Genomic DNA, 72,089 nt, shown 5'->3' with positions numbered 1-72,089 from the left:
TTGATCTTTCTCAGGAAAGTGGTCCGCGACTGAAACCATTCCTCCTGCCAGGCTTCCATGATAATATTCGCGATCCAACGCTTGACGTCTAGGAGTGGTACGTTCCTGGTGAAGCGGGGACCAGATGGACCGGATCCCGCCAGCCTGTCCGCAGCCTCATTTCCAGGAACGCCGCAGTGCCCGGGAATCCACGTAAAAACGGTTGAGGGTGGGGCATATCGTGTAATGGCTTGTATCCAGGGGTGGCTCGGGGCTTCGGCATCCAGCGCCTGGATGACGCTGTGTGAGTCCGTTAGCACAAGGATCGGTTGATCTGCAGGAGTGATAGCTGCATCAAGAATAGCAGCGGCTTCTGCGGAAAAAACGGAACACTCCTCCGGTAGACTTTGACTTGTTGCGGAGTTTGGTCCTGCCACTCCGAGTCCCACTCCAGCCCGTGATCGCGATCCGTCCGTAAAGCGATGAACGTGCCCCGGATAGACCGACCCAAGAAGTTCTGCAACTGAACGCCTCAACGCTACAGAGTTATCTCCGGCTTGGAATCCTCTCTTAATCTGCTTATCTATTTTGATAACGTTAGATCGCCAACTTTTCTCTCCATGCCAGTGGACCCTGGCCACCGGGGGGAGGTCAAGGTTGGCTGCAGTGCGGAGGGCTCTGTTCCCTATCATTCCCGGATGTCTTAGCAGCGAGGGCAGCGGCTTTCGTAGCAGTAGCTGCAGCAGATCGATAGCGGAAAGGGAGGACTCCGATTTCCGCACAAGCAGCGTCTGCAGGCGTGGAAGGTAGAAGGCCGGATACGATGCGTACGTAAGTATTGTATACCGGAGCGAGGATGCGGTTAAGCTTCTCGGTGGCTAAGCAGGTAATTTCAATGCCGTAGAAAAGTCGACTGTCGATAACAGCCCGGGCGACACGAAGGCGGATCTCGCGGTTACTGGAGCGGTGCGGGCGGGAGATTGTCCTGACGATGTTGATGCGGCTACGACAGTTTTCTTTCACCGATCTGAAGTGCTGGTCGAAACTTAGAGTCCGATCCAGAACTACCCCCAGAACACGTACTGTTTTCTTAAGCGGAATTGGATGGTCCTGGATGGTGATCGGTGGTTCCCGAATCAGATGGCCCGAGTGGCAGATATGGCACCGTACACTCTTTGGAGCGGAGAGCTGGAAACCAACAGAAAGCGCCCACCTGCTGACGGCGGAGACAGCTGCTTGGGCAATATTCCTGGTACGTTTAGTCGTTCGTCCCGTTACGACGATGAGTATGTCATCGGCATAGACGATTACGTGCACGTTCTTGGGCAGTCGGCTGAACACCCCGTTCATTGCCACCAGGAATAGCGTAACCGCTATGACGGATCCCTGGGGCACTCCAGTTTCCTCGGGGAACGGATCCGATCGAGTGTTCCCGACAGTCACCTGGAAGGTACGATCAAGGAGGAAATTCCGTACAAAGTGCGTGATGTGGCCTTTCAGGCCCCAGCCGATGAGCTGCCTGAAGACGCCAGGCGTCCACGTCCTGTTGAACGCCTTTGATATATCAAGGGATACTAACTCCGCATGGTGACCGTTGTCCTGGGCTTCCTTGAGTACATTCCCGAGGGCTGCAAAGTAAGTGGAGGAGCCATGTCCTTGCCGGAATGCATGCTGCCGTTCGTCAAGGAGACTGTTAGACTCCAGGAACTGCCTAAGTCGACGATTTACCATTCTCTCCATCACTTTTGCCGCGCAGCAAGTGAGCGCAATCGGCCTAAAGGAGGAGGCTTCTCCACTCGCCGCGTTGTTCTTCGGAATGGGCACTACCAGGCTTTGTTTCCAGAGGTCCGGATACGAGTCAGTGAGCCATAGGTCGTTGAAGAGGGCGAGTAGCCTCGTTTTTCCGTCGAGGGAGAGGTTTTTTAACACCGGGTATCCAATCTCGTCCGGCCCGGCAGATTTACCAGTACTGCTGCCGAGGGCAAACTGAAGCTCCCGGAAGGTAAGAGCATCGTTGATCTGGAGGGAAGGGACATCGGGTGGAATTCGCAGGTCACGAATGCTGCTTGTGGAAGGTTTGACGCGCTGGACGGAATCGCTGTCGTAGCCACTGACAGCGGACAGGCCGGCAAAATAGTTCCCTAAATTGTCAGCGATGTCCTTCGGTTCTGAGATCATGGTGAAATGAGCTTGAATAGTAGGTGGAGTAGACCGCCGCTTGCCACTCAGAGCGTTGACGCGATTCCACAAGTCGCTCGACGATTGGGATTCGATTGAATCCAGGAAATCCATCCAGCTGGATCGCTTTGCGTCACGGATCACCTGTCTGCACGAGAGATGACGTTTTCGGTAGACCTTCAGCGCTTCCTCCCTACCAGGATCGTCTAAGGCTAGGCGCTTAAGCCGCCGTAAGGCTTTGCGTCACGCTTTTACCGCACATTTGGTATCCTCGTTCCACCAACGTAGGAATTTTCGCCCGGGTACGCTACTAGTCCTTGGGATGGATAGTGTTGCAGCGTCGTAGAGTACTTCCGTGAAGCTGGAGATGTCGTTCGGTTCGCGTTGCTGAAAGAGAGCGTCAGATTTCTCCCTGAAGGCGTCCCAGTCGGCTTCCTCGAAGCGCCACCTGGGTCTCCGAGTCGTTGGTGAAACCGCACCTACGGATGCGGATCGGGTAGTGGTCACTACCGTGCAGGTCGGTACTGATATTCCACTGTGACCTGTCCACAATAGATCGGCTGGCAATGGCAATGTCGATCGCGGTGGTGTGCCGTCCATTAAAAAAGGTGGGAGTGCCATCATTCAGCACCACCAAGTCCTCTCTCTCTCAAAAATGCTCGCCAGGATAGAACCTCTGGGATCTGGGCGAGGGCTGCCCCAGTCCGGATGGTGCCCGTTGATGTCGCCGACGAAAAGCCGCGGTTCCGGAAACTTGGAAATAACTGCACTTAAGTCTCTATCCAGATTGGCTATCCGTCCGCAGGGCAGGTACGCACAGCCGATAGCTAAGTTAGCGGCGTTCTTAAGGCGGACGCCGACGATTGGCAGGTCAGTTTGGAGGTCAAGAACTTCGTGTGGAATGCTCCTAAGCACCCCGATGGCGACGGAGTGCCTGAAATTGGCGCAGCGCTTGTAACTCCAATCGTATCTCCCTCCCAGCGATCGATTGAGTTGGTCGGTTGTGACTTTGTTGACCTCTTGTAGAGCGATTATCCAGGGGGCATCGCTTTGGCAGAGGAGCTCCAATTCCCCTAGGCGGCCATGGAATCCGTTTATATTCCACTAGAGAACAAGGTTCACCGGCTTGGGCAGTGCAGGCGTGGGGTACAAGATGGTAGACTCGGCGTTGTCACGGTTTTGACTGCCACTCGGGTTAACAGGCTGGTCAATATCGTGCTGGAGAAACCCATTAATGTTCCATTGAGTCAGAGAGTGGACGGGCTCCGGTAAAGCTGGCTTCGAAAAGGCGGTTGCCGCCTACCAAATGAGTCGTGTGCGTGTGCGTGTACATTTTTTTATTTTTTATTTTTTGGCAAGGAGGAAACCTTCAAAACGGCTTTCATGCCACCGCTTGACGACCGGGCGCAGTGACACGGTGTGTGGGATTCTTACCACTAAAACCTCTATGCTAAAACCTCCTTGGACGCCTTGCCCTTTTCCCCCGGAACCACTTGTCGTATTACTTCGGAGGGGACTGTGCATTACGCACCTCACTTTACCCACATAACATATGTGGAACTTCATGCAAAACTGCTGACTAAAAGTTGACCCCTTTTTTGTGTTTCCTCAGTGGTATAACTGGTATAGTTGGACATCGATCTGTCAAAATTAAATTTTCGTGATTTGACACTAAGTCTTCATATGGGCAAATGTCGGAAACTTAAGCAATGGTTTCTTTCGTAAATATCTTGTAATTCAAAGTCAATCCATGTAACCCAGCAATTCTATAAGCTATGGGGACTTTCCCTACACACAAGCATACTTGAGCGAGTTTTCATTCTCAGGCAATTCGTGAAAAGTCAGTGTGTACGTTTGTGAAATTGGCCCTTACGAAAGAAAACCATATATTTGGTTGCATGCTCAGTGCACGCTGTTTGAAAACTACCCAAATTCGAGTAAAACTGAAATTGTCAAAACTGAATCGATCAAAAAATGGGTCAACTATGTTGGGAGTGACAGGTTAACAATTGAACAACGTCGGTCGGATCCATGCCAATGTTGCTCATGTGTCAGCTTGTCACTCCCAACATAGTTTACCCATTTTTTAGTAGGTTCAGTTGTAATCGATCTGGGAGGATTCTACCCAAATTTGAGTAGTTTTGAAATAACGTGTAAGTATTGACGTTGACGGTGGCTTTTTAACTCTTTACTCCTATATCCTTCACTCGACCATGGTACCAGCGAGCCACCGTCTCTTCATGCAAAGATTAAGGTGTTTCGCTGTGAGATCCTTATTCTCGTAGCCACTTCGAAACTTTAAGTGAACAAATATCAGCTTCTACGATACCTACCACAATGAAACTGTTACTCCACGTTTGCTGTACTGCAGCATATATGAAGTAGCAATTTCAGGTGAAATTGGGCATTCATTTCCGAGATGTGTGTAAACGAAGTGGATGTGAATGTATAGCCTACGTAGTGGCCTTTTGTGGACTCTAAAAGGAATCACCTTAACAGGATCTTATGAGATTTTCCACTGGAGTGAAAGGGTAAGGTAATGTCTAACATGTTTCTCGCACAGACTGACGTTTGCTTATAGGATTTTACCATAGGAGTAAAGAGTTACAGAGTGACCGAAAAGGCTAGTTGTCCAGGTAATGCTGCCATTCGTTTTTAGACTAGCTCTAGGGAACAGGGGGCTTACCAAAGGATTTAAAATCATTCAATTTTACGCAATTGAGAAACATAGAAAGGGGTGAAACCTTGGGTATTACAGGTATCGATAAGCGCTCGATTTCGTTTGTCATCCTTCTTGCAAAATTCTTGTGAATGGAAAGATGCAAGGTCAGCTCAAAACACTGCATATTTTCCACAATATCAAGAGATGTATGACTGTTTTACGTATTAATTTCAAGAAGAAGAAGAAGAAGTTCCACTACAGCTATCAAATGAACAAGGCTTGAAAGAATCGCCAGCAAATATACTTCAATTTCTCAATGCACACTATGTTTTTTTTTAGTATTCAGCTATTCAGCTTCTTAAGATTTTCAATATTTATATATAAACCAGGACACTTGTTGTAAAATGTTGCTGCTTGAAACTCTATTTATCACACTCCTAATTTGTGCGGTCGTATTTTTTTTTCCTACGTTATGAAATGAATTCAAAGTTTGATGTTATTGGTTCCGACAAAAAAATAAAAAAAAATATGGGAAAAATGGTGCATACATTTGTTATCTACGTTTATCATTGAGAAAGCAAATGGGAAAAAAATACCCACGCAAATTTAAAGAAATATACAAGTATTCGCTTAGAGTTTCTCAAATTTTTGGTCATAATTACAGAAAAGCAATACGTATCGCATTCAAAATTGAAATGTAAACAGACAGCTTAAAATTACGTTTTTTAGGTGGCAGGTCATCGCTTAAAACATCTTCGAAAAATGTTTCCTTTTTATGCAAACGATAATTCATAATTAAAAATAAAGCTATATAATTATAAATAAAGAACGTCAGTTATTATGGCAATACAAAGACATGAGTTCAAGAGCGCTAAGAAGACATAGCATTATAAACCACGTTAGAAATATTTTATTAGAATTGACTGCCCCCTTGATTTCCTTTCTCAATTTACAGCTGGTATAATCAGTTTGACAGATCGATGTCCTACTATACCACTTGAAATCACTGAAATGGGGTCGACTTTTTATGATCGAGTTCCACATATGTTATGTGCTTTACCTCAGTTAACTGGCGCTTCCAGTTCGCTGATCGTCTCACTAATTTGTGAGCCATTTAGCTCCCAGCGTCACGTTCTACTCAGCTAACCCCCGGCGATGGATTCAGCCTACTCCGACGGAGAGTTCCCCTGAGATGGAAGTTCTCCCGTTACTGTTTGGGTGTTTGTGTACCTATTATAAATCGCTACAATCAGCATCAGCTGACCAAAACTATCTCTGCTGCAAACCTTTCCCCACCGAGCATACTTCCTTACGGGAGCGAACGTCTCATTAAATCCAATCAACTTTTGCGAAAAAAACAACAGTTTTCAAGCCATTCAATCTAGGAAGTTGTATGACCTGAACATAATATTGATGTCCAATAAAATTAAAATAACTTAGCAACTGTATAAAACTACCTACCTAGAACAACAGCTCCAGGAATCATTACGTCTCCGTCTTCTCGATATGCTTTCCGCGGAGCAGTTGCAAAACGAAGATACTCAGCGTAGATACTCAGCGTAGTCCTCACAAATAAGGTATGGTTCACCGATTTGCATTTCCGAACTCGAATGACCGGACTGTTTTTGGTGTTGTGCCCAGCGTTGTAAGCGGTCACGGTAGTCGACACATTTTTTGTGATAATCGACTGCCTTTGCCTCCGACACTTGCAAAATAAGCTATCATAGTACACTACCAAACTCAAATGTCATACGACAGGCTCTGTCATACGACACATACGACACATATCCTACAAATTCACATTACAGATCGTGTAAATTTATGAGTCATTTCATGAAATATTCTAAATATTGTATGCAACCATCCATCTTTGTTAGCAATATTTCTTGCAAGTTGCTAGTTTACGTAAAAAGGAAGTTTACATGCTTCAATTTTAGCATGCATGGATATTTACAGCACCATTAAAATTCATAATTTTTTGGTGTGTAGGAATAACATTTCTGATCAGAAATGGTTTAATTTACACCAAATTGAGGAATTAGAACGAAATCACTAATGTCATATGATAGTTATTTGATAATTTTCTTTTTGTTCGAATGATATTCTACTGGTTATGTGTGTGAAAGAGACGACGGTATAGCATGAGTGTACGAATACAAACAGACTGTTGCGCACGACAACGAAGCGAGTGTAGTAAAAAACGTCAACTGTTTCAACCCTTGGTTGTGCCGCCATAATGCAACATTCGCATTGTTCATTTTTGCCCTTGATTTGTTTTCCGTCGATCTTGTTTTCCGTATGAAGAGTTTTGAGTGTGTTGGTTTATTTCCTTTAAATTTCGTAATGATTGCTTAACACCACTTGGCACTGATTAAGTCTGCAAGTAGAAGACGAAATACGCGCATCTGTCAAAAGATAAGCAATTATAATGGAATTTAAAGGAAATAAACCAACACACTCAAAACTCTTCATAAAGGGATTCCGTTAAGAGGTTCGACACATTTAAAGGATTATTTCCGTCCTGAGCACCAATGCTACCGACGCGAGGCCAGGGAGCTCCCACACCTGGACCTTACCTATAAACCCATCAACTCATGAACCGGGCACCAACGGCTTTACTTCCCTTCCAAAGGAAGGCATGATCAGCGATGTTATGCCTCAGAACATCCCGGCGGCGCTGACTGGGATTAAACCCAGGCCTGCTGGGGTGACAGGTAATCACGCTTACCACTACACCACCGACGCCGCTCGCATTGTTCATGACCGAGCTTAACAAAGGATATATTCATATCCTTCAAAACACGGCAATAGAAGGCCCGTGTGTTTTATTATAGTGTTTGTGCATGAATTTTTCGATCAAATCCGCCGGAAGATATAAGCAACAATCAATACGAAACTAACGATTTTAAATTGGCTCACCACTTGACTAGCCTATTGGTCTCAAGCAAATCGACTAACGTACCCCATTCTAGTATAAATTCCAGTACTACACTATGTTTGTTTTGATTCGCTATGAAAGTTTGACAGATAAAATAAGGGGTTAGTGGATTTTCCTATGTTTCGAGGGGTGAATCGATTAGCTTGGGACCAAAGATATTACCAAAGCTGAGCCAAACAGTTGAGCTCGTTTCTTCGGGACCTTCTGGTCTTAGAGTTACCTCTATGCGAGTCTATGGTATAAGCGGATGGGTGCATGTGCCGGTCGATAATGTGAAACCGTAGGGTTGTATTTCTGAATGTCTGCCAGGACAGTATCACGTTTCTGAGTGCTACGAACGTATTTCCCGCGTTTGGGTGTAAGATCCTGTTCCTCTTCGTCCTTGCCATAGTTCATCATCCAATATACAATGTTTCTGGGTGGAATAGATACCTAAATTGAATCAATTTTATGCAACTATTAAATGGTAAAAAATTACCCGTAGTTCACACCATATCCGATCGTATTCATTCGGAAAAATTGAAAAATGTGTGAAAATTGTAGGAGTGCATTTCATTGGATCAGTCGGAGAGCTGTATCGAACTCGTTTGGTCGCCTAAGTACGTACAACCCTTTCCCGAGTGGAGCTTCGTTGACCGGCAGCGTCGAGTTCCCAAAATTCGCGATGTACTGCTAATCGATCATCTTTCGCCACAAGTGTGTTGTATGCCTTCGGACAACCACAATCAACCAACATGATACTGTGTGCATTAGACTGATGCAAAATTTAAAATTTTCGCTCCACAGCGCTCAAACGGTTTCAAATCAGGTCCTGATTAGCCTCCCAAAATTTAAACTCATTTGGTAAGAAACTGACTTGGCACAAACTGTTCGAAGTTTATATGGAAATTACTATGGGAAAACCAAACTTTTTTCAACAAAGTTGTAGCTGAGAAAATTTGCTACAATCAATGTTATCATTTTTAAAAGCATAGTGATGTGGTGAATTGTTTGATAGATACACAAAAACATAAGTTTTCCTATAGTAATTCCCATATAAACTTGAAATGGTTTGTGCCAAGTCAGTTTCTTACTAAAGTAGTTCAAATTTTGGGAGGTTAAGCAGGACCCAATTTGGAACCGTTTAAGCACTGTGGAGCGAAAATTTCAAATTTTGCATCAGTCTAGTGTGCATTACGTCGTTTTTCAGCAATGTTATCTTTCAGATTTTCTTTTTTCGTTCTCTTGCCTCGCTTCGTACATGATTTTCTGACCGACTACGTACCTTCGCCCTCATCGCCAAAGATACTACCATCCGAATCAATATTTAAATCACTGTTTCCTGTTTCCGGTGGATCACTAATCGCAGCCATTGCTTCAAAAAGTTATCATTGAGACCCACTTCATAATATCATGTTGAAAACATTAAAGTAGACCATGCCAAACAGTAGAAAGAGCCATAAATGCAGACCCAACTTTAAGTGTCGTTTTCTCAGCTTTATGATTTTCCAGATGGGACTGATATGCGATTATAGGCAGAGTAGTAAAGTATACAATGCACAATGGTCCCAAAGTCGTATTTAGAAAGACAAAAATGTTTGCGATAAAACCGTTGATTTTAGGCATATGCTGTCTTAGGGAAAGTTTCCTCATATTGTTTGACCATTTTTTTTATGTTAGTGAAATTAGGGTGGTCCATAAAATTGGTGAATTGAACATGTGAACTTTTTTATTATGTGAGATAGACCAGTGCAATGTTCTAAAAAGTTGCAGAACAATCAATTTACGGCACCTTTACTGAGGCCACTAAACTTTCATCTCTTATGGTTCATGAGTTATGATGTTTTTAAACAAGCAAGTTAGGGTGGCCCCTGAAAAATTGGTTTTCTATGAATATCTTTTCATACGTTCATTTTTCGTAAAACAAATGTTTTAGACACTTTTAGAACTTTTAATGGTAAATATTTTTGCTCAAGCAACCAAGTTGCTATATTTTTTTATTAGAAAGTAAAAGGTGATTTTCTTCAAAAAATTGGCATTTTTCAATTGTCAATATCTCTAAAAGGAGCAAACCGATTTTCAAGATTTTTATTCTATTTGAAAGATCATTATTTTGTTCATTCACTGCGAGAGCGATTTTTGTTTAAAGCATTTAATTGAATTTAAAAAAAATCATATTTTTATGCAAAAAACTGCTATAACTCATGAAGTAATGAAATTGGCTTGTTAGCGGAATGCTTAAATAAAGCAGCAAAAAAGGTTATCTTCCATTTAATTCCACTTAATTAATTTTGGTATCCATGACAGATACGTATTTCGACTACAATGTGCAGTCCTCAGTGTGCAGTGGGAATGACACTGATGAAGACTGCACATTGTAGTCGAAATACGTATATGTCATGGATACCAAAATTAATTAAGTGGAATTAAATGAAAGATAACCTTTTTTTGCTGTTTTATTGCCATAACTCTTCAAACAAATGAGATAGTATCTTAATTGCTTTGACAAAATTGTGCATCACCAAAAGTTCGAAAAGTGTTTAGAACAAAGTTTTTGCGAGAAATCAATGTATGAAAAGATAATTAAAGATAACCTTTATTCTACAGTTTACGCTAGCTTATATTATAAAACATCAAACATGGCCTACTGGGACTGTTTTACAAACCATACCTTCCCCATCACTGACCACCTTCATGGACTTCTTTACACCACCTGCGTTTTCCAGAAAAATATTTGCCATTGAAATTTCTAAAAGTGTCTAGAACATTTGTTTTACGAGAAATGAACGTATGAAAAGATATTCATAGAATACCAATTTTACAGGGGCCACCCTAACGTGCTTGTTTAAAAAAATCATAACTCATGAACCATAAGAGATGGAAGTTTAATGGCTTCAGCAAAGGTGCCGCAAATTGATTGTTCTGCAACTTTCTAGAACATTGCACTGATCTATCTCACATAATAAAAAAGTTCACATGTTCAATTCACCAATTTTATGGACCACCCTAATTTCACTAACAAAAAAAAAGGGGGCCAAAAAATATGAAGAAACTTTCCGGAAGACACCATATGCCTAAAATCAACGGTTTTAGCGCAAACATTTTGTCTTCCTAAATACGAAATTGGGACCATTGTGCAATGCTCGGTAAAATTTACAGCCTGCCTTTAGGCGCATACATCCATAGTAAGTTTTATTTTGGGTGTTGAAGAATTGAGTTACACTGAACCTAAACATCATCTTATGATCGAATGATTATTGCTTCACCCAACCATGATTACTATTATCAGATGACTTGGAGATGATCATCATCCGATCCATGGTCAGATGGATTCAAAGCAATTCGAATGATAACACTAGTTTACAGCACATTTGAACGTTGTACGCTGATGGTCATTCTCCGATACTTTACTTTCTGTTCAAACTTGTATTTGAACTTGAATCTTACATTTGGAGATGTTGTACAACTATTATCTAAATAGTATCGATAATTTCCAGGAATGTGAGATTGTCAGAGAGGAAAGTAACTTTCATCATCCAAATCGAAACATTTTCCTGAGTAACTTCTTGTCATCCAACGGTTTTGGATTTTCACGTTCGAAATTTGTTTGATTTCTTTCGGCAAACTATTGCTATCCTTTTCAACGTTTCACAGAAGTGAGGTTGCGTGCACTTGAACTTTTTCGCGGCGTCCCGCTGACTTATCGAATCTTTGTTCAACAACAACCGTATTGTTTGGCGATCGAAGTCCTTTTGGTTTTTCACTACCCCTCCTCTGAACTGTTGTCAAGGATGCCAAAATACGATAAACAGTAGAAATGTGTACATTCTCTGATTTGAAATGATCCACCGTAAACTTTTCCCACGATTTTCGCCTTTTTTGAAGAACTGTACAATCTGCTTACGAAGTGCTTCTTGTTTTGAAGCCACTTTGAACACAAATGAGCAAGTAAAAACAAAATTAAAAATTCTACAGTTTTGTGGAGAGAGAGAGCGCATTGATAAGCTGTCTCTTTTTTGTGTACATTTGTGGTTTTATATGAGAGAGTTGAAGCAATTCTCAGTTTTTTTAGTTATCACCCGTTATGAAGCTGTTTCAAGCGATAGGGGAAATTGATGGAATGTCCGAGGGGGACGACTCTATCTACGATGCAGGAAATATTGTGTTTTGCTGTGGCTAGCTGCGCGTGCCCTGAGTAGATAGAAAGAAGATTTATCACGATTTTGAAGATTTCCTGCAAAAAGATGATTCGCGATGCAAGTAGATGCGAGAAATGAAAGAAGATTTTTCGAAGATTTATTCGCTAGTGTGAGATTTTTTGAGCATCTAGAATTGAGATTTAGATGTGTCGCCCCCTCGGGAATGTCGGCCTAAATGCCCCTAATTTGGGCCCATACATAAATTCAGCAATCGACTGAATATTCAATAACGACCAAAAATATCCATTAGTACCATCCCAATGACGCGTTCAACTAGATAAAATTGATAAATCCGCACACTTAATTCAGATCACCGAAGTCAGTACAGTTTTACCGGGTTTTTGAACAGCAGATCAAGTCGGTAAAATTTTCAAATGATTTAACGGTCATTTGAAAATTTTACCGACTTGATCTGCTGTTCAAAAACCCGGTAAAACTGACAAATTAATAAAATTGACAAATTTTATTTTTTTATAGTTAAATGGGGTAAACTAAATAAAGTCTGTACAAGTAAGGAATACATTTAGTAATTATTGGATTTTTAAAAGATTTTCAAACTTTTACCGAACAGTTCTGTAGTCCAAAATTTACCGATCGGCAGAGGCCTACATTAGTGTGCAGAGAACTTTTAGATTTGGGCGTAATTGCTTTTGTAAACAAACATGTCAATCGCTGATTTCTCGCGTATAAAAGAACAATCTCGTGAACAAACTATACCAAGTGATAGGGGAACCATTAATCTACCTGTTTGTGTTAAAAAAAATATAAGTAATATTAAAACAAAAAAAATCTACATTCCTGAAACCTTCACCATTTAACCTTTCTTGTCATTTTGAGACTACTACTGAAATGTTTCTTCAGAGGTTTTGAGCAAACAATTTTTATCTCGATATTTATCCATACAAAGACTGAGAGAAATTTGACCAGGAGAATCAAACGCAAGTGCCCTCGATTAAACATTTCGTTAGTAGTCTCAAAATGATGGGACATTTTTGCTTAGCTTTGTAGGGTTAATGTCCCTAATTTTGGGCCCATTCATAAAAATCAAAGGAATGCATTTGTTTGACAAGTTTTCACTTAGCAATCAAAAATATACATTTGTATTGTCCAGTTGACGCATTAAAAAAAAATTCAAGCGTGAATTTTCAAATAGCCGTATCTGCTTGTGTGCACGGCGAATGAGAACGACTCAAATTTGAGTTTAGTTCACTCATAATCACCAAAAGTGCAGAAACTCAGCGATGAGTTAATTTGCCTGGTGTTTGTTTTCCCAGGTTTTTCCAGGATTTTCCAGGGAAAAATTCCTGAATTTGAGAAAAGTAAAGATTGGATTCACTCAGTCTATTGGTACTACTCCGAGAGTGAATAAAATTTTCGTCAATTTCCTCATTTTCCGGCAGATTTTTTAGGTTTTCCACAGGAAACCATAAGACAAATTTTACTCATCGCTAAGTTCCTGCACTTTTGGCGATTATGAGTGAACTAAACTCAAATTTGAGTCGTTCTCATTCGCCGTGTGAACAATGATTGAAACGTCAATTTGTCGAAACTCTTAGCTCGGTTGTTGTGGAAACTTTACCCAACCTGCGTGGGCGAGCTAAGAGTTTCTACAAATTGACGTTTGAATCTTTGCTTACAAAAGCAGATACACCTATTTGAAAATTTGCTCTTGAATTTAAGAACAGGATATTTTTATCGAATCATTAGATCCCTAGGCCAACAATAGAGCCATTCCCCTACACAAACTTTCAGTCTTCAGTCAGGTTCATCTAGAAATTATGGGTAAAGTCCCCTCTGGTGAAGGATTTGGGAATGCCGGTTTTTGTATTGTTTAGTGTCATCTCACAAACACAGGATGTATAGCGTCTGGCTGAAAATCTCCTAAATAAAGACAACCAACCAACCAAACACAGGGTGGCTGCGACTAAATGTTAAGGAAGGGGCAAGAAATTTTTCAATAGCAATAAGTGACTTCTTTCAATTGACAAATCAGAACCAGGCATTTGGATTGTATAATTTGTCTTTTTTTTATTACGGACGCTAAGCGTTATGATACCTGCATGCAACGTGCATCTTATGTGCACTTGTTTAAAGTACGGCGTTCACTTGGTTCCAATAACAAACACTACTTTCACAATCATGATGATAAGTAACTTTGCCTTCTGAGTTGCATACGGCAGTGTACTGGTTTTTATTAAGTTTTCAAGAAAAATCATTCTTGTTATACCTAAAAGATGAATTTCGTGTAGTTGTAAATATGTCTGCTTGTAACAAGGTTTGATTTGTTTTCCATTTCTCAAATCACTATATCGTCTACTTTTGCTAGCACATGTCAAAAATAAACGTACAAAATTTTCTAGCGCTCGGCGAATTTCGTACCTAAGATTACTGACATTCGGGTTTTCTAATTGTAACTATTCGCTTACATTGTAAGTGCTACCGCATATCACAGTTCTTAATATTATGGCATTTACAGGATGCCGGCTTGGAAGGTGCCTTCTTTTAATCCTTCAAACCTTAGGATCATGATTTTGCTTGAGTTCCACCTCGCCGGGGTCCACTGGACCCCGGAAGTAGCTTTCAATTTCGTCTAGGGTTCGTCCTTTCGTTTCTGGTAGGAACATGTAAACAAATCCAATTCCGATGACGGATATAATTCCGAAAAATAGGAACACGTACTCGCTACCGAAGGTGTGAACCATGGCCGGGTAAATCTTGATGATGATGAACGACATAGTATAGCCAGCGAAGATGGTCAGCCCGGCTAGGAAACCACGTGCCTTTGTCGGGAACATTTCGGCGATCATCGCGAATGGGAGCGTTAGGAATCCAAGGGTAGCACAGAAGATAAATGCCACCAATAGGAACGTTGGAATCCATTGGAGATCAGTTCCCTTTACCGGGTAGACGGTGCAGGCCGCTAACCCGAACATGCAGGTAGCCATTCCAAAACCGGAAAACAGTGCTGGTGGACGTCTACCGAAGCTGTCGGAAATGTAGCTCATCAGGATGGTCGTTACGACACGAGTCAGGCCAACAAATACGGCGCTTAGGAACGGATCAATACTGACTCCGGCTTCGATGGAGAACCGGGCGGCATACACGATGATGACAAAGATTCCGGTGAACTGTTGAAAGAAGAAGAACGTGCACATGATGGTGAGCGGTTTGTAGACCTCCGGCTTACGAAGCATGGCAAATTTGGAGTTGCTTGTCTGGTTGGAGCGGAAACGGGCGATGTTTTTGGCTAGGTTATCCAGCTCTTCATTAATCTTGGGATGGTTGTTCTCCTTGATGGCTCGGACTTTCTTGAGACATTTCTCCGCTTTGGGAAGTTTGTTCTTGGCCACTAACCAGCTCGGTGACTCCGGGATAGGCATCACCGACACAAGCGACACGAGTGTGAAGAGTCCACACAAAATGCAGACGAAGCGCCAGTCATCCTGAAATAGAGTTCAGAATAAGTTTGGTGTTTGGGAGGTTGCGTTAAGAAAACCGTGCTTGATAATCAAAGAGCTAATAAACAGGGCACCCACCTTGAACAGATATCCCAGCGTGTAAACAGCCAACATTCCAATACCGGTACAGAGCGCTGTCAGAAGCGTGAGACGACCTCGGAGATTAGGGTGCGATATCTCCGCAGCATAGACCGATGCAGGTGAGCTGGAAAGCCCAATGGCAAGTCCTACAATTGAAGCATGGATTAGCTTTGATATTAGCACTCAACTCAAAGTAAACATATTTAGTCAGGCGTTCGATGATTATCACCGAACCACTTGAGAATTCTCACCTATAATCACCCGGGCGACCATCAATTCCACAAACAGAAGCACCTCGTCTGTTTTACTGGCAAAGGCCATCATGGCCCACGAGACGACGGAAATGATGTTGATGAAGTAGAGCGTCTTTTTACGCCCGATCTTATCCAACAGAAAACCGGCCAATAATCCACCAAAGGGACACAGAATTGATGTCACAGAAGCTGTTATGAATCCAAAACAGAGAGGAGGGAAAAACAGAAGAATGTATCACTTATCAGTCAATAAACAAACAAACACACATCATAAAATCCGGAGAATCGTGCCAACTAGAGGCTATCAATCAAAGCCAAACCGATTGCGATGGAGGCTGCCTTGCTTTACAATTAGCGTACAGATTATCTTCATAGCGATAGCGGCATTGGCATCGAGTGCACACTTACCGAACCAAGAGGCCTGATTCTCAGTCAACATCACCGAGCTTGTCGAGTTGGTGAGCTCAATCATGGCAATCGAAGGGAATCCCAGCCCCATTCCGGACGAGATGATGGTGATGTTGGCGACGATGGCCATCGTGATCTGCACGATGGCGGCTTTGCGCGTCAGTGGGTTCGGGTTTCCATTGGCGTCCGAGTTGAGGCTCTCGTTGCTGGACTTGAGTGGCTTGGCGGACAGCTTGTCCTCCTGAACCGTGCTGGTGGCTATCGTTGGAGGTTCCGGATTGTCGGCTGGATTTGCCATTGCTACCATCTGCAAAAGGAAGAACGATTGGAATGGAACTGGTGAGTGTGAGTTGTTGTTCGTTTTGGGCAGTGGCTGGGTGGAATGATATCACTGATTTGCTAATCAAAATAATCGGACGCCGCTCGAACAAAAGAAACGTTCTGCGACTATTTTTCTGTGATTGGCAATGTCTGCAGGATTGGTGGACATATTAAATGGTAAGAAATCAGCACTCGAATTTTACCGCAGGCCAATCACTGATTGACAAGTTTCTTGCAAACATTTCACTCAACCGAAAAATGTAAGATTCTATTACAGATTTGCATAAAAAGCATGCAAAGCTTGTGATAATTCACCGCTTGAACAGACTTTGCGATGTGGTCGACGGAAGGTTTTTAAAATAATTTTGTAATTTTTATCCCTGCTGAATTCTTGAACAACAATTGTTTCTGAAAATGTACTAGAATGTGGCTAGAAAATCATTCATTCTGGAAAAAAAATTGCTTGTACGCTAAAGTTCACATTTGTCCTGCGAAAATTTAGGGAAGTCCTGCGAATTTTAAGGGAAATCCCTTTCAAAGTTCAGAGAAGTCCTGTCAAAGTTCAGAGAAGTTCTTCCTAAATTTAGGGAAGTTCTTCCAAAGTTCAGGGAAGTTTTGCCGAGCTTCAGGGAAGGCCTGCCAAACACCTGCTGATGTTCAGGGAAGGTCTGCCATTTAAATTCTTGGATGTTGGTTTATTTTCACAATGGTTGATCCAAAATGGCGATAAATTTGGTTTAAAAAGCAAGATCAGAAAATAAAAATCAGCAATCTTTCAAGATCAATATCACCTAAAATCACAGGCACCAATATCACAAGCCATCATCACCACGAAAATCACACGTGATTTTCGACCAATATCAGCCGTGATTTTCGGTTCCCAAAATCAACCAGCATCAATATCAGCCAAGATCAAAATCATCGAAAATCATAGGATTAGAAGACACATGTTAAATTCTTGAGTTTGAGGCATTCCGAAATTCAAGTCAACATTCCGGATGAAATTAAATCCAAGATGGCTTCCATAAATCCAAGATGGCGGACCAAAATCCAATATGGTGGCCCCCGGACTAGGAATATGCCTCTAAACCCATGCACCCAATATGGGTATCTGCGGAATGGGCTAGATGAGTGAAAGTGGAAAATTGCCATCCGCTGCCATTTTGGAATTCAAGATGGTGGACCAAAATCCAATGTGTGGCCCCTGGACAGATAATATGCATCTAAACCCATGCAATATGGGTATCTACGGAATGTGCTCGATGAGTGGAAGTGGAAAATTGACATCCGCCGCCATTTTAAAATCCAAGATGGCGGACCAAAATCCAATATGGCGGCCCCCGGACAAGGAATATACATCTAAATCCATGCAATATGGGTATCTGGGGAATGGGCTCGATGAGTGGAAGTGGAAATTGCCACCCGCTGCCATTTTCCCAAAATTGGATTTTGGTCTACCATATTGGATTCCAAAATGGCGACGGATGTCAATTTTCCACTTTCCCTCATCGAGCGCATTCCGTAGAAACCCATATTGCATGGGTTTAGATGAATATTCCCTGTTCGTAGGCCGCCATATTGTATTTTGGTCTGCCATATTGGATTCCGAAATGGCGGTGGATTTCGTTTTTTTTTTTACTTTGGCTGTATACCAAGCTATTGATTTATCCGTTTGGTTTTTGTTACCTCAAAATCAGCTAAGATAATATCAGCCTTGATTTTCTGCTATGTGATTTTGCTACTCTCAAGATCAGCTAAGATAAGATCAGCAGCGATTCTCGGCCGTTCCTGATTTTGGATTTTTGATTTTTCCATCACTGGTTATGATGTCTGCTTGTATTTTGATTTTATTTATTTTTTAATATCAAAAGGAACATCCTAATGAAATAGCTATGTATGCATCACGTTTCAAAAAGAAGAATTTTTCAACGTGAATCATAGTACGTAAAGGGTGATACGGTCAAAATTTGGTCAAGGGAAAACGCGTGTAAATCGGTGAAATCGTTAATTTAAAAAATCAAATTAAATTTCTTTTTCAAGTTCAATTGGTATAAAATTCAGGAAAAATATTCAGTTAGGCTTCCGCTTTTCCAAATCCGAATTGCCGGGCCTTACGCTTGACCCCTGCCATCAGATTTTGTACAGCCACCTTGTCCACCTTCTTCGCCGCAGAAAGCCAGTTTGCCTTGAACTGCTGCTCGCCCTTAGCAGTTTTTTTGGTCTTCTTTAGGTTCCGCTTGACAATAGCCCAGTATTTCTCAATTGGGCGGAGCTCTGGCGTGTTGGGAGCAGTGCTGAGATTTGTCATTGTCATTGACAGACTTTTGAGCGATATTGACAAAATTGTTTTTCACATAGTCAATGATAGACTTGATCCTCAAAAAAATCTTTGTCAAAATCTCATTCATTTTTTCGTCAATGACAAAGATTCACCTGGTAACAGAAAGTGTAATTTCTTGCATTCTAAGACACATTATTGTTATCCAAGCGGTTCAGGACGTAGATGCTTAATCACTATAATGGCTCCATGTAATTGTTTTGCTCAAGCCATTTAATTTCATTTCAAAATTAGCTAATAAACAAATCAGCACATGTTCGTCACTGACAAAAATGCTACTGACAATTGACATGGTTTGCCTTGACGATGACTGTTAGCTCAAACGAGTGACCAAAGCAGAATTTTGAGTATCACCGTGTATTGTCGAAATTTTGCAGCACTGGTTGGAAGGGTTCTTGTCCTTGGGAACCACCTGCACGTTGTTGGCGGCGTACCACTCCATGGCCTTTTTAACGTAATGGCAAGATGCCAAATCCGGCCAAAACAGTACGGAACAACCGTGTTTCTTCAGGAAAGGCAGCAGACGTTTATTCAAACACTCTTTCACGTAAATTTCTTGGTTGACAGCCCGGAAGCTATGAAAATGCTGCTTTTCAAGCCACAGGTACAGATGGATTGCCAAACCAGATATTTCTTTGCGAACTTTGACAGTTTCATGTGCTTGAAAACATCTGTTACCTTTCCCCTTCCTTTTGCCGTATAAAACTCCTGTCCCGGAAGCTGCTTGTAGTCGGCTTTGACGTAGGTTTCGTCGTCCATTACCACGCAGTCAAGCTTCGTCAGCATCGTCGTGTACAGCCTCCGGGATCGCGATTTGGCCGTCGTATTTTGTTTATCATCGCGATTTGGAGTCACTACCTTCTTGTAAGTCGATAGTCCGGCTCGTTTTTTGGCTCGATGCACGGTTGTAGACGATACACTCAGCTTATTTGCGGCATCTCGGAGAGAGAGGTTAGGGTTTCGCTTGAAACTACCGGCAACTCTCTTTGTCGTCTCAGCGGCTTCCGGTTTTCGATTTCCCCCCGATCCAGACTTCCTGGCTGTCGACAAACGTTCCCCAAACACTTTAATTACATTTGTAACGGTTGATTTGGCAACTTTTAGCGATTTTGCCAACTTTGCGTGCGAGTAGCTCGGATTTTCGCGATGCGCGAGCAAAATTTTAATACGCTGTTCTTCTTGCTTGGACGGCATTTTGACAACTGAAGAGTGAATTCCAAAATCAAAATAGGAGCAACATTCTACACACACACACCTTCAAAATGAGGGGTGTTCAGGTTTTTTAAATGCAAAATTGAAAGAAATACGTCAAGTTGATATTGACCAAATTTTGACCGTATCACCCTTTAGTACGACGAGTGTTGAAAAAATCCCACGAGCTGCATACCACATTTTTTGCACTCATAAGAGTGTTAACACTTTTATTTAAGTTATGAAAAGTAGGTCATTATGTTATTCAAAACAGTGTCGAAAAGTGACATTTTTCAGTAATGAATGCTAAAAAATAAGCTGCCACCCTGGTGAAGTATTTCTCATCAAATGCTAGTCATGGTTTAAAATGATACAAGTACAAACATTTTAGAGATAATTGTGAATAAATTTTATAAACTTATTACATGTTCCATATCAATTTAGAGAGAAAAAAACTGATGAAAACTTCAATAACAAACACAGTACATTTTTAAAAATTTCAAACTTATGAAGGCTTATAAAATTGCTGACTTTTCTTAAATGGTCACAATGGACACTTGAAAATTGACCAAAATTATTGAACGTATAGTTTTAGTAAAATAGGCTAAATTTTAGTTTGAATGGAAAAAAGTGTGATTTTCTCGCACATACCACATTGCAAAACTATGAAGTTTGCCAGGGTTGACTCTAGTTGTAAAAGTTAGACTAAAACGTAAGCCTGCGAAGGAGCATAGATTTACTCCTAATAATGAGATTTTGATAAGGAAGGATGAGTTTTTTGATAGATGTAATATTCTACGGTAATTTTGTGCTGCACAAACTCAAATATCAGCAGATCAAATGATCGCTCGCTTTCAGTGTATAATGGTAGCTATGTGCACCTTATCCGAGCATAATTCATTAACGCTTTTCTGTTATTAGGTCCTGTTTTTTTTCTTTTATTAAGCACTTGATCTAAAACCAAACGCACCTTCAAAAACTGATTAACTATACCTCTTTTTAGTTTATACTGTTATCCGTGTTCTTTTCAGAGTTGGATGGAAATGCTATCGAACATGAAGCTTTAGTGTGATTATATATCAAGAGCCACATGTGAAAAGGGCATACAAGCTTTTTGTAAACAAACCTTTGTAGGCCCTTTTTCTCGCCATCCGAGGAACGCCCATGCATACCAACAATATCATCGGGAAGGAGAAAGTTCCCCCTACCCGGTGATGTTAATGGGTTGCGTTGGTGTCATATGGGTGACGAGAAAATGGCTTAAGAAGGTTTGTTTACAAAATGCTTGTAGGCCCTTTTCACATGTTGTTTTTGATATATTAGCTAGAGAATGGTCTTAGAAGAGGAGATGTAGATAGTTCCGTTAGAGTACGACAGTATGAACATTGAATAGAAGTTGAAAATGAACGAAGGGCCATTAATGCGACAGTGCAAGTCAAACGCACACTCTTTGTCTAACCCGTACGATGTACGCGGAGATTTGAAGTTTATCTTCAAATCTACAGGCAAAAAGTTTGCGCTTGACTTTGCTCAAATACTGTCTGCGGCTGTGGAATAGTTCTAGCGACGTTTCATCACTACCTAAAGCCCCACGTTGCCGAAAGCATTTCCAGTGAATGGTGTGTTAATGCAATTCTTCTTTACCCAACTATTGTGTTGCTCCTCTCGTCATGACCAACTTAGTCATCTCAGAGAGAAAGCAGTAGGGTGGTTGTTGCGTGCTGTACCATCATCAGCATTGTTGACGGCTACTCCCGCCTTGAGTTGTTACAATCAAAGCGTTTTTATGTTACTTCATACGCGAAGTTTGCGATTTTCAGAGTTGGTTGGAAATGCTATCTAACATGAAGCTTTAGTGCGATAATTTATTAGCTAGAGAATGGTCTTAGAAGAGGGTAGGTAGATAGTTCCGTTAGAGTACGGCAGTATGACAATTGAATAGAAGATGAAAATGAGCGAAGGGCCATTAATGCTACAGTGCAAGTCTATTCTCCGTGCTTGTCAGCAGAGGTATTGCGCATTATGCACCAAAGTAGACTCATGCGCTAAAAATAATATTCCATAAAAATATTAGCTCATACCCGCTAGAAAAAAAATCAATGTTCTAACACCACTAACAGTTGATATGATGTTCTATTGTAAAACGTGGCACTTTGTTTGAGGGATTATTTATATCGCATGAGTCTACTTCTGTGCAAAATGCACAACACGCAAAAAAAAACTTCTGATTAATAATTTGTATTGCTGTTTCATTGCTAATAAAATTTCAGAACTATTTCCTCTTTTCCTTGAAAATAACAGAAGCAGTCCCGCTTATCACAGAACAGATAGGTTACATGGAAATCAGAAACGGAGCCATTTGAATTTAAATTGGTAGTGATACCTAGCGGTGAAGAGAACGCTTTTTACACTCAAAATTTATTTACACTTATACCACCTTTTACCATTTATACCAGCTTTACTGGTATGTACAATTCAAACATACCCAAGATTCATATATTGAAAGGTGTGTACACTTCTGTTGGTGCTTATGTATAGAGTGTCTGTAGGTAAGATGAGAACATCTTATTTATTTTTTGAATTCTTCTTCTTCTTTTTCTTCGAATTTAAACTTATTGCTTATCGCATATAAGCTTATTGCGTGCTCTGAGCTTAGTGTTCTAGATGCACTTCCACAGTTATTTATTGAGAGCTTTCAATGCCGGTATCATTTTACATTAGCATAATTGTGTGGCAAGTACAATTATACCAAAGACATCATATCAAGAAAACTGGCAACTTTGCTGCGCTTATTCTGCCTCTATAGTTTATTACCTTTATTACCAATACATACGCAACCAAAACAAACTGCGGTGGATAAAACTGTTTTGCAGCATGGAGATTTTAGAAATTTTAGAATTTCTCTTCGAACATTGCTTTTTTGGTATGAGCATTTTTTTGTTTAGTAATAGTGACATTATCGACACATCTAAATCTCAATCCTAAATGCTTGAAAAATCTAACGCTAGCGAATCACTCTACGCAAAATATTTTACATTTCAAGCCTCTAAATCTATCTACTCGCATCGCGATCCATCTTTTTGCCGGAAATCTACAAAATCTTCATTAATATTTAATCTATCTACTTATCACGCGCGCATCTCAGGACAGCAAAAAAAAATCTTCTGTGCATCTAAGATAGAGTCGAACCCCTCGCACATTTATATACTAATAAAATATCGAATAAATTTTTCCATTATTGATATTTTAATTTAAAAATAATTTCCGCCATACATTCTCAAGTCAATTATCTATCAATTCACGTGATCGAACGCAGCTCGTCCTTTGGTGGTAAGTGCTGTCATAAGCAGTGCAAAACACCTAATTTAACGCATCGCGACATGACATGAATGAAGCTTTATGTGATTTCACTTCGTGTTGAGCTCGGTGTGTTCGCAGTTGATGAGTTTTAGCGTTTCAGCGTTTCCGTCTTGTGCTGTGAACACGTAACATTTTTTTTAAATGGGACGTAAATCTTGTGGTGTGAGAAATTGTTTTGAATCAACATTTGCATCAAGTGCTGCATTCTATGCCGTAGGAAAAAGGTAGTGAAGTTGCAAATAAAAAAATTGAGAGTTAAAATATTTTAAAACTTATAGATGCACCGACGTTCCATTCACGTGGCTTGAGAATATTGATCCAACAGTGAGGGAAAACCAAGCCACCCGAAATATTTTTGTTTGCTCAGATCACTTCCTACCCACAGATTTCATAAATGCTTCCTGCAAAAGCAAAGGGTAAGTAAAATGCTAATTGTGGAGTGAGACGATCACATCAAAGAAAAACTGTATTTATGATTTTCTTTTGCTAATTCTAGTACGATTATCATAATTCCGTACGCTTTGATATTCAAAAACACATTTGGAATAAAATATATCCAAAGTTTAACGATAGAAAATAGGGGAAATGTCGGATTCAGCACTTCTTTACCTATTATCATCAGCGTGTATTTATTTGCATCATGTTCCAATGTATTGTTCTGCAAAAAATTAACACTCTTAGACTTCATTTACTCCCCTTGCGATAAAAGCGAAAGAAGTGCCGAAGCCGACATTCCACCTAATTAAAAAAATATCCAATGTTTCATTCATCCTGAATTCTCAAAACTATATTCAATACACATGCAGATCGCTCTACCTGTGCGCTTATTCTGCGAGTCTCTAGTGACTCCCTGTAACCGGTGATGTGACAATTGCCACGTCTTGTCAGGTGACTCTCCTTGCAAATCAAATGGAGAGTCACTTCACCGGTGAGAGAGCGAGTCACGTGACTCGCAGAATAGAGGGGAGTGTCATTCAAGAACATACCAATTAAAAAAAATATATCTTGCATGACCTATTTGATACCCCACCGTAAGCATGAACAGAAATTTGAAAATTGATTAAAAATTCTACTCACAAAATACTTTACAAGATTATACAAAATTACCCACATGTTTGATTGCCGAAACAACCACAGATTTGGATTCAGCACCCCAAAATTGTTTTTAAAGGCGTTTTTATGCTTTACCAGCTTTTATATCGAATCGCTCCTCTTGTCTGTGTATTTGTTCTAAAGCATTATAACAAAAAAGTTGGCATTCCCGAATTATCCGGTCATGTTGAGACAACTGCAGACATTTTTCAAAGTTTTTTTTTTCGATTCCATACTGAGGGAATAGTGACCCATAGACACGTACAAATTGACCTATATTTTGACTTAAAAAGTGCATCCGATGAAACATTTCATTAGTAGTTTCAAAGTGACGGGAAAAGTCCCCTCTTTCGAATGGTAATGGTTGCTGGAATTCCGAGTGTTCGTTTAAATGCTATTCCATTAAAAACACAGTGGGCTAGTGGGTCGAGTTAGGAATAATCGTGAAATTATGTAATAAAGTAAATTAGGAAACAATTCAGCTGAACACATTTTTTTTTAATAGCTGGATCTTCATTGACGACTGACTTATTCAATCGATGTCAGTTGGTACTCAATCACGCATCTCCCGAGTAAGTTAAGGAGCCTTCGTTATCAACCAGTGTATGCGATGTGATCGTTCGCTTTGCTTTTCAAGCGGCACAGTCTTACTTTACTGTCTGCACAGTTAGCCAAGAAGCAGCTTTGTTCAAAGCTGTACGAGGCAGTTTAAACCGCCACGCGCCGTCGCGATTACTTACAACTCGATTCCGCCGCTGAAGACTAGGGTTGAGCACTACTTCGGAATTAGTGCCTATTTTCCTATCGAGCAAAAACATAAACGTTAAATGAATCATACGTTTTGTACAAAGTATTGTTCAAAACCTACAAAACAAAGTTTGGGAAATGCAGGTAATGTCGGCCTGTGTCCCTAATTTGGGCCCATACATAAATTCAGCAATCGACTAAATTTTCAATAGCAACGAAAAATGTCCATTAGTAACGTTCCAATAACGCGTTCATCTAGATAAAATTGATAAACAGCAGATTTTTAGCGATGGGCCCAATATTAGATCCATAGGCCAACATTAGAGACATTTTCCCTATATAAGAACGCACAATATTAATATGAATATCCATTCTTCTAGAAAACAAGATAAGCATTCTTAGCAAATCCATTATTTTCTGCCTTCATCCGTATGACGAAGTGTATCCAATGACGCTTCAATGTATTTGGGCAGAATTGGAATCAAGAAGCAGTGTTAGATTTTTAACAATATCTCAACAATTTGTGACTCTTTATCAAATTTAGAAGTTATTTTTTATAAGAACATTCCATTTTTGTTCAAACCCGTTCGGAAAATAGAACTAAAGTGCCGGTTGTGCTTAGTATGACGGAAATAAGATCTTAACCCTATCTTCTCCTCTCACCGGCTACAACGTCCATCAATTCAAACCCTCACATAAAGAAACTGCAATGTAATGACCACTTGTTGCTGCTGGCGTCGGGGTTTTTTTTTCGCTATTCGCAAAAACTCCTACCACGTCGGCATCGTATCACGGGGGCTGCCACATACACAACATGATTTGCTTGTGACCTAATCGCAATGTGTCTCCCATGCTCAGCTTTCATTATTCAGGTCAGACCTTGATCTAATACCATTTTTGCGCGCGCGCGTGAGTCGTTTTGGAAATGACAATGACAGTAGGAAATAGTCCTACAGTCCATACTATATTATTGAGGCGCTATCAATTGACCATCTTTGTAAGAATGAATATTTTTGCCCGCTAACGAACCTCTAGGAATTTGAAAACGGAGGGAGCTCTATGATTTGAAATTATGACTTTGATGTTTCATAAATTATCACCGGGACGAATCCAGCGCATACTGGATATCAACATCCAATGGCAACGGTAGCGGGGCAGTTGATTGAAGCGCGCATATCCTTCCATTGAGGCTAATTGGGACAAATTGAGACGACGATACATTTCTGTTATTTTTATTAGCTTTGGTCGCCAATTTCACTAATGCCTAGGGACAGTAGTGTGTACCTCTCCTCAGTGTAGCGATTTTATCGAGCGATAAAAATATAGTCGTGTCACGGAATGTCGCAGTTTACTGGAAGGTATGTCGCTTTCAACCTATAGTCTATTAATAGCTTCATAGGCGTCAAAATGGTTTTTCGCGAGGGAATTACGGAAAATGTGTATTAAATGAGTATGGTTATTAAAGGGATGGTGTCGTTTTCTCAGAAACGCAAAGAAACGATCAAAGGAAATTAGTATTTTCCGTTTGAAATCATTCAAAAACTTTCAATTGCACAACAAGTAGTGCGAGCTGTTGACGATTCATTGATTCATATTGCCAAAAAGAGTAAACACATATCTAGACTAACATTTGAAAGGGGCGGAAGAGCCAACATGTAAACAAACCATATTTTGCCAAATATAGAGAGAATAGTACACAAACTACTCGATAAACACGAAAAAGTACAAGAAAATATCACTTCAAATCATCAAAAACGTTTCTTCTTACATGGCGTATTTCCAACTTTCAACTCTATGATGAATCTGATTGTTACGCCTTGCACCAGAACTACGAATTATATCGTTTTAATATGCCAAATGTTTTGATTCTGTAGTATCTAGTCACACCCGATTCATTTGAAATGCATCCGATTGATAGTTCACGTGTAAACAACGAACAAAAAGAAGACCAAAAAATCTCCGGGCGTAATTCCACTCTCACAAAATTTGCGAACGAAGAACCAAGGCGGAACAACAAACAAAAATCTCGAGGGTGTACTTCCACGGCGTATCACCAGTGTTGGCAGTTCAAAGGGTGGAAGATCTGGGGGGTAACAACATGTATGAAATTATCAGGGCGTATGATGTTTTCTTCTCAATTTCACGACAAAGAAAACTTTTTTTGAGTTTTTAGTGATGCATGATGATAGATTACACTATTGACTATATGTCAAGCTTATAAAATCAACCAGAAAATGGAAAGTCGTGAAATAGGATTAATTTTTAGGTCAACAAAATTCAGAAGCGATTTTCTCGATATGATCATTTTGGAATTACGCCCTTTTTAAATGTTAGTCTAGATATCAGTTGTGAAAGCGATTTATGACATTCCAGATTGTTGCGGAACGATTTTGAGGTATTCATTCTAATCGCATTATTTCCGATCAACAATGCCGACCATAAATCTGTTCCAATTTACAATCATCAAATCAAAACGTTTTGTTTATATGCGCGTTAATATTTCTACTCCGACAGGTGTTTGGGGCTATTGAGTTCTCGAAAGTGGTTTAATATGGATGCAAATTATTCTCCGAAGGACAGTTATTAAACTGGAACTATCTGGTACCGTGCGGGACCGAAATCCGTACAGCACCGAAATCCGTACACCCTGTTGAATTTGTTTATTTATATGCATCATAACAATGTAAATATTATACATGAATACATATTCATGTTCATTCATGCATTAGCTTAATGTCTACGTCAACAATTAAGCAGAATGTCATGCAATTAAAATAAGAAAAATAAAAACCTTAACACGTGTCGGGCATTTCTGTCAATCGGTTGCGTTCTTAACGATTTTCTAAGAAAATCTCTCGGATTTACTTCAGTTTGTTAAGCGTATTTCAGTGATGTTTGCAAGTAGTTTCCTGAAGGTCGATCGAAAAGGTTAGTGTTTATCGTTTTATATCTCAATTCTAAGCAATGGATCGTTCATATGGTATTTATTTATCAAAATTAGTACTGTACGGATTTCGATCCATATATAACAGCTGATTCTAAATCCATACACTTGTGCATCACTAATGACGATTCTACTTTATCCAATGTTTTTCAGCAGATCATGGAAACTAAATACACGCCGGAGGATTTGGAGAAGACTATGGCAATGATGCGTGCGGAGAAACCTTACCAAGAAGCATCCAGGGATTTTGCCGTTCAATTCACCACCATAAGAAATGCCGCATTGAATCGCTACTCTCTTATTTTATTCGTATTGTAAACGTTATATTATTAATATCTTTTAATGAAGAGCGTCAAGAACCAGCCAAAAAGTAAAACAACGCAGCTCCCCTACAGGATATCACCAACACGCATATACAAATTAGGGACCAAGCATAAATGACGTAGCATTTGAGGGGGGAGGTGAGGGTTTCAGAATTTGTGACCGGCCATGTATTGGATATAGCCAAATACGCTACGAGGGGGGGGGGGAGGAGTATAAAATTGATCAAAAATATGCTACGTCATTTTTGGATGCTCCCTTACAGAGAGCAGACAGAAATGGGACAGAGAGCATTCCCAGCAGTAGCTACCAGCGAGGAATGATCGGAAATACACATGAAAGTAGTGCGGGCGAAAATTGATAAAGAGAACGCAAAGAAACAAAGGATTGAGAAACGACAAAAGAAAAAGGTTGAGCGAGAGAGGAAGAGGAGGAAGAAAAGGAAGAAGAGCAAAGAAAGTTCCCTAATAAACATATACCATGAACGAACTTTATCCCGGATGGGTAAACTTTCCCACAAATGGTTTGGATGATACCCCGAACATGTCGTTAAGCTCTCTATTATGGTTATTTTTATTAGGGTTGGAAGCAAGAAAGCATTATAACTTGAAAAGGCAATGGTAACAATGGAGAAGAAGCAGAAGAAAGCTGTGGAAAAGAAGCAATGAAGGATCTGTATTTTTATGATTATTACTCTCTTGACGTATTAAATTAAATTAAGTTAAAGTCGTTATTTTACCAATTTTAATTTTCATGCACAAAACGAAAAACTAATCCTTGATGTCAGTTCATTGTCTTTTTTTGTTGGTTTCTAAGATGGTTGTATTTTTCTTTTACTTATCCGCCATTATAGGGCTACCATCTTAGGAACCGGTTAATTTATCGCTTGATTCCAGTGGGTTGGTGGAGTTTCAAAGTATGGCGCATCTTGCACGTTATCACATGTAAATTTCAAAAACCTCGAAGTTGTGATCGGAGGAAAACTCCAGTAAGAATATTTAACCCAAAGCACTGGTATAGAATAAAATTTGGAAGAAATTAATCCTTAAACATGATATTAGTTAGCATAAAAATCCAGAACAGTTACCTTCTTAAATAAAAAGAATACAGTTACCTCTCCTTTGAATCGATTGGAGCATCAATTAATCTAACGCTGATATCATTAGTTAAAAAAGTAAAAGTAAAATAAATGAACTTGAACTTTTGACGAATGATTCTTATGTAAAATCGTGCACTGAATTCAACAATGTAGTCGAAAAAATGTCAGTAGGATAGTTTTTGAGATAAAGCTAAAAAAAAAATTCACTTTAAACAAGTTTGATTACTATAATACAAATATCTCCGGTTGTAATGAGATTATATCAATTATTTTAACGCTAAATTAGAGGTAAGAAATTTTTTCGTTCGATCAATTGAACATCAATTGTCAGTGAGATTGATGGTATTGTTGTTAGTTAATAGTTTGTTTTTTAAGTTTTCCTAAGAAAAATTGAATTTCTGCTAAGTTTTTAAGCAATGTAAATTGAAATGTTTATGGTGGTTCTACCATTACTCTCACGGAAAAATAGTGTGTTAAAATTTTATCACGTTTAATTTGGCGTTAAAATAATTAATATCACTTCATTGCAGCCAGAGATATTTGTGTTTTAGTTTTTTTTTTAACGTGAGATTTCATTTTTTAGCAAGGGAAGGAGGGGCATAGTGAACAGGCGGGGCATAGTGAGCATCCCGTACTTTGGCTCTGGATCTCCAACTGCATGAAACAAATCAACTGGTAGTAGGATCAATATCATTAAGATATTGATCCTACAGCCAACAAATTTGTTCTGAACGGCCAGAAGTCCAAGCTGGAGCACGCGCGATGCTCACTATGCCCCACCTGTTCACTATGCCTCTCTTAACCCTATATCTCCAAAACTATCCTACCGAGATTTTTTTGGACTACATTTTTGGATTCAGCGCACGATTTTACATGGGAAATGACCATCAGCGTACAAAGTTCAAATATGCTGTAAACTAGTGTATTTAAACGAATATAGCTGTTTTGGACTCTTAGCCAAGCAACTACAAAAAAATCTTTATTCAAGATAGCAACACGTTTTTTTTTCATTGATTTGGATCGATTTACATTCATGTACGGATTTTGATTCATGACTGTACGGATTTTGATTCATCCTCAACACAGTGTACGGATTTCGATTCAAAACTGTACGGATTTTGATTCAATCGTAAAACGCTGTACGGATTTTGATTCAAGATATGTGCAATTTAAATCCTTTTTTCTAATAATTAAAGGTAATTTTAAGACCTGGTGTTTGCAAATATTGGAAAAATAAAGATAAATGTAAAGGAAAAAGATGTGATACAGAGCATAATGTGATAGCATTATTTAGTATTGACCGTAGATGATTCTCTCGTGCTTAGGTGTACGGATTTCGGTCCCGCACGGTAGTCCTCAATTCAGTGTTCTTTGAGATATGTTGTAGTTATGGATTAAGTTTTCATATAGACCTTTTTTCATCTGTATATTTTGTGGCAAGCATGATGATAGTCTATGAGGGTGAAGGGTGAGAACCTACCACCAAGGCTATCGGGATGCTACATTTTGTCCAGTACCCGAGCAAGAACCGATAACTGACCGGTAACATATGAATATCTTAATATGGTATGATATATTGCTTTGGTACGCTTGTGGTATAAAACCTTGTTTTGATATTATTCAGTAGGAACGTAGTGAGCGTTGGTATTGCCCCTGGAAAACCTTGAAAATTGCGCCCCTTGTCAAATGGTTTTTTTTTAGATGCAAGTATTTGTATTGTAAGTAGTGAAGACATTTGACTAATTATCTGAAAAAAACTGCTTATGATCAATCAACTAATGCATACAAATGTATTTCCAGTCAGGTGTTCACATTTTATTTGTGTAAAAATATATATTCTGAGCATAACAACCCGATTAAAATGTGTTTGAAAATATACTTGCTTGAAGAACTAATTTTTGTTGGCCGATGGCTAAGAAACAAGTGTTTAAAATAGTGATTTTTTCTTACACAACAAGCCTTTTTTTACCATTTTACTAGAGCAGACTTGTCATGCACATGTTGTTTTCTTAAAAATTTAAATTTTGTCGAAAAATATAATTTTCAATTATAACCATAATGGTTACATTTCTCCTTCAGTATCTGCAGCGATCGGTCGCTTTTAGCTATAGCTCTATGTTTATATGAGCGTTTAGTTGAATTTTAAGTGATTTCGGCTTTTTGTACAGGATTTATCATCTTAGGTATGAATAAACATTGATTTTCACCCTAATAATCATAATTACCTATGGACAACTGTATTTTTTCCTATCGTATAGAATGGCGAAAAAATCATAATGAAACAATACTCAGAAGAAGCTATGACATCATGTATACGATATTCGATCGAAAACGATATTCGGTCGTGTATTTCTACATTACAATCAAACGGCGAAGATATAGAATAGGAAAAATGTCGTAGCCCATTATTTTTCAAACAGTATTGCAATTACAGTTTAGCTGCAAGCTTGCGTGTGACAGTAAATTATCAAGTATTATGCATAATTTTAACATCTATGCTTATGAGTGGTTAGTATTCATTCTTATCTTATAATTCCATGCAATCCTTCCTTCAAATAACAACTGGGGTGCGGTAAAAATCAGTAGAACTATTTCAAACACATCGTCGTTACTTGAGCGGTCGGAAATCACCTCTTTTTGTCCATGGTGGCGGAGGAGGGACACTCCTCACCAGCCCTCTCCAAAGGGGGAGTTTGGTAAAGAAAGATGATACAACCCATTTGTACCTTCCTACAGTTGTCCCAGCTCGCTTTCTACTTTCTATAGGGTTTTTGATCTAATTTCCGTTCTACTAAGCAGAACCCGCGCTTTACCTCTCTTTTCTTGAACGAGTTTAAAAAAATGGAATATTTCTGTCAAATATGACTTTTAAATTTGTTATTGGATTTGATAAAGAGTCACAAATTGTTGAGATATTGTTTAAGATCTAATACTGCTTCTTGATTCTAAATTCGTTCTACGATTTCAATTCTGTCCTAACGCATTGAAACGCCATTAGATTTTCTTCGTCCTAGGATAAACGTTGAAAAAGGGGATTTGCTAGGAGCGCTTCTTTTGTTTTGAGAACAATGAGCGTAAATATTCATACAATGCGTTCTAAAAGGATTTATGTTGTAGCTAATTAACTAACGCATCCGAACAAGCCTTTTATTAATTTGTGCACGGTGAAATCATTGATATTATTGATCTTTTCTGATCGATAGAACGGAAATAGGTGATTACGACGAAGTGGCGCTCTACCCTATGCAATTTTCACACTGCCGTACTCTAAATAGAACTATCAATTCTATGCTTTCATGTCCTCATCTATCGTATAAAAATTACTACTTTAGTCTGTTATTTGAAATTAGCATCTTCAACTATGTAAGTAGTTACTAAAAAAGTCATACTAAACATATAGTCAAAGTATCAAATAAATGCTAAAATTAGCCAGAAATCAGCTAAATTCTAAACGACATAAATTTATGTCGCACGTATCTTGTCTGCTTCATTGTGCGAAAATGTTCTGCCCCTGCAGAAAACAGTTTTCACTCATAAAATTCTACACATTTTTACTGGCGAATTTCCATGTACTTTCATGTTCCCACACATAAACAGAATCCTCTTAGAAGCACAAATGAAATTTATGAGGCATAAATAGTATGTGTGGTTACACATGAATTGTATGTGTACACATAAGAACTATGTGTCCGACACATATACAATACATATACAATATGCAAAATTTGAAATTTTTGCTCCACAATACTTGAACGATTCCAAATCGGATCCTGACTAACCTCTCAAAATTTGAACCCATTTGGTGAGAAACTGAGATGGCACAAACCATTTGAAGTTAGTATGGGAATTACTACGGTAACACCAAGATTTTTGTTCATGTCTATCTAATAATTCACCATATCGGTCTGCTTCAAAAGCTTTCAACTGTACTTGTAGGAAATTTTCCCAGCTGCAACTTTGATTAAATGCAAGGATCGAATGTTATCAATGGTTTAATGCGCTGATGTCTAATGATCATGCTCAATCAACTGCTCAGCAGGCAACATTGGTGTTTCTAGGGCGTTGAATAGGACAGAAAAATCATGTCTACTATGTCACACTGCAAAATACAGTGTTGCCTACAGAGCAGCTGCTTGATCATGTCATAAGTTTACCAATCTCTTAAATAATTAATAGCTTTTTCCTGTCTCGTTTTACATAGAAACGATCTTGGGCAAAGTTTTAGCTGAGAAAATTTTCTATAAGAATGGCTATCGAACTGTTTCGCAGCTCAATATGAAAAAAGACTAGAAGGCAATGAACAAAAAGTTGAGATTTCCCATAGTAATTTACATGTAAACTTCAAATGGCTTGTGCGAAGTCTGTTTCTAACCAAATGAGTTGTAACTTTAGGAGGCTAATCAGGACCCGATTTGAAACCATTTAAGCACTGTGGAGCGAAAAAGTCAAATTTTGCATCAGTCTAATATACATACCACTCGTCTTTCAACGCTCAGGAAAATGAAATGTTTAAAGGCGTATAAGTGCTTCCTGTTGATAGACGAAAATCATTCATAAGTCGCTTATGAAATGCATAAGTCGAGCCTTATAAAATTCTTAAGTATATTTGCCTCAGTGTATGTAAAAAAACTACGCATCCTTTTATCAAATTGCGCATAAATATAATTTATTTAACCTCAGTTGCAAACAAAGTCACTAACCTCAATTACAACTACAATCTTCGACAAGTTAATGACTAACAACATGCGGTTGCAGGGATATTTTTGTCCGCGAAGAAGAAACAACTTTTACCATGCATAAATGCGTTTTCATGGACACAAATCTCATCATCCAGAAGCCGTGCAGTTCTGAAAATGTATCTCGGTACTCTGTTTTCTGCTGTAAGCACTACTTAACAACACGGCCGTTGAATCTGACTCATATTTGAGTACCATTCACTCAACGTAGGTCACTTAAAGACTGAGTAAATTTTTCTTCGATTTTGGAATATGAGGAAAATCGAGAGAGGTTTCACTCAGTCTATAAGTATACTCCTAGACAGAGTAAAATTTTCGTCGATTTGCCTCATATTCGGACAGATTTTTGAAAAAAAGCGAGGGCCTACATTTGTGCGATTTTGAGTTGATCTCCTCGACCATGTAGCGTTTAGTAAACCATGTTCTTTAAATCCACGCTTACTTTTTTCATTTAATGGCTCAGTCCTGTAGGTCCATATTTTAACACTTATTTTTATGAGATGGATAATATCTAGGTAGGTCATGACTTTTCATACACATTTCCTGGCAGTTGGTGAAAGGTCATTTGGATTCAAGCTGCTGCACGGGTAAGTTGAACATTGATTAGCTGCGCCATGGGTGATTTGCCCATAAATTAATATCGGCTGATTTTTACAATTTTGACTTGCTATTTCGTCTGGTAATGTTGCACACCATCTTGATTTATAAAACTGTAACAAAATGGTCTTGAAAAAAATACAGAACGGCGGGTTTTAAAACTTTGAATGTCCAATTTCTTTCAACACACATTTTCACAACCAAGGACACGCAAGGGAAGTCTGATTATGCTATGAAATTTTGATATAATCTTTTTAATTTCAGATAAATTTTCAGCCCGTTTTTGTCCCTGCAAGTGTTATTTGTATGTTTGTTTGTTCATTAATTTATATGATAAGGCTCAACCGAATTAACTTTACAGAGCCGAGAATTCTTGGTCACTATACAATACATCTTAAAACTATAGTCAAAAGGTACTACACAATAAACACTTTATCTTCCGGTATCCAAAAAGCCTCCTCCATCAGAATTGGAGCCGCTTCCAGTGGTTTCATTGTATGGCAGTTATGCCATCGTGGGGCAAAGCGCTCCCATTGCAGCAATGGACGCAAAACGTGGTAAACACTCACACACTCATCACGAAATGGTTGCTTTCCAAAGTTGACGACGCATCGACCGAAAGAACTGCTGATGAAGAACAATGAGGATGACCACACAATGGTTGCTGCTGAGAAAACAGACGATCGCGTGGCACACATCGAGAGTGGCCTGCTTTTGTCGACAGCCGAGTGAACACTGATATTTGTATGTAAAATGGCACATTTTTCAGCACAAATAACTTCGAAAATATTTGAGGTAAATTCAGGCGACTTCAGAAGAATTATGCACTTTATCAAAGTTAACAACTTAGTCAGGTATTAATTTTTTCCAAAAATAATTATTATAGAAGAACTTATGTACGTTGGTTCACAAAAACGTGTTCAGCATCAATGTTGCTTTATTAATTGTTCTATAACTTTACTGAAGACAACATTAGTCTATTTTCACTTATGTGAAAAACAATTTTTTCCTCACAAAAAATTACTCACAAAAAAGATACTTCCAGAAGACTTTGTTTCCAAAAATTAAGGTATCAGAAAGGTTAATGTTTCCCCAACAAGATTGTGTTGGTAGTTTGCGTGAGAATGCTAAGAGTTTCGACAAATTTACTTTTGAAACTTTGCTTACAAAATCAGATACGTCCTTTTGAAAAAATAATCGAGACTTTTTTCGATCACTGTTTTTTTCCCTCAGAAACAGTGTTGTTTAATTTTTCATGGAGCAGAGTAGCCGAGCAAAGTCTTGCATCAAAATAACAGCATATCGAAATCAAATTTTGATGTCAACTTCGAAGTGAAATCATTATTTGATAGCAGTTTAAGCGCTTAACAACTTTTATAACAAATTTTGTTTTAATTTTTTTGTTAATTTACTCTTCAAAAATATGTTGTTGCAGTTCTGTTTGCGATAGCAGAAAATCTAATTATATTTGCGTACAACTTTATCCCAGCCGTCATTTTGATTGGACGTGATGTTTCCGTGCTACGATTTATTAAAAAAAAAATCGAATAGGGTTGGTGCACCAGTTATGACTATACGTTCCTATTATGAGGTGTTCCAATGATGGCCTATGGGAGTTCCATAGGCCATAATTGGAACACATCATGATAGGAACGTATAGCCATAACTGGTACACCAACCCTTTTCCATTTTGAAAAAAAAAATCAAAATACAAAATGTCCGAATTTTAGCTTAAATGTTAATAATTGCCGATAACAAACAATTATGCAAAGTTTCATGCAAATCAGAGAAGATCGAGTCAACATTATATTTTATTATTCGCTATTTGGCCTGGAACTGCCCAATAGATCACTGCATAATGTCAATTTTTATTTCACCACTACTGACAGCATGGCGCCCCCATCCTGTGGGCAAAAAATTAGAGCGAAGAATAATGTAAGGTGATTTGAATTTTTATCCAAAACTATCGATTTTGGATGCGAATTAAAAAAATTGAAATAATATCTATACCAAATATTTTTTGCAGAAAACTTCCATAGTTCGTTGAAATTAACATTTTCCTGTGTTCAGCATCACATTAAATCACCGTGACGTTTTTTTTTACCAGTGACATCTGTTGCAAAAATCCACCATGCAATTAATATATTGCCACTCACGTCCGATCTTCAATTTTAGAATATCATCAACAAAAGTATTTAACAATTACTTATGTACATATAATGTGATTTTCGTGGTGAATTTGAAATATTTGATCGCATGTCCGGTCGTCAAAAAGTTTTTCATATAATTTTGCAATTTTTATGATAGCCTGATTTTCGAACAAAATTTGTTTCCCAAATGCATTGCGTCGAGAAAATCATCTTGTGATGGTTTTATTCGAAACTGCCATTGTATTTGTTGTATGAAACATATGCAGAGGATGTAATATGTCATATTATAATTTATTTTTGAAAATTAGTCCATTCATCAAAACATATAAATTAATGATGGGGAATATGGATATTTTTACACATACAATATTTCAATGATGTCTGCCGTATTTTCGAGAAATGAACCTGTCATGTTTTTCTCTACATCATGTGTTAAAAATAGAACAATAACCTCCTCCGACGGTGACCTCTGCACGCGAGTAACCATTTTAATTAGTTACTTTCATGCTAGTCCGTCAGTTTAACTGCAATCAAGCACATATGTTCCACATGGTGCGTCGGTCTACACTGTAATGGTTCCAAAGTGCAACTGATTATTAGAAGGAACTGAAATTTATTCTAATCTCCTACCGTGCGCTTTCCACATGTTTGGCTTATCTCCCAATTAAATTTCCATCGTCGTACGATTTACAATTCCAACAGCCTGCACTCATTTGACCAGTGACATAACATGCTAGCGCAAAAAATTGCTACAATCCATCACCGGAAAAGATCTCTGATAAATTTACTATGGCAAATATTTATATGCACTTATCTCCATGACGGAACGGACAGACACCATTTCGCCATTCACTGTTACCATTCAACTACGCAGTCCATATCTCGAACCACCCTAGTCATTCTCCGGTATTACGCGTTGTTTACACCGTAAACACTGTCCGCAAATATGTATGCTCTTTTAGTAGCCACTTACTACCGTTAGCATCATATCACATTCTCTTTAGCAAATACGCACGATAACCCTAGCCGTCTGATTGCCGTGACATATTTACATCCAAATCTTGCCGTCACCACGTGGAGGTGAAGGTCGTTCTTTGCACTACTTTACGCTAAAGGCGCTCGTCATCTCGAGGTTTACACGCGGGGGGTACTTACAAAATAAACAGTAGATTTTCACTTTCAGTTGTGACGACTTCAGGAAATCAACTGCCAGTACATATCATATTTTCGTTAACAGGCGATTGACTATATGGCATAAGGCGAGGAAAGCGAACGGTTCTCGTCGAACAGCTGTTCACGACTGCCAAATCTAAGTCGTACTTTCGTTCGTTCGGAGTTATGCGTTAATCGACGTTTTCGTTTTCGTTCGCAGTCACCAATACTGACGAAAGAAAGGACTTCACTTCTTCTTCCCTCCGACCTTGCTCCTCTGGCGCATCATGTAAGCATTGGGGGGGATTGGCATGCGTATGCGAAGGTAGTGATGGGAGTGGGGTGACGACGACGGTGAATGGAAGCGTCTAGATCACATAGTGGCGTTCGAAATGAAAGCAACGGAAGTAGATTTTCATGCAGAACAACCTGATTTTGATAATGTAGGTATATAACATACAACGACCGAATAAGGACAAGATTCAGCAAAGCCTTGTTAGCCTTTTTAGGGGCACAGAATTCTACTCGATACTATTAGCATTTCCAGCTTCGAATTCATTGCGAAGGTCGTCAGTTGTGTTACAGTACCAGAGGAAATGTAAAGTGGAGAAACAAATCGAAAAACTTCCGTGAATGATGTCCTTAAACAAAAGTGGCGACATTTCGTCGATTATAGACTGTAAGGGAGAAGTTTACCTTGAATGTTAATTTCAAGGTGGTTTTGAATGAAAAAGAGAAGCTGATAATAGTTGTGTAAAATCAACAAGTAACATGGTTGACAATTGTATTGCTTTTGAAAAGTTAACCAACCAATAGGCCAGGGTGTGTATGCAGTGATTTATTATTGAATTATTATTTTCTGGGAATGAACATTTTTACTGGTGAAAATAAATTTACACCGAGTTATGAAACCATTGTAAGACATATACTATCTAGACTGCAACAGTTGTTCTCGATTTTGATGCTTTGTTAGTTTTTTATCTCGAGATTGGTTAATGGAAGAAAGTATACAATTTCTTATTAGTGAAAAGTTTGGGTAAAGTTTGAAATAATGCAAGAATATTTTTTGTAGATGAATTACTTCATAATCTACAGTCGGTTTGTTCAAAGATTCAACATCATCATCTTTACGGTTATCTTGCACACCACTGTTCTTATGCGTCATGCACAATGCGCTGCGCATGCCTGCGCCATAGGGTGAACGGTTCACAATATGATTGTTACTATCACTTTGAGGAATCTATGCTGAAATATTTAGAAGCCGACACACGCTATGTTTTACCCTTTGTCTGTACCTTGGGGTCGATTTGACCCCAGGGTACTTTGTCCGGCTAGATCTTTTTTATTTGACAATGAATTTATCTACTTCTATCTCACGATAGATAGGTGTGCTCTTGTAAATTTGGAGTAATTTAAGTTAAAACTATTAGAAAAAGTGGGATCTCGGATTTCTGAACAACTTCGTAAAAGAAGTATGCATTGTGAAGATCTGGTGCACAGCAAATCAAAGTTGAAGCACTTCAATCGTGTCAAAAATATGGTGTAATATTACTTGCCAAAAAGGACAAAATTACTAATAATGCTCCCCGAGAGAGATTCCCCCCCCCCCCCCAATTTTCGCTTCGGAGCTAATTGATCATCGGGGTGAAATTGATCATTATGGGTTGCGTTTTTAGTTGTCACGTAGAAAATTTTCGGTGATAGAACTCAGGAGAAATCTTGATAGCAGTTCATCATGAGGCTCCAATGATTGCGTTGACGAGTTTCTCTTATCAAAAAGTAGATTTACTACATAACGACCCATTTAACTGACAATACCTGAAGGCTAAGCCCAATCGCTTGGAAGGGAAAGACTTTGCGAAAATGGAGAGAAAAAAGATATCTACAGTCTACTAGTGGGAATCGAAGCCACACCTCTCAGTGCGCTAGACGGGCGTTCTACCAATACGCTACGGTCTCTTCCATTCGAGCCAGGCATGTCTAAACACATCCCTGCTTACTGCCTTTTACCGAAGACAAAAAATCAAGAGGACTGGCAACTTTACCAGTATCCAAGCGACAGATACAGTAGCGCTGCGCTTGAGTGAAGGTGGAAGCAACGCATAGAAAAATGAGCAAATACACAAACCCTTCGTCTGAGGATGTAATCTTTGCTATCAAATTCGTTCGAAGCATTTACCTTTGAGCGGCAGATGACACGATTGTAACTGTCTCATAGCGTTCGTATGAGAAAATGGAAGAGTTGCCAGTCTTCTTGATTTGTTGCCTTCTTTTTTACACACCACCAAGAGTATTGAGTTTTACACTCCGTGCCAGTGCTCGATAGCAAATACCAAACGTAGCAAATTGTATGATTCTTCGGCAATCACCGAAGCCGAGTGTTGCTGATTTCAGCAAATACCGGAGCCGACTGTTTTCGATTTCAGAAAACACGCTTGTGTTTGCCACCTTGTTCGCTACGGTTGATCCAAGCACATGATCTCATCCCTCAGGTATCGTTTTCGAAAAATAAATAGTGTACTCAACAATAGCCAGGAACACCCGTTATATGAGTTTCCGAACCGTATAACTGAGTTGAAGATAACTTTGGCGCTTTTTGAGCTATTCTACGTCATTTTTGTAGTTATAAGCTAGATATAAGCTGATGTCTCTTTTGGTGTTATGACGTTTTAATAGATATTGCGGCGTTTTAAAAAGCCATTTAAGCATTTTGAGGTCATTTTTTCGATTAAGACCATTTGTACACGCAAACCAAAAATGTATTACAATGAAAGTTAGTTCCGTTTCCTATCATCCTCAGTTCATGAACATCGCAGCGAATGTTAGAAGTTGACCTTGCTTGCAGACGATGCAATGATTTTTAATCTTTTTTTTATTCTGTGTTCTGTCACCTACACAAGCAAGCATTTGCCTTGATTTTTATGTCTAACATGGCAGAACGATGCACACACTTGCTTCGATTCTCTCCAGCAGAAAAAGCAAACGAAGTCAAGTATGCGAGGGAATGAGCGCTTCTTGATTGCTTTTAGCATATCCATACCCCGAAAAATAGAGAGAGCAGTGGAGAAAGCACAGGTCTGATAATCGTCACGTTCGTGGTTCGAGTCGGCAACCTTTTTCGACTGGTTAATTTCGCTCACTAATATACTCCACATTTTTCTTTCTCCATTTTCTTGCATAGGACCGATGCTCGGTATATAGCATCCTCGGCTTATGCGGTCTCCACTAACATCCTCTGAAGGTGAACCCCACATAATTGTAAGCGAATCTTACATCCTCCGGTTGGGTGTATAAGGCTATTTTAGGTCAGAAATCGATTTTTTACCATTTATTCGTTTTGAGGTGGTTTTCTAATATGTTTGAATACTATTTTATTGTTTTGGTACTACTCATGAGTTTTGATTACTCTTTCAGTGTTTTTGGATCATTTGCGCTCCGGCCGTTTTTGGACTGATTTGGCGTTTTAGCTCAATTTTGTCGTCTTTTGCATTTTTTGTAAGTGACTTTTAAACCCATTTCAGTACCCACCACCAATCAGGCTAAGGCCTTGTTGTCCTCTGCTGCCCGAAGAAGTCGTCTCCACACTGCTCGATCCATGGCCACACTTCGCCAGCCTCGTAGTCTGCGAAGGGTCCCGCAGGTCGCCTTCTACTTGGTCGATCCACCTTGCCCGCTGCGCGCCTCTTATTCTTATTCCTGTTGGGTCGCTTCGAGAACAATTTTCACTGGGTCGTCGTGCGGCATTCTTACGACGTGCCCAGCCTACCGTAGTCGCTTAATTTTTGCAATGTGGACGATGGATGGTTCTCCCAGCAGCTGGTTCATTCGCCTCCTCCACGTTCCGTCATCCATCTGCACTCCACCGTAGATGGTACGCTAACACCTTCCGTTCGTAAACACCAAAGGTGCGTTGGTCCTCCACGAGCATAGTCCAGGTCTCGTGGCCGTAGAGGACCATCGGTCTAATAAGCGTCTTGTAGATAGTCAACTTTGTGTGGTGGCGAATTTTATTCGACCAGAGCGTCGTCCGGAGTCCAAAGCATCATTTTCAGCGGTCACCAGTGAGCCCAAATACATGAACTCATCGACCACCTCGATTTCATCACCGTCAATCTGAACTCCGGGTGGGAGGCTAACATCGCTTCCCTAGAACCTCTTCCTTACTGGTCATATAAGACCCGGTGTTCTTGGTTTTCATTCAGGTGAGGCGGAAGGCCCTGGTGTAGGGGTTCACATCCGTACCTCTCACGCCAAATTCACGAGTTTAAGTCTCATCTCCGGACAAATCGGGAAAGGTGTTAAAATGACAATAACTAAAAAAAATGCAATCAAGTGAGATTCGGACTAGGGTTTATTTTCCCTTCCCAACTTCGTTTTCTTTCGTTCTTCTCTTTTCAGAAAGCGAGTAGGGCTTTTGATCTAATTTCCGTCCTACTAAGCACAACCCGCGCTTTACCTCTCTTTCCTGAACGAGTTTAAACAAAAAATGGGTTATTTCTGTCAAAGATGACCTCTAAAATTATTCACCTTTCCAAGAGTCACAAATTGTTGAGATATTGCTTAAAATCTAATACTGCTTCTTGATTCTAAATTCGTTCTACGAGTTTCAATCAACAATCAATACGAAACTAACGATTTTAAATTGGCTCACCACTTTAGTAGCCTATTGGTCCCAAGCAAACGATTAACGTACCCTATTCTAGTTGAAATTCTATTACTACACTATGTTTGTTTTGATTCGCTATGAAAGTTTGATAGATAACATCAGGGGTGTGTGGATTCATGCAGAACATGCAGGGGTGCGTGAAATAGCTTGGGACTGCTTGGGACCGTTGTTCTGGTACTGAGTGAGCCAAAAATAATAATGATTTTCTTCGGGACCCAGTGGTCTTAGAGTTACCTCTATGTTTCAATTCCGTCCTAACGCATTGAAACGCCATTAGATTTTCTTCGTCCTACGGACAAACGTAGAAAAAGGGGATTCGCTAGGAGCGCTTCTTTTGTTTTGAGAACAATGAGCGTAAATATTCTTACAATGCGCTCTAATAGGATTTATGTTGTAGCTAATGAACTAACGCATCAGAACAAACCTATTATTAATTTGTGCATGGTGAAATCATTGATATTATTGATCTTTTCTGATCGATAGAACGGAAATGGGCGATTACGACGAAGTAACGCTCTTCCCTAATAGTGCTCTAACCATAAGCCACATAGGGCTAGCTAGCTCTTGTTAGTGCTCATGTCCCGATCGCCAGAGGAAAATGGAGCATCGTTAAACCTTTTTAAATTAGATGCTTCCAACGACCAACCATATTTAAATAACGAAACAACGAAGCGTACGGTACGAGGTTAGCATTGGGCGATCTTGAGGCAAGAATCGATCTTAGTGAATCGATTCATTTTTTTTTTGAAAATAATCGATTCACCGATTTAATCAATCATTTTGAATCGATCTTTTGAATCGATTAATTTTTCAAAATGGCACAAACATGTTTCAAATATAACGTCTCATAGGAAAGTTGGTTCAAATTAAGTCAAGTTCAGTCTAAAGTTGATACTACGTTACATAAGCTATCTTGTTCTGACATTTCACCTATAATAGTCATTTAGTGTGATGATTGATATCATTTAGAAATAAATTGTTAAGTACGTACGCAGTGAATGTTGTGAGTGTAACATACATCACTGCTGGTCATTAAAATAGGTGTAGGCAAAATAAATGCGAAATTTTAGGTTATGTTCATTCAACTTCATTGTATTCGACTTTAAAGTTAATCATTTGATAGTGTTATAAAAATTAAGTAATTGTTCAGTTTTATTAGACAAATGACGCTTAGTAACCGCTATGCCCTCCATTGTTAAGTAGAACCTTGTTCAATCTTCTTGGCATTGACTCAACCAACTTGACCAAGCACTGAAAAGTTTCCTTTGGTATAGCATACCACTCTTTTTGAACTGTGGTCCATAGTTGATCCTTATTTGAAAATGCTTGACCAGATTACTTTCTTTTAAGCTCGTTCCATACATTTTCGATGGGGTTTATGTCAGGAGATTGGCTAGGCCATGAAATAACCGACACTTTGTTTGCACGAAACCATTCCTTTACATACTTAGAAGTGTGTTTCGGATCGTTGTCTTGCTGAAAATGCCATAAAAGAGGCATGTTCTCTTCTGCATGAGGGAGCATAACCTCCTCCATGATTTCTTTGTATTCAAATCTGGTCATGATGGAATTAATACCGAAAATGGGACCTACTCCATACCAAGAAAAACAGCCTCACACCATGATGCTACCACCTCCATGCTTTACGGTCTTTACCGTGTACCGCGGATCGAACTCTTTAACTGATGGTGTAGATGAGAATAAAGTATTCTTGATTAGGTAAGTGATTTGACAGGTTATAATATTCGTTTTATTGGTATTAAATAAACGATTTAAAAAAAACGAAAGATTAGCACATGAAACAAAACGATTAGATGGTCGGAGTGTAAAAGCAGGTAAGTACGGAAAGTACTTAATTCAGATAACCCAAAACTCATCCGAGAGGGATCCCAAGAAAGCTAGTTGAGCCATGCGTTTTGCATTGAGCCGATATTGATTCTGTGTGGTTTCACCAGTTTTGAAGAATAGTCTCTCTGACGGAACACTTGTTACCATTCTTGATAAATAGTCTCGAGCAATGGCGTTTACATGGCGATTTTCTCCCATCATCGAAAAAGATCGACAGAACGTGGAAAAACAGACTGATGCAAGAAATTTTGTAATTCTGCCGATATGCCCCCATGGTGATCCAGTTCTGATATAGCAGAGGATTGATGAACCTGAAATATGTCATAAGAAGTGAATGTTTGTACATATGTAGATTAATAACTTTCTTTTCCACTTCGTCAGGCCTCCGGTTGGTTTTCGTGGAGGGACAGATGTGTGCAATCATCGTATACTCTTTCGGTACTATAGATCTGCGCAAACACAATTTTAACTGCCCGAGCGTGAGCTAAAGACTCCAGGTACAGGTAAATATTAAATTGCAAATGCAAATGCACTGATTTTTTTTTGTTGGATCTAAACAAAAATCGAATGAAAAGGATCGATCCTGTCGATTTTTGTCGTGTTTCAGGTCGATTCAAAAAATCGATTAATCGAACCAAAAGAATCGACCTTTTGTGTTTCGATCCAAGATGTTCAAGATTGCCCATTGCCATACGAGATGTAAACGTTTGATCAATAAATTGGGTTCTGAAGCATCGTGTTTTCTGAATCATCTTGCCCCTTAAATACCGCAAATTGTAACAAGTATCGAATAGGTATACCGTGGACCCCTACTAATCAAAAGATATACAAATATGAAAAAAAAAAGTTTCAAAAATAACATCCCTCTAATTTTTTCACATTCTTGAGAATAACATATGTACATCCTTTCAAGCGCCGTAAAAAACTCTTTTTTTGCCCCAACGAGAGATATTAAAATTTGAAAAGGGCATATTTTTAGAAGAAAAACGTCAATAACTCTTGATCGGTGAAAGGTATCGCCAAGCTCTGTGCTGCAAAAATTTGCGCCTAAAAAAGATATAAAAATTATTTCAAGACACCTTTCCTGAGAAATTTGAAATAAGCAAACTTGATAAAATAAACTGTTTTTTTAGAGAAAGCCTCACTCAATTTAGGAAAATTTATGAGATACAAAAAAGTTCTTTATTCGAAGTTGCTTGAAATTAGCACAGCTATAACTTTGCCAGAGAATGTATACATTAATTCCTTCCAGGCATGGAAAATCATTTACATTCATTTTATGCATTCATTTATATTCATTTGCCTCTAACTTTTTTCATCAACAGCATTCCGCAAAATGATCAAAAGAGCTTTTGTAGGTTTTGTTATTAGCTACAACTCAAATCTGTATCTCTTATGCATCATGAATTAGAGTGGGCAGAACGCGTTAATGTTTTTCAGTGAATGTAAAATACATTCACTGAAAAACAGTAGTGGATTCTGTTTGCTCTGGTTCGTCATACGGATTTAAGTTTTAAACAAAAGTTGTTAATAACAAAACCTACAAAAGTTCCATACACTATTTTGCGGAATTCTATTGATGAAAAAGTAAGGGGCAAATGAAATGTAAATGAATGCACGAAATGAATGCAAATGATTTTCCATGCCTGATTCCTTCACAGAAAAAAGTTTATATTTTGATTTCAATGATAATAAGAACCACCCTAGAATTCATTGTCATAAAAATGAGGGCCTAACTAAAAGGAGCAACTTTGTAGAATACACTTTTTTTGTCTAAATTTCAATTTCGGGCTTAAAACTTATCCTTCCAGCTAAATCTGCATTCTGGACCATTGTGCATTGTTGCAGTACAGTCACAGACAAACAGACGTAACTCTTTGAAAAACTTGTTCTTGAAAACATAGTATCTCAAAACATATAACCTCAGTAACGACATCTCTCTGGCTTCTCGCGGAAAACAAGCTTGCTCGCTAACTCGTAAACAATATTGCATAAAAGTTCTATAGAATGTATAGAAACGTCAAAGTGATCCGATGCCAGCGCTGCGGCGAGTAGTTCGCGGAACTGATAATATTCAAATCAACCGTTAAATGCATGAACGAAGATACACAATGAAGAGTTACGTCTGTTTGTCTGTGGTACAGTCGTGGCAACTGCTTTGCTACCCATGTCAGTCATAAACACCATAGCCACCCCACTGTATGATTCAAGTGTGCCACTTGGGAAATTAGTGCAAAAGCTTGTGAATTCACATTTACCCCATTCGGGTATAAATTTTAACCAGCCAATAAAAACTGACAAATGACGCAAGCAGTATCAGTGGCTGTAGCATGTGTGACGTATTACAAATCCACGTTGTCCAACACACGAAAACATGAATGAAAAGCTGAGCAACAACAGACGCAGATTGGAAACATCGTCGTAGCAACCGAAAAAGCAAAAACATCGCACCGTATCGACCACCACACTGGCTCCGCTCAGCTGAGTTTGTTTCTGTGAAGGAGTATCACGCATAAAATCCCACCCATCCCATCACGGAGACGATAGAAGGAAGGTAGGCAGAAGTTTGACGGGTTGTCGTCGTCATCGTTGGATTCGAAAATGAGATTAGGTTAGAATTTCGTATTGTTTCTATACGGGTGTGACCATGTGTAATGAGACTTTCGCGGTACGATACGCCCGGATTACCTCGTTTCGAGATTCATAGGTGGGTGGGCGGTGCTACAGCTGCGGCATGATGCAGTGTGATGAGAACGAAGGTGAAAGCCTGCGCACAGTTAGCTGATTACGGCACTCTGCCATGCAGTCGCGACACGACATTGACATTCGGTGTTATTTTTATATGTAAGTCTAGCGAGTACCTAATAGGTTCTACCAATTTGACGACAATATACATAGCGGCAACAATTAGTCTGCTGTTTTGGGCATTATTCTTATGTAACGAAATTGACGTTTGGCTGTTTGGAAGCTTTGAGTGGTGCTATAATAAGTAGTGCATTAGCGAAGAATTCTCGACGGAAGCCATTCAAGGTGCGATGGATTACAGATTGTGCGACCTAGGTTGACATTTGAGTTGCTTGTAGGCGGTAGGCGTGAATTTTGCGTTACATTTAACCAAATTTTAGTTTGTGCATGGGGGCTCTTATCTAGCAGCTGTAAAGATTGTCAAAAATTTATGAATGGAAAGAAGAGATCGCTCAACTGTGCAACTAAATGTTTGCACAGTTATAAAAGGCGTTCGTTTGGACGAATGGTTGTGATCGTTACAACGTGGAAAATAAGTTCATTGTCCCCGGATTGGATGGTGTCTATCTCTGACAAGATTTTGGTACATTTCGCTTTTTTTTATTTGCGTAGCATCTGGACTATGCTGAAAGAAAACAGCGTTCAGTCTTATTTTATTATATTAGCTGAGCATTGATTGACGCACTCATTACGTCATGTCTGGAGATTTAATTTCATGGATCAAGATTAGAATAAGTCATACGATTTGAGTACGACTAATGTATGGATTATAGGTTTTATATTAATTCCAAAATAGCAAAGAGGTGACTTAAGCAGAAAAAGCTCTAAATCTCTGTTGAATTCATGCGAGTAGCTCAATTAGGGCCCCGATAAAGATGATTATGAACGCTCAAAATAAAGTGTACTATGGTTAATCGACTTTAAGTCAAGATATTTTTAATTGTTTGGGAAATTAGAAAATACTGAGGAGCAAAGCGTACATGACACGTGCGTATGTGAAATTTATTTTTCGAAAAAAAAAATCTACTGCATCCGGTGGGATTAGAATCAGTACATGGGCGCATTACACAGCAAAAAAAAAACAATATCCTATCAAATAAGATGCACTACAACCACGGAGAAAATATGGTGTAATTTTAATTGCCCCAAATGGAAAAACTTGGCATTCAGGCTGTACTGATATTTAGATGGATATGAGCACACCGATGTAAATTTACTCTTCTTACTTGCAAGGTATCCGTTTGTTGCGTCATTACATTCGTATTTTGGTGCGTTCGTGTTCCAATCACACTATGGCTTATCCGATTCCCAATTACCACATTTAATTCGCAAACGATCAACACTATACATAACACCGGGCCGATGCTATGCATGAGGGTTACTATATACTTTTCTACAGTCAATCATCTTTAAGTCAAGTTATTTTTAAATGTTCGGAAAATTAGAAGATACTGAGAAGTAAAGCACACATGTTTGATCCAAACAATGAAAAACAATCCAATTATGTTACTCATAATTCCGTTCATTGCTTTTATGTCCACCCTTTGTGCCTTTAAAAACATGCTAAGTTCATAGCTGAAATTCTTCCATCCTTGCATTAAAAAGAAATAACACAAGATATGTCTTGCTACGGTTTTCAATAAAATATCAAATCATAAAAACATTTCAGCGATTACGCCATTTGACGAGTATAATTCTAGAATGTTCCAAAATATCACATATCCAATATTAGATACTTAAACAATCAATACTGCAACTATGGACCACATACAAACATACATAACATTTCTCATGGTGGCGCCACTGAAGCATTGAGCAAGCCCCCACATTTCAAACTTATCAGTGATGCCAGTTCTTTTAACGTCTAGTTAGTAGATGTCAGCTCTTGAAAATGATAAGTGGTAAAGTCATCCCACTGGAGACACATACCACATCTGAAGAATACAGAAAAAAAGTTGTTGAATATTACATCAAAACTGCTGCACATTAGTCATTCCGTTCCTAACATTACTTTGTACGAGGTACACAGAATTTGAGAACAAATCATGTTGATGACTGTAATATTCTATCAACTTTTACCAGTTATTGATGTTCAATACTTCACCATGAATATCATTGATTGATACATATTTTTTTTTTTCTGTGTACACATTAAAGTGATGAGCGGTGGTAGAAAGGGCACTAATTAGTGATGCATTACCTCGTTTATAAACTTGTTTCCATCAAAAGAAAAAGCGCACTAAGCAAACAAAACAAATCCCTAAGAAAAAGTCTTAGCTTCTGCGATTTTTTTTTACGGATCCGTATTTTTGCAGAATTCAATCAATTCTATAGATCAACGGAAAATTTCATAGAACCGGCATCACTGACTTCCATCTGTTTTGTTTTTATTCAACACAGCTGACGCGTTGACAGAACGAGGGAAAAGCAACTAGTGAAAAAAAATGCATGAACGAGGGATGCTCCGGTTGCAAAACAATGCTTGGGAATGTGGATGATAGATGGTGATAGTGCGCATGCAAAATACGCTTGACGATATTTTTTGAAGAATTTTCTTCTAAGAGTTATGTCTGTTTGTCTGTGTATGGACTATAGACAACATGGTCATATTGTTCGCATGGCACAGATTTCGAGGCTAATAAATTGATTGATAGTTGATCAATTTTTTTATTGATAACAATTACCAATCCACAGGAGGTCCTGATTTATTGAAGCATCTCATACCCATACCTATCAACACATTCCGATGTCTGGCGACAGGCACTTCGGACTACACATTAACGTGACCATTGGGCACTGACTCGGCTGCAGACATCAAGTGAGCCATCGCCGGTGGGGGCAATAAATGATAAGACAACAGTTTGCGGTCGCCTGAGAGTTTATCGACAATGATTGTCTCTGCGACAATGGGCAGTGGAATGGTTTGCAGCAAAGATGCATTTTCTATGGGTTGCAGAGATCGCTATCATCAACAGTTGCAAATCACTGGTCGGTAGATTGCAGAGTGCTGGCCCATAAATGTGTTATCTTTTATATTTTTGATTTTGGCTGGGTGAGGATGATTGGCGGTAACATTTTGAGTGAGCGTTTTTATTATGGCGGTTCAAGAATAAAAATCTGAATTAATCCACCTATGGTGATATCTGACTCTTCTTAATAATAGAAATTCCGGAAAAAGTGATCATATGATCCCATGATGGATTTTCCCGAAAAATAACCGGATGTGACCTGCGCGCAGTGGCCAAAAAGTGCCAAAACGTGCGTTTTTTAGTTGTTGCTAAAACGGTCCATTTAAGTCATATAATGTCTTCGGAGAAGTTTGTGTACTTAAAAAACCCATTATTTTTGGCTTAGCCATTTCATGATTAATCTACCTAGCAGGGGGATGAACATTTTACTTTTATTGTTTTTCGAGATAGGAAAATGGTGTCCTCAGCACAGTTTTAGACAATATTAAATCAAACATTTTTTTGCTGAAAACGTCTCTTACGTTTACAGAGATCAGGGCTGGTAGTGCTGATGCTATATAATAGTAGTGACTTTAGTGACTAAAATTACGGAAATAGTGACCAAATAGTGTTTTTTAAATAATAAATAAGTAGCCAATAATGACCCTTATATGATGACTCAGAAACTCAATTCTCAAAATTTCATGAATTTCTCTAATTATATCGAAACTCTCAACGGAATCTCTTATAAAGACCATTTGAAGTGATTTGAATAATTTCTTTTTGATTACGTTTTTCATGATGACCAGCAAATAGCAATTTCCAGATTTTCCCAAAGTATTTTTTTCTTAATGTTACTGATTGAGCGATATACGTTAAAATTAATGTATAAACCAATAAACCAAAATAAACCAGCTTAAATAGGGTTAAATAGATCATTACAAAGACAACCTTCTTATCCCAAGATCTTGAATTTGATTCTGTCTTTGAAATCTTTAAAATTTTGATATAACTTTGATAATTTGATAAGAATATTTTATACATTTTTTTTCAGAATGGTCTCAAGAACTTTTTTTTAGAATTATTCCACTTCTCTTTAACTTCCTTTTAAAACAAGCTTAACAAAAATAATATTACATTCTTGAAATTCTGTGCAGAACAATGGACAACATTCTTGGAAATAGATTAATTTCGTAGGTGGAGATGCTGAACGTCAAATATCAGACTTAAAGTGGGAATTTTAATAAAGTATAGAGTTAATAGTTCCGTTGTAGTACGGCAGTGCGAAAATTGTATATAGAAAGTAAAAAGCGAGCTTAAAACCATTTTGAGGAAGGTACAAATCGGGTAGAGCATCCCTTTTACCAAACTCATCCCTTAATGAGGGATAGTGAGGGGTATTTCACCCCGCCACACTGGAAAAAGGGATGATCGCCGATTTGCTCATGTACCTTTGATGTGCGGAAACAGTCTATCAATTGTTTCACACTCAAATCGCCATCTGACGTAAGCACCTACCTGATTCGTACCTTCCTAAAAAATGTCCTTTGCTCCCCAAGTAACACTGCAAGTTTTATCAAGGTTTTAAAGCATTCTACAAGTCTAATTCATGGTCTACAGAACCCTCATAAAACTTAAATTGTTACTTGGGTCGCTTTATACTTTCTATACACAATTTTCACACTACCGTACTACAACGGAACTATCAACTCTATACCTTCAACTCCTCATCTATCGTATAAAATGTCCACTTCAAGTCTGATATTTGAAGTTAATCATCTTCACCTATGTAAACATAATAAGTTTTAGTTGATTATATTCGATTTTTTAATTATAATCCCGGGATTTCCATGAAGATTCGTCCCATAAATCCATTTTGAATTTACTTGAATTCTCCTTAGAATTTCCATGTAATTAATCTCAGAAATATCATGAATTTCTGCTTAGAATAATCTTGAAGGATCCTCTGAATTATAATGGAAATTCAATTCGTATTCTCCTCAGAATTTCCATGGTATTTTCTCAGAATTCTCAAAACAAAAATCCATCTCAGAATACCTTTGAAACTCTTCGAAGAATTCCTTTGAGATTGATCCCTCAATAGCCGATTCCATTGGAATTCTTCTCGGAATTTATTTCGAACTCTTTAGAGGTCTCTTGGATGTATCCTCAGAAAGCATCCCAGAATACTTTTATAACTTCCTTAGTGCCAAGTACTCAATTTAAAAATGTTGTTGATATTTTTCCATTTCACTCTATTTTAGTTGTGAAAAAGTGACTTTAGTGATTATTTTTAGGGAAATAGTGACTTTAGTGACTTTTTGGTGTGAAAAGTGACTTTTTAGTGATTGACTTCGAAATAGTGACAAAGTCACTAAAAAGTGACCTGCTACCAGCCCTGAGAGATATGTAATTTTTATTTTGGTAAGGGCCTTTAAAAAATCAATGTTTTGCAAATAACTTTTCAGGAAGCAATTGTTTGACATTAGTATGTTCTACACAAATGTTTTTTTTTAAATACGCCATTTTGTGTTGGAAAGCAAGTTCCTATCTTCAATATTTCTTAAGATATTCAAGGTTTTTACCCAAAATGAGCCCTTTTTCCAACGCCAACAGTTCGAAGTTGGACAAAGTTGAGCAAACCAGACTAATTACATTTGAAAGTATACTTAAAATGCTGCCCAATTCATACCGAATCATTAGTCTTCTTTAGTATTCTCTGCTGATCTGCTTATGACCAAACTTTAGGGTCACGACTTCCTGTATAATTGTGTCACTGAAGTTCTTTTTTTATATATAACGGAAATACGCATGATGAACATTAAACCACAGACAAACAGACATAACACTCCCAATCACATTCATCGCAAATAATGTTTTAGTTGGGAATGTGCTTGCATTTGTCATGGTGGCACCACTGAAGCATTGAGCAAGCCACCACATTTCGAACTTATCAGTGATGCCAGTTCTTTTTCACGCCTAGTTAGTAGATTTCAGCTCTTGAAAATGATGAGTGGTCAAGGCATCCCACTGGTCTCCAGTGTGTGTCTCACATACCACATCTGACGAATACAGAAAAAAATTGTTGAATATTACATCAAAACTGCTGCACATTAGTCATTCATTACGTTGTACGATGTACACAGCATTCGAGAACAAATCATGTTGATGACTGTAATATTCTATCAACTTTTATCAGTTATTGATGTTCAATACTTCACCATGAATATCATTGATTGATACATATTATTTTTTTCTTCTGTGTACAAGTGATGAGCGGTGGTAGAAAGGGCACTAATAAGTGATGCTTTACCTCGTTTAAAAACTTTGTTTCTGCAAAAGAAAAACCACACTAAGCAAACAAAACAAATCCCTAAAAAAAAGTATTAGCTTCTGAGAATTTTTCCTACGGATCCGTATTTCTGCAGTATTCAATCAATTCTATAGATCTTCTGAAAAATTCATAGAACCGACATCACTGACTTCCATCTGTTTTGTTTTTACTCAACGCAGCTGACGCGTTGACACAACGAGGGAAAAGCAACTAGTGAAAAAAATACATGCACGAGGGATGCTCCAGTTGCAAAACATTGCTTGGGAATGTGGATGATACGCAAAATACGCTTGAAGATATTTTTTGAAGAATTTTCTTCTAAGAGTTATGTCTGTTTGTCTATGATTAAACAAAAAACATTACTACTTCAAACTATTACTACCTACATCTCAATATAGTTATATTTCATCAACCGTTTCATAGAATATCAACGAAAAAAATAATTCATCGCATTCCGGGAATAACAAGGATCACTGTTCGTTCAAGCAATCGGTCACTACTACCGACACTGTGAATCTCCTGCCGGGGGGAACAGAGACCACTCATAGTTCAGTCAATTTTTGGTGACTGCAATAGACACCGAAACTCACCTGCCACGAGAAACAAGAATCGCTGTTCTTTCAGTCAACCGATCGCACTATATAATAGACACTAAGAATCACCTTCTTTTCCAGTCAACCGATCACTGCAAATTAGAATATGGAATCAAAACTTTTACCCTCGGTTTTACCGTACGTTGCTTTGCAAGGCATGATTTTTTTTTGCAAGCCTACTTCGATTTAAGGTTCAATTTACTTTGATGCTTTTTGGAAAATTTCAAAAGCAGTTTTTTCCGACGCATTATTTCAGATTGCAAAAAGCTCGCGTAATTTTGTGTAAACTATCAAAAGGAATCGAATAGTGCGAGCTTCTTGCAATCTGAAATAATGCGCAGGAAAAAACTGCTTTTGAAATTTTTCAAAAAGCATCAAAGTAAATTGCACCTTAAGGGGAAGTACACTTTGATTTTTCAAAAAAATGCATTTTTTTTTTGGCTTAAAATGTTCCTTGGGATGTAATTTAAAAAAGACTCCAAGTTCGCCAGAATATTCCTTACCGCTTTACGAAGCGATTTCCTAAAACATGTACCGGCGCGCTGAGAGAGCAATTTTATCTTTAAACGCGTTTATCTCGAAACGGAGTTTTTCAAACTGGCGTGGGAAATAACTCTAACCAGTTATCATCAAATTTGGATATCGCCTAGATTTTCTAGTTCAAAATTGAATTCTGTTTAGAAATACGTATCCACATTTTTGATTTTGTCAAAAAAGGATTTTTAATCCACGATTTTGTAAGCATTTTTAGGGTGAAAAAATTGACTTTTTTTTTCCTAAGGCCACAACTTTTGAAAAAATTAATTTAAAAAAAATCGGAATACGTATTTCTAACCCAAATTTCATCACTAATCAGGATTTTTGTTCGATTTATGTTCCAGGATCACATGGAAAGGAGTATTTTCCCACGCCGTTTTCCGACTTCCGCGCGAGGACGCCCGCGCGACCTGGTGCACCGGCCACGGGGAGACGCCAATCGAGTTCAAAAAAATACAAATTGTAGTTCAAAGGATGACTAATAAATGGGTTATAACATATTTGCCCTCCCTGAGTGTTTTATTGCTTAAAAAAATTAACGAAAATGCCTTACTTTTTGGACGTTCAAAATGTACTACCCCCTTAACACCAAAAGTAAATGACGTATCAAGGAGCTGCTCTACACACCAAGATTTTGTTTTCGTGTTCGGTAAATTTTACCGAAATCAGAACAGCTGAACGTTCGGTAAAACTTCGACCTTCATTTTAAAGGCTATTGAATTTGAAAGTAATTTCAAAACATGCTCAACCTTGTTTAAATGATCAAATCTTGTCATTTTAGTGGAGGTTTAGTTTCAAAATAGCTGAAAAGCAATTGAATTGAATTGCATAAATTTTACCGAACAGTTCAGCTGTTCAGATTTCGGTAAAAATTACCGAAGTCGGCGATAATTTCTAAGTGTGACGTATGGTATAAATGCAAGAAGACGATTATCTGTACACAGTATACTATAGTTTGGTAATAAGCAGATCGGTAGAGTAAAGAAGACTAATGATTTAGTATGCATTGGGTAGCATTTTAAGTTTACTTTCAAATGTAATTAACCTGGTTTGCCCAATTTTGCCGAGCTGTTGGACTTGGAAAAAGTGCTGATTTTGGGTCAAAACATTGAATATCTTAAGTAGTATTGAAGTAAGGAACTTGTTTCCCAAGAAAAAATGGCGTATTTTTAAAAATCAAACATTTGTGTAGAACATACTAATGTCAAAAAATAGCTTCCTGAAAAGTTATTTGCAAAACAATGATTTCCTGAAGGCTCTTACCAAAAAAAATTACATATCTCAGTAAACATAATAGATAACGGGTTGATGTTCGAATCAAAAACGTTTGATTTAATATTGTCTAAAACTTTGCTAAAGACACCAATTTGCTATCTCGACAAACAAAATTTTTTTTTCTAGGTAGATTAATCATGAAATGGCTAGGCCCATAAGAAGGGGCTTTTTAAGTACACAAAATTCTCCAAAGACACTATATGGCTTAAATGGACCGTTTTAGCATAGGCTAAAAACGCACGTTTTGAATTTTTTAGACCACTGTGCAGCGTGGTCCTGGGCACTCCAAATTACTACCTAATTTAAGAATTCTCAAATGATTTGAGGTATCGCATAATGGATTTTAGCCCAAGTCAGAAACAGGCCACTTCTGGGAACATTTGACAGTTGTTGTTATTCACATCGTCGTGATTGACGAGTGCACGGATGGATTTGAGTTCACTCACTCGACAAAAAGTGACACAACAGCGGGCCCCTGTTTACTAAAAATGAACACATGAATAATACTCACGTAACATTTGAAACGGGTTTATCAACTTATGTACACAAAACTTGTTAAGCCTTTTTCGCGCGAACCGAATACGCTCACGTAAACTAACAACACCTTCGGGCAGTGGAAATTCTCCCCTTCCCGATAGTGCTCTTGGTTTGCGTGGGCGTACTTCGGTTCTCGTGAAAAGGACCTAGCAAATTATTTACAAAAGTTGATAGGCCCTTTTCAAATGTTACGCGAGCATTATTCATGTGTTCATTTTTAGTATACAGGGCCCCGCTGTTGTGTCAATTTTTGTCGAGTGAGTGAACTCAAATCCATCCGTGCACTCGTCAATTGTGCGCTGCTAAATTTGTCGATTTTTTATCACACGGGCTATCGTTATTTGTTTTTTCCGTTCGGTATACCTGAAATATTGTACTGGTTGTTAGTAGAAAGTGCAGTTCGTTGCGATAATCGTCTAATTAGAGCATATTTTGTGTTGTGAAAACAGTGAAAAAGTTATCCAATCAGACATATTGTAGTGTATACTGTCTAGCATTGGGCGATCTTGAGAATCCAATTCCTCTTTGCGTATTAGAGCATCTCCACCGCTGTTTCTAAATCACTTTTGGAAACTGAGTCAGCATGACTTCCGCCTGTGACCAATGCGCTAAACCAGTTAAAGGCGATGAAGAATCCGTCTCCTGCATGGCTTTTTTGCGACAGGATGATTCACCTAAAGTGCGGGTGCAGTTTCGAACGCCTTTGGATACGGTTGTGTTTTAAGTTTGTTCTCTGTTTTGTGCGTGCGTTCGCTCTCATAGTTTTCGGCTGCAATTGCCGGATTATCGCTGGCGCTCTACCTCCCGGACGTTTATACGTGTGTGATTGGTAGTTTTCTCGCTTTCCGGGAAGTTTTAGAATAGAGAAAGAAAACGTGATTCAATATGTCTGCAAGCATCAGAAGAGATGTCGCAATCTGCGTTGTTTGATTTTCTCCCGGACCAGAAATTAGTGGCATCGCGAATGATATTTTTAATTTCAGTTTATTTACGCGCTGCAAGGTGCGTGAAAGAGCTCGGCACAATCGGTGATGATGTTGGCTCGCTTGTAACTTTTTTTGTTGTGTTTTCGAAAGAAATTGATCGAAATTGTACCAAAAGTGCTTTTGAACGTGTTTCGCAGTTGGGTGTGGTGAAATTCGTGAATTCGCGGTTTATGTTCAGTGAAAATTCCGTGTCACAAAATTGCTCACCGAGTTTCCTTTTTTTGCCGTTCGACGACGACGGGTTTGCGAGAGAAAAATAAGCATCGGGAATTTTCTCCCGGATGTATTGATTTGGTGAGTACGTTCCAGTTGGAGATGGTTCTTATACATATCTCGATTGCATTTTCGAGGGGACGTTCGGAGAGCTTTGAGATTTAGGCGTTGTTGCATTTGCGGGCAGATGAGTTGGTCGCCGGTAAGGGCCAGTAAGTGCTGCAAGCAGATGAATCAAGAGGTATTCGAAACAAAATTGATAAGAAATGTCCATTCAAATCGATTTTATACAGTTGAACAAATTTCAAATCTATATACGTGCCAGATTTGGAAATAATATTTTTTGAATCTGGAAGTGTGTTTATGATACCATTATCCATTTGATAAAGGTAGAGTGAACATGCGGGGCTTATTGTAAGTAAAAGTAACCTCGGAGGGGTCGTGAATTACGAGGCATTCTGAAATGGGTCACTGGAGCTGCAATAGAGCTAACACCTTCTAACTCCCGGACTAAACCTGCTTTAATTTAAGGGTAATAAAAAGCAGTTTTCTTCCATAATAACACTGCCGGACAGTGGGGGTTAGATTGTACACACACACACACACACACACACACACACACACACACACACACACACACACACACACACACACACACACACACACACACACACACACACACACACACACACACACACACACACACACACACACACACACACACACACACACACACACACACACACACACACACACACACACACACACACACACACACACACACACACACACACACACACACACACACACACACACACACACACACACACACACACACACACACACACACACACACACACACACACACACACACACACACACACACACACACACACACACACACACACACACACACACACACACACACACACACACACACACACACACACACACACACACACACACACACACACACACACACACACACACACACACACACACACACACACACACACACACACACACACACACACACACACACACACACACACACACATCAAATTACATGAGAATGATGGGTTTTATTCGTTTCAGCTCGGATGTAGGCACTTGGCCTATACAAATCTCCGGAACTAGTTGGCTGATTAAAAAACATTCAAAAATGTTCTACTTTTCATTTGGTGATTGTTACGTGAGTTGGTGGGAAATGTTATCTAACATAAAGCTTTAGTGTGATATCACTACTTCACAGCATAATTGAACTTTGTATGCTGATGGTCATTTCCCATGTAAAATCGTGCGCTGAATCAAAAAAAAATAGTCCAAAAAATCTCGGTAGGATAGTTTTCGAAAAGTAGCTAAAAAAAACCCACTTAAAAAAACCCACTTAAAAAAAATGTGTTTACTAAAATACAAATATCTCCGGTTGTAATGAAGTTATAATAATTATTTTAACGCCAAATTCAAAAATGATAAAATTGGCTTTCGATCGTTTGGACACAATTTTACAGTGAGATTAGTGGTACAACCACTACAAACATTTTTATTTACACTGATTAAAAACAAATCAGAAATTATTTTTTTCTTGAAAAAATGCAGATTAAAAAAAATATAATAAACTCACTATGAATTAACAACAATACTACTAATCTCACTGACAGTTTATGTTTAGTTGATTGAAATTTTCTTACCTTTAATTTGGCGTTAAAATAATTGATATAATTTAATTACAACCGGAGATATTTGTATTTTAGTAAATATACTTTTTTTTAAATTAATTTTCATTTTTTAGCTGTATTTAAAAAACTATCCTACTGCGATTTATATTGACTACATTTTTGGATTCAGCGCACGCTTTTACATAAGAATCATTGGTCAAATATTCAATTTAATTTTTTTTTATTTCATTTGTAAACTAGTGTAATTTATAGCTGGAGAAAGGTCTGAAGAGGGTAGGTTGATAGTTCCGCTAGAGTATGGCAGTATGGAAATTGAATAGAAATTAAAAATGAGGGAAGGACCATTAGTGCGACAGAACTAGTCAAACGCACACTCCATACATTAATGGAAGAGGAGACATGAAGTATTTCTTCATATCTACAGGCAAAAGAGTGCGCGTTTGACTTACTCATATACTGTCTGCGGCTGTGGCGGTAGTTCCGTTGTTCTTTGTAATAATGGTAAAAATAATTAATATTTTCGTCGGTGCAGCCCGCAGATTGGTGTGTGATTTTTTATTGAAAATAATACCCCAAAAATTACAGTTGGTGTTGGTGATTTCAGAATTAGGGTGGGTCAAATTATCATTTCAACTTCACATCGTACCCTTCACTCCAAATCAGAACATTTTGAACTCATTTGATTGCGATCCCTCAGTCTATTTTCCTCAAATAAGCATTCGTACTGAAACGTGCTGACGCATTGTTAGTTTTTTTTGACTGGTTACATCGTGATGTTTTCTTACCATGCAATTTTCCCACAGATAAACTAATTTAATTAAAACATTCAAATTCGCTAACTGTAGCCGTCTCAATCATCCGTAAGAAAATGCTTTGATATTGAATGAATCACTCTTTAGTAAGTATGAAATTAATGCTAATCAATAAGGCTGCCCATACAACTAATTGAAATCTGAAAAAAAGGTGCTAAACAGAACGAAAACGTTGGAGTGGAGCAAACAGTAACGGGGAAGCACCAACGTAATTCCGAGAAATAGAGGGTATACACAAACCTAGATACAAACGTATACACTCAGATTTTTTTTTATAGTTGTGCTCGATTGATATATAACGAACGTCTCTCTGGTCCTTGAAATGGAAATACAGTAATCTCTTTATATATGCGGTGGATGGAACCGGGTATAATATGTTATATTGACATTTTTACCTAGGGGATAAGTACTTAAGGGGGCTAGGTTTTTATAAGTTCTTTAATGTGAATGACCCTGATAAAGACTGCACATTGTAGTCGAAATACGCATCTGACACAAATTCAATGTTGTCTTCTTATTGCTAATGATGTTTCTGATTACATACTTATTCAATTTTTCATGTTTCTTTAACTAAATTGTTTGAGATTCACGCGTGTGTTTTTTACATCCATCGAGTATTATCAAAGTAACCCCAATTTAAAAAAAAACTCATGTTACAAAAAAAGTTCATATACAATAAATTCCGTTAAATATATTACTTACTAATTAACTTTAAAACAAGTACTGAGGATCCTATACTGGTTAAAAAAAAATATTTGAAAAACATTAACTGATGTATAAATATTTAGAATGTATTTTAAAAAACTATTAAAGTTACCCTTACCTAAGGAACACAATTAAAAAAAAAAACAACCAGGCATTTTTTACCGTTTTTGAGATTTTGTAAAACAACGTATCTCATGAACAAAAATAAGGTGATTATTTTCCATTTAATTTCACTTAGTAATTTGTATCCATGTTACATTATAGCAGTTTTATGCCACCATCATTCTAATTCATAACAATCATTTCAATCTATTACTGTATCATTAATTCACATTTTTATGATGACTTCTTGCTTACTTTCGTGAATTGGTCAACTTTGGATACTGTTTGTCCGTTGAATTTGTATTAACGGATCATTAAAATATAGGCACGGAAACACATTCCATAGGCCGTAACTGGAATATACCATAATAGGACCGTATAGCCATAACTGGTACTCTTAGCCTCTAGTATTTTTTTGCCTGTAAAAGAGTTTTTATTATTAGGATGGTTTTTATCAACATGCTGCACACATTAGCGAAAATTTTAGAACTTGTTGTTAAAGTTTGGAGTATTTAAATAGTTATAGTTTGTTGATACCAGAACAATCGGGATATCGGGAAGGTCATTCTTATGAAACCGCGTTGAATTTGGTATTTGCGAAGCGGTAAAATAACTTGGAGCCTAGAAACAATTTCTAGGCCCTTATTGATAAGATCAATCAAGCGCTTTGGAATTACGAGTACTGCATATAAATGGTTTGAAAGCTATTTGTCTGACAGAACTCAACGGACTGTGTTTAATAATTCTGCTTCCAGTCCCGTGGGGAATAACCTTGGAGGGCCCCAGGGATGTATTAGGGCCCCTGTTATTTATTATGTGTATTAATGCCTTGCGACGTGCTTAACGATTGTGCGACATTAATCTTTTTGCAGATGATACAGTGTTATTTATTTATTTATTTATTTATTTATTTATTTATTTATTTATTTATTAGTCGTCAATCAGTGTAGACCGTTTTACAGTTTTACTTAAACGCTAATTGTTACAATTTTACTTCAATTACTTGCATAGCATTTATATTTTATTATTGATGCCTAGCTAACCTCGTGAAGAAAGTTTTTTTAAGCGTACTTTTATTCATTGTTATGTCAATATATTCACAGTATGTATTACAGCAAGACATCATTCTATTCAATGGGCTGTTTTTGGCATAGTCTGTTCTTTGATTGTTGATGCTAAACAAATTTCTATTCCGCAGTGAGCGAGTGGGAGCATAAAAATTGATATTTTCCAAAATCTCTGGACTGTTAACTCTTTGCGAAATCACATCGTTTATAAAAGCAATCATTGCGAACTCTCTTCGCTTTTTGAGCTCATCTAAATTAATTAGCATACAACGCGATTCATAAGATGGAAGTGGAAAACTCGTCCAACCCAACTTTCTTAGAGCGAACAACAAGAACTGCTTTTGAACTGATTCAATGCGGTTTACATGTGTATCATGATATGGAGCCCAAACTATGCTACAATATTCGAGAAGAGGCCTCACATATGCTACGTAAAGTGTTTTGATTGTGTAGGGATCATTGAAGTGCAAACTAAATCTTTTAATGAACCCGAGCATGTTGCTTGCTTTGTAGATAATGTTATTGTAGTGATCAGCAAAAGTTAACTTGGAGTTGAGGATAACACCTAAGTCTCTGACTTGATAGGATCTTTGGATTGTTTTCTGGCCAAGAGTAATTGTGTCGTGTATTACAGCTTGCTTTCTTGTGAACGATATAGAATTGCATTTATTAATATTTAGTTCTAACAAATTTTTCTTACACCATGTGTAAAAGACGTCAATTTCTTGTTGAAATATTTGAAGATCAGGTGCTTTAGATATCTCCATGAAAAGTTTCATGTCATCAGCATATATAGAAACATGAAGAAATTTAAAAATATGTTCTATATCGTTGACAAATAAAATGAACAGTAATGGACCAAGATGTGAACCTTGTGGCACACCAGATGTTACATTAACTATGGTGGACAGATTTCCTTCAAATCTTACCTTTTGCGTCCGCCTTGATAAGTACGACTCGATTCATTTCAGTAGCCTAGGACTGAAGCCTAATTTGGATAGCTTAAAAAGCAAGAGTGGTATATCAACTCTGTCAAATGCTTTACTGAAATCAGTATATAGCGTTTCTACATAATTTCCTTTATCCATTGAGTTTAAACAGTATGACACAAAATGTATCAAGTTGGTAGTTGTAGATCGTCCTTTAACAAATCCGTGCTGTTTGCTAGTAATTACCGACCTAATCTGTAAGAATACATTGTCATTAATGATGGATTCGAATAATTTAGAAATGCTTGATAATATAGCAACTCCACGGTAATTTTTTACATCAGACTTTTTACCACTTTTAAAAATTGGAATTAAAAATGATTCCTTCCAAATCGGAGGAAGTACACTCATTGCAGCTTAGGATTTAATTGATGCCGTTTTACACTTGAATGAAGATTTGCGTTCTCTAAGATGATTGTAGTGTAAGCAGTTTAAATTGAACACAAGTAAAACTAAATTTATGGTAATTTCGCGGAATCGAGTAAATGAGAACGTCTCTGTTGTAATTGATGATGAGACTATTGATCGCGTTCGCGAGATTGAATATCTTGGCGTGATTATTGATGACACACTTAAGTTCAACTCTCAATTTCAAAACGATTTAAATGTTGCCAGTAAAATACAGCTATACAAATCAATCATCACTCCTCATCTAGACTTTTGCCCTTCCATTTTATTTTTGGCCAATCAGGCCAATGCAACACAAATATCGAGATTACAGCGCTTGCAGAATAAAATAAGTGTGTAAGTAGGCTTCACAAAATTCATTATATTATAAAGGAATAAATGTTTTCAATTCGATGCCTAGACATATAAAACGTTCAGCAACACTTACAGAATTAAAATAAAAAAAACTGCAATTCACACGTTAAAACTCTCTTTTGAACAGTTATCAAGTGATTTTTTTTATGAATTGATAAATTATGTACCTTGACGAAGTTATCTCTAACGGATTATTTTGTATGGATAGCTGTCATAACGACTATTTAATAATTATTGTAGTACTGCACAAACTGTTCTGTTCGCCACGAGGGTGATGCTGGATTTTTAATATTTGATTTAATATTAGTAGATTTAATAAAAAAGGTAGTCTACAAAGGTTTGAACTTCGCGCGCGTATTACGGATATAGAGGACTGAATTTAAAATTTGAAAAAAAAAATGCAATTTGAAGCTTATTTGGAAGATACCTTGAGTTAGTAGTAAGTTTTCTGGCAAATGTTGGGGTTCGTGAGCATTCCTGACATTGCTGAAAATTATGATAGCATCAGATTGCGGGGTTGCTAGTGTAATAGGATGCTTTGTTGATTGTTCATTAACTCTTGATAGCTTTTAATACTTATGAATATTTTAGGTGGACAAAAAGGCGAACTAAGAGGTGGACGCCTGAGCTTTTCCACATTTATATCGCTGTGAAGCAACTGTAAACTCTAGAGGGAATTTATATCTGTAACTGTAACCAGTTCGATTTTGTTTGCAAACCTGGTTAAATTGTCATATTTAATTATCTTAAAGATACATCGTCCAGCTCAAACCTTTGTAGAGGTAAAAGGTGGGACCATCATTATCAATCGTTTCTTTACATGATCTAGAGAACTGTTTTACGTAAAGAACTCCGGTTTGATAGCCTCAAAACCTTTCCTACAATCGAATGGTATCCCAAGCAGCCAATGATAACTGTATGTCTAGTTTATGCTTCGTGACTAACTTTCAGTCTCAAGAAAAACAAACAGAAAACAATAATTCAACATGACAAAAATAGTAAAACTTCACATGTCCTTTATTAAAGGTCAATCGCTTGTATGTCCTTTCAATGACGGCATTTACCTCACAGTATGAGCCCAAATTAAATCGTTTAAAAATTCTAAAATCCCTGGCTTAACCTTCTTATCGTTGGGCACAATTTCTTTACCATCTACCGAATACTTACTTGAATGTAACCGCCGGCGTTAGGATGTCGTCGAACTAATTATAGATTTATTTATTTTTTCTCCGCTGACACGATATAAGCACAATGCACTGGCTAACTAGTACTGGGTGGCTGACCAGCAGCAGTACCACAAAATATTGCAAAAAATAAAACAACCGCAGAAAACTAATAACAAAACGCAAAATTACTTTCACAACACACTCACTCGGTTCTGTTTTTTTGTCGATTCCACTCTGACCGACTGGCAGAGCAAGCAATTTCGCACTGGTTGATCGAAATTATCACGAAACACTTTTTCTTTCCTCTGTCAATATTTGCGATCTTCGTCTCAAACGATCAATGTCAGAAAATAAAAACTTCAAATTGCGGCTTAGGTAGTTTTGCAAATCGTACAAAGTGCGCTCACAGTCACCATACTGCGTCACGAAGAACACCGCTTGACCACCTTCACCCATATATCCATGCCAAAACTGATGATGTGCCAAATTCTGGAAGCTGTTTACACTGACTGGTTTCTTAATACTGAACAGCACATATCATTCACGATGGTCGTTTGATGATCCGAAGGCTTTGGAGGGTTCGTTTCGGTCGCACGGCTTAACGAATACTGAGCGTGATCGCCAACTCGCGAATAAAGTTATACAACTGGGTTCGTCCTGGGCTGGGAAGCTTGACGCGTATGGTGAGAGAATAAGCAGTAGAGGAGAAGCCCAGCATAGAGACTGACCGGCACTAGTACTAGCAGCAGGTTGTTGACGCGGCATTAAGAAGCCGGTGCCGCGAGCTAGTGGAGGGACTTGGCTGTATATATTGAGTGTATCGACAGCGACTCTCAGTTTCAGCTACACGAGCGTGGTTCGTGCGATAAGTAGCCGGGTATGCATGTAGTATGTTAAGGGATGAGCTAGTAACGATTTGCCTTGCGGGATTGTAATATTTATTTATTTTATTCGCTATCGTTGTGACGTGGGCACGTCATACTAGGTCATGTTTTAGGGGGTGGGTCGCGAAAGATCGCACTCGAGAGGGAGTGAATGTTAACTGGTTGTTCAATTGATGAGTGAGTATTTCGATCTTTGGGAAATTTTGTGCGTTCGATTTGCTGGATTGGTTAGCGATTTTATTTTTCTTGACTTGTGAATTGCTAGAGCCCGGAATATGTATTGTCGTGTCGTTTAGCACATCAAATGTCTTCGTTTTGTGGTAGGATGATGAATATTGTGAAGAATTAAATTAAAACAAAAAACATGATTATAGGGTGTTCCAGGAATAATAAACATACCTGTGACTTGTGTATGTGCAAAATAATGTTAAGACTGATGGAGGTTTAGATGTCGTGCAAATTGTATGGAAGTATTTTAAAAGGCAACTTATCATCACTAGATTTGCTGCAGCTTCTTCTTTTTCTTGTATTCCTAAATCATCACTTTCTAAAAGTATTGGTAAAATTCATTGGTAGCGTGCGTCATCGTACTAAAACCGTAAATACATCATAAATGTCAACTGGTATGGTCAGCAAAATCTTACCATCTCTTTCATTTCTTTACTTTTCAATACAACACCAAATGTGACGACACATTATCTAGTGCATAAGAATGTCGTAGACAACAAATCCACATTGCCAGACGGTGTTGAATGCAATTTTGTTTAAACCCCTTGAGAAGAAAAGCGAATGACAAAAATCGAACTCCCCTATTTGTGTTTAATTCAAGCTTGTTTCACCTTTTTGATTTCAATGTTTAAGTTAAAAAAAAAGTCCTTTTAGTTTTATTAATTCAGTGTTTTTATATTAAATTTATCTACTCATCAACGTTCCTCCACTCTTTGCCAAAAACCCAGCTTATAAAAAGCATTTAACTGTACCAGAACTGAAAATTCAACGAGAAGATCCTATAACCAAAATTCAGGAACCAGAAAATAGTTAATTTTATACAGGATAGTGATAATAATTCTCTGCTGTTACCAATTGTAGATGAAAACGATACTTTGCAATTGATATTTTATAAAACCAGCCACTTAGGACTTCATCGCAATAATGTTCATAACTAACCAGTAACGCTGGATGATCCCCTTTTTGTGGTGCGTTGCTGGTATAAGATCTACAGGGGTTACTCAAAATAACTAGGATAGGCAAATTTTTGTTCAACTTTGGAGTGTTGTAACTTCGTCAAATATGATCCGATTTTAAATTATTCAAGAGCATTTGGCTGGAAAACTAATATTGTTCTACGATGTAGCCACGAAAATAATCCTGGTCACCGGATACCGGAGATATTCCGGGTTTCCGGTGGGCTTGTCTAACTTGCTAAATTTTTGGCGATATTTTATATATGATGCTGTTTAAATATATATATTTTTAGTAAATACAACGAAAGAAGAACCATTTCTCAAGCAAACCATATGCCAAGAACTAAAATCGGGCTATAATAACTCGAGAAATGGCTATTTCCCTGGAATCGGTTCTGGTGGAGGGTTCTGAATGCGGGCAGATCATTTAATCACTCCAAACATGCCGTGCGACAGCTCTTTCTTCATGGTTTCTCGTCAATAGACTTTAGATAAACTTTAAATGCATCATTAACCACATTGGCCACTCTCGGAACATCCAGTATGCCCCCGGGGGAACCTGGAGCAGGAGACAATTGCATTTTTACACCAAAAAATGCCGTGCGACAGCTCATTCTTCATGGTTTTTCAAGAATAGGCATTAATTAAACTTCAAATGGATCAGTGACCACATTGGCCGCTCTCGGAACCACTGGATACCCCTGGGGGAACCTGTAGCAGGGGACAATTGCGTTTTTACTCAAAAATATGCCGTGCGACAGCTCTTTCTTCATGGATTTTCATGAATATGCTTTCTATAGACTTAAAGTGGATCATTGACCACACAGTTGATTTCATTCTGGAATTCTTCTGTGCCGCTAGAATTACTTATTTCCATGAAGAGCTTCATGTCGTATAAGAACTTTTATTTTTTAAGTATGTAAGAAATGTCGTTTACGTACAAAATAAAAAGAATTGGGCCTAAATGAGAACCCTGAGGTGACCGAAATAGGCTCTGAAAGTTTATTCTGAAAACGAACTATTTGTTTGCGTTGCGTTAAGTATGATTGGAGCCAACTCAGAAGTCTAGATTCCATTCCTATTTTTGCAATTTAAAGAGTAATAATGGTATGTCGATTCGGTCAAAGTCAGTATAAAGAGCTTCCACGTGCTTGCCATTGTCCATTGCGTTACGAATGAAGGTTACAAATTCAAGAAGATTAGAGGTACGACCTTTAAAAAAACCGTTCTGTTTGTTTGTAATTTGATCGTTTAAGATTGATTCAAAAAGTTTTGGGATGCAAGAGTTAATGGCAACTTCACGATAATTACGGATGTCAGATTTCTTGCCTGATTTGAAAATAGGCACCACATGAGACGATTTCCAATTTTCAGGGAATTTCCCATTTTTCAGAGACATGTTGAAAAGGCGATCTAAAGGAAGGGTGAGTTGTTCTGGAATATTCTTCAATAATACAGGTGCAATTGATCCTTTAGATGCGTCCAATTTTTTTAGTGCATCGAGCACTTCATGTTGACATATTTGATTTTATTATTTATTATTATTATTATTATTAATTTATTTGATAAGGCTCAACCGAATTATCTTTACAGAGCCGAGGATTCTTGTTCACTATACAATACATCTTAAAACTATAGTCAAAAGGTACAACACAATAAACATTTTATCTTCCGCTATGCAATTAGCCTCATCTACCAGAACGGGAGCCGCTTCCAGTGGTTTACTTGTATGGCAGATTCGCCAACGAGGGTCACATATTTGATTGACAGATATGTTGTTAGAGACTTCGGGAATGAATGCAAAGAAGTCGCGGTCGCGGTCTTTTTCAGAAAATGTGGTGTATACTTCCTGAAAGAAATTTGCAAAGAGCTTGCACATTTCAGAAGAATTTTCACCTACATAAAAATGCATTCGCGACGGAAAATTATTACTTTTCAATTTCGTTTTTACATAATTGAAAACAGTTCTTAGGACATGATTTGACTTCATTTTCGACTTTGCGATTATATTCTTCATGTGCAGTGCATATTAATGGCTGTGCTGAGTTGGTTCACATAACATATATGGAACTGCATGCAAAATAACTTTCTAAAAGTTGACCCCTTTTTTGTGTTGCATCAGTGCCCAGTGGTATAACTGGTATAGTTGGTCATCGATCTGTCAAAACAAAATTGTCGTGATATCGACACTGTACGTTCATTAGGACCAATGTCGAAAACGTAAACAATGGCTTTTTTCGTATATTTCTTGTAGTTCAAAGTCATTTCATGTAAGCCATCAATTCCATCGGATAGGGGGAGTCTCCCCCTACACAGTTTACGTGCAATTGACTTGAGTGGTTTTTCATTCAAGAGAAATTCACAGAAAAAGTTTATGTTTGCGACATAAGCTCTTATGAAAGAAAAGCAGATATATTGTTGCATGCTCAGTAAGCATTGACGTTGACGACGACCCTGCAACTCTTTACTCATATGGTAAAATCTTATAAGCATCTGAAAATATGTGCATGAAATCTAGCGGACTTTGTCTTATCTCTTCACTTCACCATAGAACCAGCGAGCCACCATCTCTTCACAAAAAGCTTGATAGTATCTTATGCGATTTTCGTAGGAGTGAAAAGGTAAGGAAATTTCCACCAGGTTTCACGCACAGACTGACGGTTGCTGATGGGATTTTACCATAAGAGTAAAGAGATATAGCAACAATCAATACGAAACTAACGATTTTAAATTGGTTCACTACTTGACTAGCCTATTGGTCCCAAGCAAATTGATTAACGTTCTCCATTCCAGTCAAAATTCTAGTACTACACAATGTTTGTTTTGATTCGCTATGTAATTTCGACAGATAAAATGAAGGGTTATTGGATTTTCCTATGTTTCGAGGGGTGAATCGATTAGCTTGGGACCGAAGATAGTACCAGAGCTGAGCCAAAAAGTTGAGCACGTTTCTTCGGGACCTACTAGTCTTAGAGTTACCTCTATGGATATAGAGTGAAGGTGAATTGTAAATTATCAGGGTAATGCGTGATGTCAATCATACAAGGTTTGGCCCAACTGACTTATTGATATTACACAGTTGAATGTGGAATGTGGAGTTCGTATTTCACCTAAGAGTGTTTATCTTTTTACACAAAACAGCTGTTGCCTGTGATGTCACGTCTGCTGTTCGCAGTATGGAATGTTGTGCTGACGAAAGCCCCTTTTTAGCATTCTTTCTAAATGTGTTTCGCTACAAAGTTAGAACATATGTTTTGGCAGAAATCTACGCAAATAAAGCCATTAAAATTTATTTCAAATTTGGCCCTAAGGCCAAAAACTGGACCACTAGTGCCAATACTGGTACACTTATCCTATGTAAAATAGATTCAAATGATTACTTTCGTTTGTATATAGTACTTATTGTTGCTAGAAAATATAGCCGTTCCTTTTTTTAAATCTTTATTTGAAAGATTTTTAGCCGAAGGCTAGTTCATCTCTAATAGCAGTTTACGTTAACTTTGAGACAGATACCTGGAAGCCCCAGGTTGAGACCTTAGGCCATAGTGATCGAAAAAAGTTAGCTAGGAACGCCCTTCCTTTGCCTTTTCGATCAATCTTTCCACGTTTTTAGTGCAAAATAATTCGAGTACACGAAACGAAAATCAATTATTTTATTCATTTCACTTATACATTTTTGCCAAAACATCAGCCTTATACATTCCATAAGACAAACCACATAAAATATATATGTGACCGCTTATACATTTCATTTGACACATGATCTTCATTAATTTTTTGCTAGGCGTCTGCTTATTAGTTGATTTATACATTTTATGAAAATTGGCAATAGAAGTTTGCCAAAAGGTATAAGGAGATTTCTATCCGTGTAGATCTTTTGCTCAAAACATTTTTAATTGGCCGCAGCCTCGGCCACAGCTGAGAAGCATATGGGTGATTGAATCCTTGGGTATTACATGTATCGATAAGCACTCGATTTTTTTTTACTGTCCTGCTTGCGAAATTCTTGCGAATGGAACGATGGTCAGCTCAAAACACTGCATAATTTCCGCATAAACTTTGTTGCAAAATTATGCTACTTCTCTTTGGACTTCAAAATGTATGCAGTTAACTCTTAATTTGCGCGGTCGTATTTTTCCTCCTACGAATCCAAAATGAAATCATAAGTTGATGCAATTGGTTCCAAACATTCAAAAAAAGATTAACGAAAAAAATGGTACATACATTTTTCTTCTAAGTATACAAAAAGATTTAAGGTTAGAATAAGTATTGTATCGTGGAGTTGCCATAACTACAGAAAAACAATACGTATGGTTTACAATGACATTTCAGGATTAATCGTTGGGTGACAGGTCATTGCATACAAAATCGGCGAAAAATTTAAATTTTTTTGATTGCAAATGTTAATATATTTTTTGCTGTGTGACGCAAGGTGAGGAGCTAGCTATATAGTTATAAATAAAGGACGTAAAAAGTTAAGAAAAACCAAAGTTCTAAGAAGACAGAGAATTATAAACCACGCTATAATTATTTTAATAGAATTGACTACCCCCTTGACACCATTTCTCATCTTACAGCTGGTATAATCAATTTGACAGATCGATGTCTTTCTATACTATACTATTGAAATCACTGAAATGGGGTCGGTTTTTGATTATCGAGTTCCACATATGTTATGTGGTTGGTTGCATATGATATCACATTATTGTTATCCAAGCAGTTCAGGACGTAAATGCTTGTTCACTTTAACGGCTCCATACAATTGTTGTGCTCAAGTATTTTTTTATTATAGTCACTTTAACACTCTTGGGTCATTCGTGACTTGTTCGGGGGTGAGATTCGAACTCGTGACTTTGGCATGAGAAGTATGGAT

General features: G+C 38.2%; 1 protein-coding gene across 3 annotated transcripts; it reads right to left on the bottom strand.

Moving 5' to 3' along the window:
* Positions 1 to 13,937: 13,937 nt before the first annotated feature.
* LOC135713619 (facilitated trehalose transporter Tret1-like) lies at positions 13,938 to 65,735 on the bottom strand. Of its 3 annotated transcripts, none has more exons than XM_065236756.1 (5): positions 65,150 to 65,735; positions 16,137 to 16,443; positions 15,726 to 15,917; positions 15,472 to 15,620; positions 13,938 to 15,378 (listed from the first exon to the last, which is right to left on the bottom strand). In XM_065236756.1, exons 2-5 carry the CDS (start codon positions 16,441 to 16,443, stop codon positions 14,446 to 14,448), a joined length of 1,581 nt encoding a protein of 526 aa, XP_065092828.1. In that variant the 5' UTR covers positions 65,150 to 65,735; the 3' UTR covers positions 13,938 to 14,445. The 3 variants fall into 3 exon arrangements, with proteins under 3 accessions (XP_065092828.1, XP_065092829.1, XP_065092830.1); XM_065236757.1 differs by lacking the exon at positions 65,150 to 65,735 and adding an exon at positions 38,184 to 38,291; XM_065236758.1 differs by lacking the exon at positions 65,150 to 65,735 and adding an exon at positions 38,188 to 38,289.
* Between the last annotated feature and the right edge of the window lie 6,354 nt (positions 65,736 to 72,089).

This window comes from Ochlerotatus camptorhynchus, unplaced genomic scaffold (assembly GCF_037179485.1).
Source record: "Ochlerotatus camptorhynchus isolate MF236.1 unplaced genomic scaffold, CSIRO-AGI_Acam_v1.1 ptg000574l, whole genome shotgun sequence".
Lineage (NCBI taxonomy): Eukaryota > Metazoa > Arthropoda > Insecta > Diptera > Culicidae > Ochlerotatus > Ochlerotatus camptorhynchus.
The sequence above is the reverse complement of the archived record's forward strand: the minus strand, read 5'-3'. Positions and strand labels throughout refer to the sequence as shown.

Excerpts from the sequence above, each read along its gene's own strand:
- LOC135713619 (XM_065236756.1), bottom strand. The coding sequence starts at position 16,443 with ATGGTAGCAATGGCAAATCCAGCCGACAATCCGGAACCTCCAACGATA. Across the intron at positions 15,621-15,725 it reads GGTCGCCCGGGTGATTATAG|GACTTGCCATTGGGCTTTCC; the intron begins GTGAGAATTCTC and ends CTTCAATTGTAG. Across the intron at positions 15,379-15,471 it reads CGCTGGGATATCTGTTCAAG|GATGACTGGCGCTTCGTCTG; the intron begins GTGGGTGCCCTG and ends ACTCTATTTCAG.